Source organism: Kogia breviceps, chromosome 7, assembly GCF_026419965.1.
Source record: "Kogia breviceps isolate mKogBre1 chromosome 7, mKogBre1 haplotype 1, whole genome shotgun sequence".
Lineage (NCBI taxonomy): Eukaryota > Metazoa > Chordata > Mammalia > Artiodactyla > Physeteridae > Kogia > Kogia breviceps.
Window position 1 is genome coordinate 51,575,288 of NC_081316.1, and position 60,948 is coordinate 51,636,235.

At 35.6% G+C, this 60,948-nt stretch overlaps 1 protein-coding gene, 1 long non-coding RNA gene and 1 pseudogene across 3 annotated transcripts; 1 reads left to right on the forward strand and 2 right to left on the reverse strand.

Moving 5' to 3' along the window:
• Window positions 1–15,694: 15,694 nt before the first annotated feature.
• LOC131759150 (disks large homolog 3 pseudogene) lies at window positions 15,695–17,601 on the reverse strand (annotated as a pseudogene).
• A 2,969-nt stretch (window positions 17,602–20,570) lies between these two features.
• Window positions 20,571–26,340, reverse strand: LOC131759151 (uncharacterized). 2 transcript variants are annotated; one of them, XR_010841383.1, is made up of 3 exons: window positions 26,035–26,340; window positions 21,179–21,316; window positions 20,571–21,023 (listed from the first exon to the last, which is right to left on the reverse strand). It is a non-coding gene; the product is annotated as an uncharacterized lncRNA (long non-coding RNA). The 2 variants fall into 2 exon arrangements; XR_010841384.1 differs by having other exon boundaries at window positions 20,789–21,023; window positions 25,686–26,340.
• CHORDC1 (cysteine and histidine rich domain containing 1) lies at window positions 26,156–47,966 on the forward strand. Its single transcript, XM_059067822.2, has 11 exons — window positions 26,156–26,596; window positions 30,198–30,247; window positions 32,949–33,005; window positions 35,134–35,291; window positions 37,292–37,395; window positions 38,542–38,600; window positions 42,626–42,696; window positions 43,899–44,004; window positions 45,651–45,770; window positions 46,240–46,302; window positions 46,591–47,966. The coding sequence occupies exons 1-11, from the start codon at window positions 26,533–26,535 to the stop codon at window positions 46,735–46,737; spliced, it is 999 nt and encodes a 332-aa protein (XP_058923805.1). The 5' UTR covers window positions 26,156–26,532; the 3' UTR covers window positions 46,738–47,966.
• Window positions 47,967–60,948: the final 12,982 nt, after the last annotated feature.

Below are 60,948 nucleotides of genomic sequence, written 5' to 3' on the forward strand. Positions count from 1 at the left end.
GGAGACATTGTATCTCTGAATCAAATAAAAATGTCCTTCATTAAAATCTGCTGATTAAATTACTAAAATTGCAAAGAATCAATAAATATCTTGAACACTTGTTGCTTAAGCTGTGTAACAAAATAATTTCATTTCACATGCATTAACTTATGAATATTGTAATTAGAACTTTGATATATAGCTTCAGGCTGTAAACATACAAATATCAGTTATAAATATTCACATTTTATTGAAATTCATTCTATTTCTCCTCTAATTTTATCACTCTGATTATTCCTTCTGCCCCCAGGCTACCTTTATTTTTTGTTTTAAAATGACTAAATAAGTAATTCCTTTAAAGGATCAAACCTATGTCATTTCTTCTCTGAGAATCATAAACAAACAAATCATATTTGTATACCTTCACTGTTATATTAACAACTAAATAGGCACAATAAAAATGACTATAAAACTTTTATTAGAGTAACTAAGATATTACTCTATAAGCATTTGGTTTCTATGGTTTAGTAGTTATGGGGACAAACAATTATAAAATTATAGTGATATGTTGTTAATTAAATCGCTCAGAATTAGAGGAAGAAAAAGCCCAAATTATCAGGTCATCACTAAAAATGGGTTAACTAAGTTTTATATTTACAATTTTTTACTCAGTAGTAAAAATGCACTTAGTGAAAAGCATTTCATCAAATTTAAGTTCTATTAATATTTTAAAAAATTTTTATTGGAGTATAATTGATTTATAATGTTGTGTTAGTTTCAGGTGTACAGCAAAGTGAATCAGTTATACATATACATATATCCACTCTTTTTTTATTTCTTAGATTCTTTTTCCATATAGGCCATTACAGAGTATTGAGTAGAGTTCCTGTGCTATACAGAAGGTTCTTGTTAGTTATCTATTTTATATATAGTAGTGTATGTGTATATACATCAATCCCAGTCTTCCAGTTTATCCCTCCCCCCTTTCCCCCCAGTAACCATAAGTTTCTATTCTACATCTGTGATTCTACCTCTGTTTTCTGATTAAGTTCATTTGTACACTTTTTTTTAGATTCCACATATAATCGATATGATATTTTTCTGTGTCTGACTTACTTCATTCAGTATGACAATCTCTAAGTCCATCCAGGTTGTTGCAAATGGCATTATTTTGTTCTTTTTTGTGGCTGAGTAATATCCCACTGCATATATGTACCACATCTTCTTTATCCATTCCTCTGTTGATGGACATTTAAGTTGCTTCCATGTCCTATTGTAAATAGTGCTGCAGTGAATATTGGGGTGCGTGTACCTTTTCAAATTATGGCTTTCTCTGGGTATATGTCCAGGAGTGGGATTGCTAGGTCATATGGTAGTTCTATTTTTAGTTTTTTAAGGAAATTCTATACTGTTCTCCATAGTGTATGTACCAATTTACATTTCCACCATCAGTGTAGGAGGGTTCCCTTTTCTCCACACCCTCTCTAGCATTTATTGTTTGTAGATTTTATGATGATGGCCATTCTGACTGGAGTGAGGTGATACCTCATTGTAGTTTTGATTTTCATTTCTCTAATAATTAATGATGTTGAGCATCTCTTCAAGTGCTTTTTGGCCATCTGTATGTCTTCTTTGGAGAAATGTCTATTTAGATTTTCTGCCCATTTTTTGACTGAGTTATTTGTTTTTTGATATTGAGGTACATGAGCTGTTTGTATATTTTGGAGATTAATCCCTTGTCGGTTGCTTCCTGTGCAAATATTTTCTCCCATTCTGAAGGTTGTCTTTTTGTTTTGTTAATATTATGTTTGAAGTTACAAAAGAAAATCAAAAACAAAAACTACTCTAACCCCGATTAGACTAATTCATGAATGTTAAAATTGTCATCAGTCAAAATTGAATATAGAAACAGTCTTTAAAATATATCAATATAAGCCAAATAATTTCCAACTCTAGTAGGTTTATTTGATTGTAATACATTGTTTTCCTGATTTTTTTTATGCTTCAACATGGCCAGACAGGAAATAAAATCTTTGCATTAAATGCAATGCCTTTACCAGTCCAACCTAGGGCAGTTCAAAAAAGGGTCAGTTGTTCTGAAGGAACATCCCAAAAGAAAATTGAAAATATTTAGATAGTGGAGATTTTTCCTAAAAGTGTAATCAAATTTGGCCATAATAATGACCAAATAATTTCCCCAATTATATATAATTTCCAAAAATGGTTGTGTTAATGTACTGACTGCATTGGCAAAGGGGTGTAAGATGGTAAAATGCAACCTGTAGAATCAATTGACTCAAAGCTTGGCTCTGATCAACCAATCAGATGATACTAATTTCCTTTTGGAGGAAACAATACTGAGTAGGAATTAAAGTCACAGGCTATTGAATCAGATTGCCTGGTTTGAATGGTACCTTCACCAATTATTAGCTGTGGGATCTTGAGCAAGTTACTTTAACTCTCTGTCCTTTAGTTACTTTAGTTGTCCTTTAGTTACTTAAGGTAAGTAAACAGAACCTACCTTATAAAGTTATATGTATGAGTAAATCATTTAATACATGTAAAGACCCTAGAATAGAACCTGGAAAATAGTAAGCTATTGATAAATGTTAGCTACTGATGTTACAAATTTAATGTGAATGTCTTGTTTTCTAAACTTGTTAATAAACTGCTCCAGGGCAGGGACCAAGCATTAATTCTATTTTCATTTCTGGTACTAGCGCAGTAGATATTCAGTGAATACCTGTTAAATAATAACACAAAAATGCATTATGTTATATCTCAGAAGAACATTATTGTACTAATTAGAATTCAGAATCTGATGACAAGGATTCCATGTGAATCCTTCACAATAAATTAATTATACCAAAGCAAATACCTGTAGGTAAATTACATATACCCATTTCTTCAAAAGCCTATAGATATGTTTAGACAGATATTTTCATGAAAGACCGTGCTGCCAGCTTTAAATAGAAAGATTCAAGATCAGCATTTCCCAATGATGTTTTATGATGTTTTATGTCTTTATGGGGCTTATTGTCTATAAGATTTTTTAGCTTTATGATTTAATTTATATGATATGATATGTAACGTAAGTATACTCTGGATCTTGTGAAAACCATCTTAAACATAAGAATGGCTTCATAAGTTCAGTACCCAGTTGGTGTTTATAAAAATAGTACAAGGAAGAGCTTTTAATTGTCAGAGTCTAATAAGAATGTGACCATTTACATGTAACTACTGAGGTGTGCCAAGTGAAGGCCAACAATATCAGTGTATTGACTAAACAAGGTATTCAAAGTAATTCCACAGACAAAAATTATGGAGAATCGAGTCATCACATAGTCATTTCAAACTAAAAGTAGTCCTTGTTTAAGAGAGTCAGTACCATTTTCAACCTCAGAAAATTATTTATTTTGAACAAGGCACTCATTCATTTCACCAAATTAATTTTCTTAATGTTAGTTTGCTTCATAGTTTTTCTTATAAAATACATAAGAAAATTATACTTATTTCTGTGTTTTTACATATTTAAGTAATATCACAGTAAAGAGTAACTTAAATGACCATTAGCAATATAAAAGAGTGCTTTCCCTTTAAAATGGTTCCTTACATTACTCATGTGAGAAATATTGATTAAGATGATAACAAGGCCATTAGCATGGGAAACATGGTAGTGGCTAGAAGGAATTTAGCAGTATTTTATAAATATCCAATAGTTTCTGGACAATGAGATTTTTACCTCAGTTAGTACTCTCTTCTTTAGAAGGATTGGCAAAAGCAACATCCCTCAAAAACCGTAGCCTATGGGCCAAATCCAGCCTGCTGCATATTTTTGTAAGTGAAGTTTAATTGGAACACGGCCATCTCCATTCATTTATGTGTTATTTATGACTGCTTTTGCCTGACAACAACAGAGCTGACAGAGACTACAAAGGCAAAAATATTTACTATCTGAATCTTTACGGAAAATATTTGCTAACTACAACTCTAGAATTTTCACTTTTAATTAGTATTAAATATATCTTAAAATATCTTCACGGGACTTCCCTGGTGATCCAGTGGTTAAGACTCCGTGCTCCCAATGCAGGGGGCCTGGGTTCGACCCCTGTTCAGGGAACTAGATCCCGCATGACACAACTAAGAGCCCGCATGCCGCAACTAAAAGATCCCGCAAGCCACAACTAAAGATCTTTCACGCTGCAACTAAAGATCCCATGTACTGCAACTAAGACCCGGCACAGCCAAAATAAATAAACAAAATGAATAAATATTTTTAAAAAAATTTCACATAGCTCCATGGAACAGAATGGAGAATTTAAAAATATGGGCTTCCCTGCTGGTGCAGTGGTTGGGGGTCCACCTGCCGGTGCAGGGGGTGCGGGTTTGTGCCCCAGTCCGGGAGGATCCCACGTGCCACAGAGTGGCTGGGCCCGTGGGCCATGGCCGCTAGGCCTGTGCATCTGGAGCCTGTGCTCCGCAACGGGAGAGGCCACAGCAGTGAGAGGCCCGTGTATCGCAAAAAAAAAAAAAAAAAAAAAAAAACATTTTTTTTTAAAATAGACCTACACAAATTATGTCCAACAGATTTTTTTAACAAAGTGAAAAAAACAATTCAATGGAAGAAAGATAATCTTTTCAAGAAATGGTCTTGGAGCAATTGGACATGCATGGGCCAAAAAACAAAACAAAACAAACCTCAACCTAGACCTTAAATGTTATATAAAAATTTTTAAATTAATTTAAAATTAATCACAGGGACTTCCCTGATGGTGCAGTGGTGAAGAATCTGCCTGCCAATGCAGGGGACATGGGTTCAATCCCTGGTCCGGGAAGACCCCACATGCCGTGGAGCAACTAAGTCCATGTGCCACAACTGCTGAGCCCATGCACCACAACTACTGAAGCTTGCATGCCCTAGAGCCCGTGTGCCACAACTACTGAGACCATACGCCACAGCTACTGAAGCCCACACGCCTAGAGCCCGTGCTCTGCAACAAGAAGCCACCGCAATGAGAAGTCTGTGCGCCTCAACAAAGATTAGCCTCCACTCACCACAACTAGAGAAAGCCCGCACACAGCAATGAAGACCCAACACAGCCAAAAAACTTTTTTAATAAATAAATAAAATAAAATAGCAAAAGTTAATTTCTAAAAAAATAAAATAAGTTTAATCAAAAAACTTAAATGTAAAACATAAATCTGTCAAACTTTTAGGAAAAAAACACTGAAAAAAATCTTCAGGATCTCTAGCTATAGGAAGAATTCTTACACTTGATGCCAAATGCATGATCCATAAAAGAAAAATTGATAAATTGAACCTCATCAAAATTAAAAACTTTTTTTCTGTAAAAGACTCTGTTAAGAAATTTAAAAGATGAATTATGATCTGAGAGAAAATATTTGCAAACCTTACACAAGGACTAGTACCCAGAATACATAAAGAACCAAAAATAAGTATCTGGATTATATAAAGAACTCTCAAAACTCACCAGTAAAGAACAATCCAATTAGAAAATAGTCAAAAGACAAACAGACGTTTCACAAAAGAGGATATATAAATAGTAAATAAAATGTGCCTTCTATATACCACTAAAAAGGATAAATTGATGGCATGGGAAAAGAGATATACAATGAGATACAATACAATATACAATACAATGAGATATTACTACACAACTACCAGAATGGCTAAAATTTTAAATGGTGGCAATAGCAAATGCTTGCAAGCATGCAGAGAAACTGGATCATTCATATGTTCCTAGTGGAGATGTAAAATAGTATAGCCACTGTGGAACAGTTTGTGGGTTTCTTATAAGACTAAACATGCAACTACCATATGACCCAGCAACTGCATGCTTGGGCATTTATCCCAGACAAATGAATACTTATGCTAATGCAAAAAGCTGTAGCCAAAAATTCATAGTAGCTTCATTTGTAATGGATAAAAACTGGAAACAACTTAAAATGTCCTTCAGTGGGAGAAAGATTAAACAAACTATGGCACGTACACACCATGGAATACTACTCAGGGATAAAAAAGCAGGATTGATCTATATACAACAACTCGGATAAATCTCCGGGGAATTTTACCTAGTGAAAAAAGAAGAAAAGAAAAAAAAAAACCTAAAGCTTTTATACTATAAAATTCCACTCATATAACATTCTAGAAATGGCAAAATTATAGAGATGGAGAACAAAATTCATGGTTGTTAGGGATTAAGGAAGAGGAGGAGGAGCTGGAGTGATTTTAAAAGAGTACAATAGGCAATAGATACATGTGTATTGATGGAACTGTTTTGTATCTTGACTGATAGTAGTTCTATGAACAGTTACATGTGACAAAATTGCTTACATCTGAATACACACACACATACACACACACACAAATGAGTACAGATCTTCCCTCCTTATGATGGGGTTACGTCCTGATAAACCCATCATAAGCTGAAAATATCAAAATTCAAAAATGCATTTAATATACCTAACCTACTGAACATCATAGCTTAGCCTAGTCTACCTCAAACATGCTCAGAACATTTACATGAGCCTGCAGTTGGGCAAAATCTTCTAACACAAAGCCTATTTCATAATAAAGGATTGAACATCTCATGTAATTTATTGAATACCGTCCTGAAAGTAGAAAACTGAATGGCTGTATGGGTACAGAATGCTTGTGCGTGTATCAGTTGTTTGCCCTGGTGATCGCATGGCTGATTAGAAGCTGTGGTTCCCTACTGCCGCCCAGCATCACTAGAGTATATTACCATGTATTGCTAGCCTAGGAAAAGATCAAAAGAGATTATCATACTAAGTGAAGTAAGTCAGAGAAAGACAAATATCATATGATATCTCTTATATGTGGAATCTTAAAAAAGATACAAATGAACTTTTTAAAATAAATTTACTTATTTATTTATTTTTGGCTGCACTGGGTCTTTGTTGATGCATGGGGGCTTTCTCTAGTTGCAGTGAGCAGGGGCTACTCTTCGTTGCGGTTCATGGGCTTCTCATTGTGGTGGCTTCTTTTGTTGCAGAGTATGGGCTCTAGGTGCACAGGCTTCAATAGTTGTGGCACGCGGGCTCAGTAGTTGTGGCTTGCAGCTCTAGAGTGCAGGCTCAGTAGCTGTGGTGCACAGGCTTAGTTGCTCTGTGGCATGTGGGATCTTCCCAGACCAGGGATAGAACCTGTGTCCCCTGCATTGGCAGGCTGATTCTTAACCAATGCGCCATCAGGGAAGTCCGATACAGATGAACTTATTTACAAAACAGAAATAGAGTCACAGATGTAGAAAACAAACTTATGGTTACCAGGGAGAAAGGGGGTGAGGGATAAATTGGAAGATTGGGATTGACATATATACACTACTATATATAAAATATATAACTAATAAGGACCTACTGTATAGCACAGGGAACTCTACTCAATACTCTGTAATGATCTATATGGGAAAATAATCTAAAAAAGAGTGGGTATATATATATGTACAACTGATCCACTTTGCTGTACAGCAGAAACTAACACAACATCGTAAATCAACTATACTCCAATAATTTTTTTAAAATTCAAAGTACAGTTTCTACTGAATGCATATCTTTTGCACCATTGTAAAGTCGAAAAATTGTAAGTCAAAACCATTGTAAGTCAGGGACCATCTGTATGTGTAAAACTGGAAAAATCTGAATAAGATGAATGGATTATATCAATGTTGATTTCCTCATCATGGTATTTTTACTATAGTTTTGCAAGATATCATCATGAGGACAAACCAGGTAAAGGGTACATGGGAGCTGTCAGTATTACATTTTTACCACTTTATGTGAATCTTCAATTATCACAAAATAAAATTTTAATTAAATTTTCTTAAAAGCTTGCTCCATAGAATAAAAGTAACTTCAAATATTGCTCTTCCCAGGGGCTTCCCTGGTGGCGCAGTGGTTGAGAATCTGCCTGCCGATGCAGGGGACACGGGTTCGTGCCCCGGTCCGGGAAGATCCCACTTGCCACGGAGCGGCTGGGCCTGCACGTTCGGAGCCTGTGCTCCGCAACAGGAGAGGCCACAACAGTGAAAGGCCCGCGTACCACAAAAAAAAAAAAAAAAAAAAAAAAAAAAAATTGCTCTTCCCCCTTTTTTGAGCAACTTTCTCTGTGAAATTTTAATATATAACTTATTCGACAAATATGCATTAGGTATCCACAGAACTATATAATGACATCGTATTGATACTAGGCACATAGGAATGAAAGTAAGACTTAATTTTGACTACAAGAGAACACTTACTGAGAAGATAGTAATAGCCAATTTCCAACTTAAAGTGTCTTCGAATTAATTACACAAGTGCTACAAAATATATTAGAACTTTGTTGTGTTAACTCCATGACTCCCAGATACTATAGAAGCTTATTCTAAATGCTTTAGACAGAGCCTCAGAATATGAGCTCTGGATTCAGAATGCCTGAGTTTGAAATAAGTCTTTGGGACCTACCAGCTGTGATAACTTAGAAAAGCAAGTTAACTCCTTTATGCCTCATTTTCCTAACACGGAAACTTGGGGTAATAAAGTATTCATCTTGGTCTTTGTGAGGATTATTTAATGTAAAGAGCCTGGAACAGAGTAGGCACTGAATTGTTCTTGTTGTCATAAGTAGTGATGAATGTAAAAGAACAGAATAATCCCATGTTCTCAGCTATTACTAAAAATTAAGAAATCGTATTTAGATGGTTCAACTGAAGCATAAACAAGCATGTATTTAGACATTATTTGGTTGGCTTTTGCTATTTTTAAAGACCCCTGATTTGTTAAAATCAATATGGAATACTGTAAATATTACAAAAATATACGCTGATTGAATTACTACTGACCATTGAACAATGTGGTGGGGGGTGTTAGGAGTCCCCACCCTCTGTGCAGTCAAAAATCCAAGTATAACTTATAGTTGGCCCTCTGTATCCATGGTCCCTCCTTATCTATAGTTCCCTGTTGGTGGATTCAACCAACCTCAGATTGTGTAGTACTGTAGTGTTGACTATTGAAAAATCCGCTAAGTGGACCTGTGAAGTTCAAACCTGTGTTGTTCAATGGTCAACTGTACTCTAAGTTTTTGGAGTTGTAGTTTACATCATTGTCTTTCAGACATACTTATTTTAAATGATGAAAAATGAACTGAAATATTATGAAACAGTTATTCAAGTTTAACCAATGAAGTATTTTTTACATGAGATCTTGAAAATGATAATGCTACTAGTAGAAGGTCACTATTCACAAAAATAGAGAATGTTAACTTTAACACATTTGGCAGAGAAACATCTGGATTTCTTTTTTATCTTAGTATGAATAATATCCTTGATCTGGCCCCATTACAGCCTGATGCCATTTAGGGTGTCTAGCAGATGTTTTCTGCTTTCCTTCTTATTTATTTTTTCCTTCTCACTATATTAGTTCCCTTTCTTTCCCACTTTCCAGCTTATAGAATTCTTTTTCCAAAGAAGTAATATGTGTCAATAAAATATGTAATAGAACCTGATAATACTTCATAACATTTTATTTTCAAAATTATTTGAAAATCATCATTACTCCTATTATTTTATAGGTTAGTAAAATGTGACTGCACTTTATTAAAAGAATCTTGTTACCTGTGCTGGTCACGTTATTTTCTTAATCTCTCCTTTCCAATGGCAAGTACTATATAAAAGTTGCTATTTTACTTGTCATACCAAGTAGATATGGTAAAGGCCTATTAGACTCCTAGTTGGCTCAACCACTGTATAAAATTACTCGCTAGGGTATATTTTTTAATGCTGTTTCCAGACTGGTTTTGAATAACTGAAGTATTCACACTTCCCATGGGAAGATATTTCATAGCATGACTTTGGTATTAGAATACTTTTCCTGAAACTCTAAACTTTCTGTTCTTATATTACAATATTATCTTATTTTCCTTCAGTCCTCTAAACACATTCTGCTTTGATTTTTATGAATTCCTCACTCAATTATCTCATGACCAACTGGGTATTTTGTCATTAATATTTCCCATAAAATAATTTATATTAATTCAGCTATTCAAAGATGGACAAAAGCATAAGCATATATTATTCAGAACCATAGATAATTGATTAAATATATAATTTTTAAATGTCTATTAAATGATATCTATTAAGATGACTCCTTTTGAAGACTTTAAGGAAAGAAAATGTATGTCATATATATAGTAAAACATTGAATTAGAAACATTGGTAGTGGGACTTCCCTGGTGGCACAGTGGTTAAGAACTTGCCTGCCAATGCAGGGGACATGGGTTCAAGCTGTGGTCTGGGAATATCCCATATGCCGCAGAGCAACTAAGTCCGTGCACCACAACTACTGAACCTGTGCTCTAGAGCCCTCGAGCCACAACTACTGAGCCTACGTGCCACAACTACTGAAGCCCCTGTGCCTAGAGCTTGTGCTGCACAAGAGAAGCCACAGCAATAAGAAGCCTGTGCACCTCAACGAAGAGTAGCATCTGCTCGCTGCAAATAGAGAAAGCCTGCGCACAGCAACGAAGACCCAACAACGAAAACCCAACGCAGCCAAAAATAAATAAATAAATGTATTTTTTAAAAAAGAAACATTGGTAGGACACAGAATGATTGAAAAATTATGAATAATTGGCCTATCCCCAGCCCTGGACATTAGCTTAATCTTAAATTATCTGAAGGCAATTGTTCTAAGATTAGCCAAGAAATAAATATACCCTTTCAGTCTTTGAATTTTGGTGAATATGACTGATACGAGTAAGACAAATAAATTTATAAATAAATAAAACTTCAAGTATAACATTATGATACATAAAATTTAATGCAAGCACATTGGATTTGGTAGAAATAATGGTGGTGATTAAATAAAATTCCCAATAGTATGAGTTATAAATGATAATATTGTATGCAGATAAAATCCAATAAATGGATCAACTCTTAGTTTAAAATTTTATTTTCAAAAATTATTAATAAAAGTAACCAGTAGGGCTTCCCTGGTGGCGCAGTGGTTGAGAATCCACCTGCCAATGCAGGGGACACGGGTTCGTGCCCCGGTCCGGGAAGATCCCACATGCCACGGAGCAGCTGGGCCCGTGAGCCATGGCCACTGAGCCTGTGCTTCCGGAGCCTGCGCTCTGCAACGGGAGAGGCCACAACAGTGTGAGGCCCGCATACCGAAAAAAAAAAAAAAAAAAAAAAGTAACCAGTAAATTTAAAATGAAATGGCAAAATTGTGAATGCTGTGAAAGAAAATTGGTCAACAGATTAAACTGACATATGACATCAATCTAGCCAAATATATTTTTATTTTCCCCCAAATATTTTCACCACAAATAATCAATTTTTGTTATAACTCTGATTACAATATTTTACTTTTATGAATGAAAAGCAAAATGAGCTTAGAATCAAAATCTAAAGTTAAATACCTATTTGCTGAAAACAGATCAAAATATTCTGTATCGATATTTAAAACATAATAAAGACCTTCTGATTTTTAAAAATAAAAATAAATTATTTTGATAGGACTTGGGATAGAACCAATTATTCACTATCAATTCATTTAATAAAAATTTGTCAACATGTGCTTACTTATTAGAAGCAAATTGCTGTGACTATGGATTTCAAAATCTGTAAAACTTATAGAGAATTGTATACTGTAAATACAGTAAAGCTTCTTAAATAAAAATTGGACATACTTTAACATGAATGCTTCTAAAAAGTGTACTAATATATTTACAAGACTTTATGGTTCACAACACATTTTCAAAAATTTTTTTCAATTGATCCTCCTAACAACTTATTTTTAGGTTAGAAAGCATGTGAACCAGAGAAGTGAAGCAATATGCTCAAGTTATATATTTGGATTCAATGTCAGGTCTTCTTACTCCAAATTTAGGCTCTTCTCATTACTTGTTTTTGATTACTATATTGATAGCCAACTACTTTTTATTATATTCCTTAATTTAATTTTTCTTATATATTGATAAAAACTCACAGCTTATATAAGCAATTTAACAAAATTTTAGAATTACCTTTGGGAAATTTAAACAGAAACAAAACAAAAATAAACATTTCCTTACTTTTCAGCAAATCAAATCTAATACACATTTTACATTTAATAAAAAGGAGTGAAGTTTGTGTTTTCAAAAAGCAGCAAATTGAATTAAATTTTAAGAGAACTAAATATATTTTCTAAAACTACTGAGCCAGATGAAAAGAAAGAACTCCTTCCACTACCTACAAGATTCTCATATGTTTTCAGACCACGAAAGATCATATGCTGAAAGATTTTTGCCTAATCACCACACACACACACACACACACACACACACACACACACACGTCTTGTTCCCCTCCAGTATTCTATACTGGTTGTGTTTTGGGAGGTATCATTGACTATTTAACCTGTAACTTTCAGATATGAGAACTCACACTTGAACTGGATCATATGGTGAGGATAGCTTCAAGTAGGAGGTATAATTTGTTTGGAACTTTAAAAATGTATGTTTTTTTTTAAATTTATTTTTGGCTGTGTTGGGTCTTCGTTGCCATGCAAGGGCTTTCTCTAGTTGCGGTGAGCAGGGGCCACTCTTCATCGTGGTGTGCGGGCCTCTCACTGTCGCGGCCTCTCTTACTGCGGAGCACAAGCTCCAGACACGCAGGCTCAGCAGTTGCGGCTCATGGGCCTAGTTGCTCCATGGCATGTGGGATCTTCCCAGACCAGGGCTTGAACCCGTGTCCCCTGCACTGGCAGGCAGATTCTCAACCACTGTGCCACCAGGGAAGCCCAAAATATCTAAGTTTTAAACAAGGAGATATTAGAAAAGAGAGAATGAATTAAAGAAAACAAAGCATTATGGAAATCACGGGACATATCAGGGCAAGAGGAAGTAATCCAGTTTGACTCGTGTATAAGTCAGGCGAAATGTATTAATAAAGGATAGAGACCATGGTGTGAAGATCCTTGAATACAAACTCTCCACCCTATACCTAAAAACTTAACTATACTTGTACTAATTTTTACATCATTTCTTTCAGACTCCAAAAGTAAAAAATGTAATTCTTCATGTATGAACAAATGCTTCATCTAATTTTTGATCACATCTGACCATTTCCAGAATCTTGTTTTATTAGCTATTCCCTATTTTTCTTATATTTTAGCCCTCTATTTGTCTACAAGCTTGTTACTTCACAAATTATATTCATGTTCTAATCTCCTCCATTTAAAAAAAAACAAAGCAATCCCTAAATAGTCTTCCTCTATTCAGACTTTCTATGGAGCTACCATCCTGCTTTTGCAATGAATCTTCTCACAGGAATAGTTCACCCCTTCTTTGCATCTCATGCCTCCTGTCCCATAGCAGGTAGGCTAACACTGTTCTAGCAGCAGTCACCATCCAGGATATTAATTGCCAAATCCTATCAATTTGTTTGAGTTCTCTTCTCAGTTAATCACTGCAGAATTTGACACTAAACTATTCTATTCCTAAAAATTGTTCAGTTCTTGTGATACATGGCACTATTCTCCCCATTCTTTTTTCTTATTGCAACTATCATTTACTTAAATATATATATATATACCTCCTTGGAAGGAACAGTGGTAAACCAACTAGTGTCATGCTTGTTTGAATCTCTGCTTTCCTTCCCTGGGAGGGGTAGAGGGTTGAGCATCATTCAAACTATGTTATTTAACATCAGAGAAATCAACAACACTCCCAGCTCACCCCTTCCTCACCAGAGTCATAATCGGACACCACTTTACCCCTCTTGCCTCCAATCCAGTGTACTGTGCAGGTAAAGCCGCTGCCCTTTCTTTACCCACATTCTGGGCTCCACACTTTACAGTTAGCCTCATCATGCTGGTGGAGAACTGTTAACAGACTTCCTAAATCTGGCTGGTAGCACTCAAAGCATCTTCAACATGTATCCTTTGCACCGGTTGTAACACAGTGGGCTAGGAAACAACAGGCTCAACCCTGGGGCCAAGAATGTCCACACTCTTCTCCCCTGGGCCGTGCCTCCAGCGTGGAGCTGAGGGAGGCATGATGGCTTCAAAGGAGCATGCTGGGGCGGGGCCTGGGCCACACCTGCAGCCTTCATTTGTGGTCAGAGAAAAACCCTCTTGACCACAATCACCGCCATCTGACTCTGGGAAAGAGCAACAAGTTTCCACATCTCAACAGTAAGTGAATCTCAGCTCTACAGCTCAAATTGACAGAAGTAAAGTCTACTTTCTTCTTGAAGAAATAGTAAGCTACCAGCTGTTGGTGAGGGATTGGGGTAGGTAGGGCATATGAAGTAGCTGTGAAAAAAACCCAAATCAAACTTTTCATTATGTGGCTGGCCAAGCTCAGGGCCATCCCACTGTCTCTGCGCAGAGCTGGAAGGCAAGTGACTCTCCTTCCCTGCCAGTGGGCCCCATGACAGGGCCTCAGCTGAGCCCAGCATGTCCCTGGCAGGTGAGTGAAGGGATACGTTACAATAGGAGGCCCAGCTCTTGTCGGTTCTCACCTGCCCCCACTTCCCTTTCCGGTGACGGGGTGGCCAAGCCCAGGTCGCCAAGTCTATCACGAGGCCTGGCTCCTCCAGAACATCATGAGCCTTTAGAACACGGTCAAATTGGATTCTACACGTTCACTTAAATAGTAAAAGTAAAATTTGGAAGAATGAAGAGGCTGACACAGTAGCACAAAATGGTTTTGGTTTAACAGCACCTTAAAAATGAACAAAAAGGAACCCTCTCATGCAGACACATCAGGTGGCATAAAACAATCAGCAGTTTAATACCGTGGGAGCACCCTTAGCCATTCTCTCACTCCCCACTCGCGGGCCTGACTCTGCCCCAAGGGCAGCATTGGCTCTAGGGTCATGGCTCCAAGCCTCAGGCCCCCAGGCAAAAGCCCTTTCTCACCATCCTCCAGCTGACCCCTCCTAAAGAAAAGCCCAGCTCTCAAGAGAATGACCAATGCAGGTGCCCTCCGTATAGCACTTAACTACCACTTTCACTCCCTTCCCAACCAGTTGGGATATAAGATGCCATCTGATTGGAATATGAAAATTAAAGCATTTCTCTAATAACACAGTACCATTGATGAAATCTCCATAGATTTTCTAGTCCAAATGCGTGTAAATATATAATAAACTATATGAGTATATAATATATATAACAATTTCTATATATTTATATAAATTATATATATGATACTTCCTATCACATATATATATATATATATATATATATATATATATATATATGATACTTCCTATCACCGTGACTGTGCCGTCCCAAGCCTCAAGGCAGTGTATAGATCGTAGCAAAGCCTGGGAGCCTCTCCTCGCAGGGTGCACAGGGCTCACTTCATAAGCCGCACAGCAGTCCAGTCTGTCTTTTCATCAGTCCTCCTCTCTTCTCTTTGCTTCAGCTTGGTTTTATGCAAACAATGACTCTGATGGATTTGCACTTGTGCTAGTGCTTGGGAAAGGTCCATGCAGGAATGGGCACAGTCACATGATGAGTAAGATGGCATCATCCCCAAAAATAAACTAAAACAAAACAAAAATTTAAAAAACAGAACAGGACTAGAAAACTCAATTTTTTGGACATATCTTAAAAAGGGGACAAGAACAGTAGTCATTTGTTCTCCCCATGGGGACAGGAATGAAGAGGGAGGAGGGAAGGGGGAGTTGATTTCTTCTGTTCACAATAGAATGGTTGGAGGGGATTCTTTGGAGTTTTTCAGGGGAGGGACCCAAATGTAGTGCCCAGACTGGTCCTCAATGATTTCTTTGATTTTGTTTTAAATCTCTTCCAGTGAGTCACCTTGTACAATGGCTGTGAAGTATTCTCCAAACTCCTGATCCAGTTTCATGGCTTTGTCATAGATCTTATTTGCTTGTTCATATGTCTGCCATCAGTTCATTTCCATAAGTGCTTCAATGGACTTGGGCTTGATGAAAATGGCAATGGGATAAAGTTGTAACTGCTGCAGCCTCTTGACAGCATTGCCAGAAACATCTAAGATGCAGTGCTTGCCCCTCTTCCCAACTCCCTTCACTGACTAGATGCTGGTCCCATAGAGATTATAGTTGACTTGGCCTGCCTCAATGAACTTGTCCTGAATATCCTTCTCCATCTGTTCTCAGGAGACTACAAAGTGGTAGTCTTGACCATCCACTTCATCACACCGAGGCCAGGTAGTATGTTGTGCACAAAATCCAAATTTATGAAGGAATTCTGAAATCAGGTCATCGTTGACTCTGTCCTTCATTGGGCCCAGGATGATGACAGGCCTTGCATAGTGAATTTCTTGCTGTGTCACTGGCTCATATGACAAAATAGCATCCTCCTGTCCTTTGGAACTGTTTTCACTGTCACTGGTATTGGACGTCACTCCCTGTTCCTGTACACTGCTCTCCTATACCATGTTTTCTTTGCTCTTACAAAATGAAAACTTTTGAGAGGGGTGGAAACCCTTTTTATGTTTCTTTTTTTTTTTTTGACATCTTTATTGGAGTATAATTGCTTTACAATGGTATGTTAGTTTCTGTTGTATAACAAAGTGAATCAGCTATACATATACATATATCCCCATATCCCCTTCCTCTTGTGTCTTCCTCCCACCCTCCCCATCCCACCCCTCTAGGTGGTCACAAAGCACCGAGCTGACCTCCCTGTGCTATGCGGCTGCTCCCCACTAGCTATTTATTTTACATTTGGTAGTGTATATATGTCCATGCCACTCTCTCACTTCATCCCAGCTTACCCTGGCCCCTCACTCTGTCCTCAAGTCCATTTTCTACATCTGCGTCTTTATTCCTGTCCTGCCCCTAGGTTCTTCAGAACCATTTGTTTTTGTTTCTTTTTAGATTCCATATATATGTGTTAGCATATGCTATTTGTTTTTCTCTTTCTGACTTACTTCACTCTGTATGACAGAATCTAGGTCCATCCACCTCACTACAAATAACTCAGTTACGTTTCTTTTTATGGCTGAGTAATATTCCATTGTATATATGTGCCACATCTTCTTTATCCATTTATCTGTCGATGGACACTTAGGCTGCTTCCATTTCCTGGCTATTGTAAATAGTGTTGCAATGAACATTGTGGTACACAACTCTATTTGAATTATGGTTTTCTCATGGTATATGCCCAGTAGTGGGATTGCTGGGTCGTATGGTAGTTCTATTTTTAGTTTTTTAAAGAACCTCCACACTGTTCTCCATAGTGGCTGATGGCCCTGTTAGACACAATCATCCCGGTCCCGGCATGAAACTTCACAGTTTTCAGTTGAGCCCTTTCGTTCTTTTCCACCCTCTTCTTACTGGGGATCACACTGATTTGCTCACTTTCTCTGTGTGGGGTCGCCAGTCTCACCTGACACCACTCATCATCAGAGGTGTTAATGACAGTAGAATGTCACCAGAGGAGAAGCTGAGGCCTTGGCTCGGCAGGCAGCAGTCCAGAGTCTGGTCATGATCAAACAAGGCCCTGACATAGAAGGACTTCTTCTCACTCGTTTGCAGGGACCAACCCAGACCCAGAGCTCATGCTGCTATTCATCATTTGCTCTTGCAAGTCATATATCTTCGATTCAAAGTGACTGTATTCTGGCGCCAGGTGGGAGTCCAGATCTAGTGCTGAGAAAGTGTCAGCTCAGGCCGGCCCCTCTGTCTCTCGCGGAAGACCACCGACCCAAAGCGGGGCATGTGGGGGGAGGAGAGGAGGAGGGGGAGGGGGACGGGAGGAAGGGGAGGGAGTATGAGATGGCTGAGGTGTACGAAGTGGGATGGAGGGGAAGGAGCGGCACCTGCCACCCTCCACCTCTCTCCCCATTCTTATATTGCTTCTCGACCACATGTGTTTAGTCTCATTTGCTGTCCCCTCCAGGTTCCCCTTCATGACTTACAATTAAGTGAATTGCAGTTACAAAAACAGAATATGTATTATGACCCATTTATGATATATTCAAATATATAGATATTTAAGAGTACACAAGTATGAGTTGTATCTGTGTAAGCTAGGTCTATACCAAAATGCTAGTAGGCAATGGAGATACTCTGGTTGAATTTCACATTAATCATTTCTATAGTTTTGTATTGTTTTTTCGGCAATGACATTTTATGTATTTATTTATTTATTTATTTATTTATTTATTTATTTATTTATTTATTTAACATCTTTATTGGAGTGTAATTGCTTTACAATGGTATGTTAGTTTCTGCTTTACAACAAAGTGAATCAGTTACACATATACATATGTTCCCATATCTCTTCCCTCTTGCGTCACCCTCCCTCCCACCCTCCCTATCCCACCCCTCTAGGTGGTCACAAACCACCTAACTGATCTCGCTGTGCCATAGGGCTGCTTCCCACTAGCCATCCACACTACGTTTGGTAGTGTATATATGTCCATGCCACTCTCTCACTTCGTCAGAGCTTACCCTTCCTCCTCCCCATATCCTCAAGTCCGTGCTCTAGTAGGTATGTGTTTTATTCCCATCCTACCCCTAGTCTCTTCATGACATTTTTTTTTCTTAGATTCTATATATATGTGGTAGCATACAGTATTTGTTTTTCTCCTGACTCACTTCACTCTGTATGACAGACTCCAGGTCCATCCACCTCAATACAAATAACTCAGTTTCATTTATTTTTATGGCTGAGTAATATTCCATTGTATATATGTGCCACATCTTCTTTATCCATTCATCTGTTGATGGACACTTAGGTTGCTTCCATATCCTGGCTATTGTAAATACAGCTGCAATGAACATTTTGGAATATGACTCTTTTTGAATTATGGTTTTCTCAGGGTATATGCCCAGTAGTGGGACTGCTGGATTGTATGGTAGTTCTATTTGTACTTTTTTAAGGAACCTCCATTATGTTCTCCATAGTGGCTGTATCAATTTACATTCCCACCAGTACTGCAAGAGTGTTCCCTTTTCTCCACACCCTCTCCAGCATTTATTGTTTCTAGATTTTTTGATGATGGCTATTCTGACAGGTGTGAGATGATATCTCATTGTAGTTTTGATTTGCATTTCTCTAATGATTAATGTAGGGAATTATTGAGTTTTTTTTTTTTTAGTTAATGAGTGAAATGTTCAGATTTGTAATTTAATGTTAATCTGGAAGTATATGAAAAGTGAAATGGAGGTGGAGCATTTAAAAGAGAGGAGGCAAGTATAAGGAATCACAGAAACTCTAGCCACCAATGAGACCTTCCTGATGAAGTGGTACCTCCAAGGAATAAGAAAAAATATGCCCCACATTCCTTATACATTATAGCTTTTAAAGATGTACATCATTTGGTATGATGACAGAGGTTGTCCAATTATTCTACAATAAGTCTTTGCTGCCATCTTGTGGAAAAAAATTTATACTTTATAACAATGTTTAAGCTTTGCAATACTTACTGAACCTGTAATTATCCACAGTCTTTAAAAATAATAATAAATTTCAACTTAGCTTTTTAAAAAATTACTTTGTGTTTTAAAAAGTAATAAATTTCAACTTAACCCTTAACATTTAAAAGTATTCCTTCTTCTGCCTTCATGCAAACTGACTTTTCAATTTGCATGGACTTTTTAATCTATATCTTTTCTGGAGTCTCATTTTGTTTTGTTCATTGTAATATAAATATCTCTAAATTAATTTCTATATTTAAATTTGTTCAATTTTGCTCCAATTCTACAAGCTAAAGAAAAACTTCAGCTACAAATTAATTATGAATTTACCACCTTTTAGCTCCTCTCTACTGAGTACATATGAGTTTATTCATTCAATTTATTTAATAAAATATACTGAGTGCCAGCCATAAAAAGGAACAAAATTGGGTCATTTGTAGAGACATGGATGAGTCTAGAGACTGTCATACAGAGTGAAGTAAGTCAGAAAGAGAAAAACAAATATCGTATATTAACGCATACATGTGGAACCTAGAAAAATGGTGCAGATGAACCGGTTTGCAGGGCAGAAATTGAGACACAAATGTAGAGAACAAACGTATGGACACCAAGGGGAGAAAGCAGCAGGGGAGGTGGGGGTGGTGGTGTGATTAACTGGGAGATTGGGATTGATATGTATGCACTGATGTGTATAAAATTGATGCCTAATAAGTACCTGCTGTATAAAAAAATAAGTAAAACAAAATCCAAAAATAAGAAAAAATATATATATACTGAGTGCATATCTTGTGTCCGTCATTGTTCTAAGCATTCAGGATATGGTAGTGAATAAATAGACAAAAAGCTCTGCTTTCAAGGATTTTACACTTTAGTTAGATATATAAAGTGGATTTGTTTGTCTTGATGTTCTTTGAAAACATCTTTGCTATACACTATAACAAACTGCATAAAAGTTTCTAATTTTGAAGCAAGGAAGATATAAAAGAAACTATCTCTAAAATGGGATTTCTTCTTGGAAAAAAATATAGTCTAGAATACTCCAATATTAGGACATTCATATAAAATTTTGGAACTTAGAAACTGTAAGTCTTCGTGATTATTCCTGTATTTATAAGATGACATAAAAATGGGCTACTAATAAATGACTTAGCAACAAATTTTACAATATTGATTAGTTTATTCAAATCTGAGCAAAATAAGTCATTTAGCGCTCACAAGCATCATCTAAAGTGTCAAAGTTTAATGAAAATTGAAATTGTTTAGAAAGGTTTGCATTTTAGATGATGTAATGTAAAAATGTAATTTGATGGAAATGCCGGCAATTATTGCACGAGGATATCATTCTTCCTAATTGACAACATCTTTAAACTTACAGCCTGTAAAATTGTCTTTTCTTTTTCTATTAATAGAGCATGTAGTCCATAAAATTCTGAGATATGATGAATTTCATTTTTTTAAGGTTTAATTTTTTTTAAAAAGATATTCAGTGAGAATGCACACACTTCAACATATTTCAATTTGTTTCAGCATGGGTCCTCTCCAAAAGCAGAGCTGGAGACAAAAGCTATTAACAGTCTATTTTAGGAAGTCACCCCAAAGAGGAGGAGTGGGAAACTGCAAAGACAAGGAGAGAAAGAAAATTGAGTCCTAGGATATCTTATTGAGCAGTATGATTATTGCAGTAAATAGCTGGGTTCAATCCCTCTAAGAAGCCTCGTAGGATACATTTCAGAATTGTCCACTTGAGACACAGACTCAGGAGCACTTACCCACTAGTCCCCATCCAACACTTGGTCAGGGCTGTACCATTACATGCTTATTCCTACCATTTTCAGGTTTGGTAAGCATCAGAAGGGCCGACTGGATTCTCCTGGACATTTTATAATACATACTGGCACCAGAGAAATCTGGAAATAGAGAACAAAAGGTTGTGTGATTCATTTGAAATGAGACATCAGGTTACATCCACAATGAGTAGAGTAAAATGAAGGGCCAAGAGAATGTGAGGTGGGGCACATAACATGTACAATTCTCACCTCTCACTTCATGATGCTGTTGAAACTAATAAGGACACCCTCTTAGGTGAGAATTGAATTTAAAAGGTAAAAACAAATAAGTAAGAATTTATTATAAGAAAAAGTACTTTCCAATTTTGATATGAGAATTTAATAAATGATTTCTATCAGGATTGCAGCCTATATGGAAATTAAAATATGGGTAACACTATGAAAAGTTGTATTCTTCAAAAAGCTCACACATGGCTTCCCTGGTGGCAGTGGTTGAGAGTCCGCCTGCCAATGCAGGGGACACGGGTTCGTGCCCTGGTCTGGGAAGATCCCACATGCTGCGGAGTGGCTGGGCCCGTGAGCCATGGCCGCTGAGCCTGCGCGTCCGGAGCCTGTGCCCCGCAATCGGAGAGGCCACAACAGTGAGAGGCCCGCGTACCGCAAAGAAAGGAAAAAAAAAAAAGCTCACACATGCTAAAGAGTATAACCCTACGTTTTTAATATACAAAATTATCATTTCTAGTTTCTCTGATTATTTACATTTTATTTCCTCCTTTGTTTTATAGGGATAAATTTCATTGTATTCTTGTTTGTAACCTTTGTTTTTTTAAATTGCAATTTTCAAAGGACTTCAAAAGCTGACGGGTTTCTGGTAATCCAAATTTATAAACTGTTTCTGTTAAAGATGTTCAGCTTATTTTGAAAAAATCTAACCAAATTTTGGAAGAATCACTTACAAAATATGCAACACTATTGTAGGGCATTTATACTGGTTTACAAAGTAGTGAAATAAATTCAGGACATTTCTAAAAATGTGACTGATGCAGGGAAGCAAAAAGAAAAACAGGTACTGCTATGATTAGGTCTTTTTTTTTTTTTTTCTTTTTGATTCAACATAGGCTTCACCACAAAAAAGAATTCAGTTGTTATTCCATGTAAAAAATCTTTGCAAATTCTGACAATCAGATTTCCAATGTAATTTGTACATCATCACAGCTTAATAAAATTGTACATGCACCATAACTAAGCCCAAGTACATTTCTGCTTCATAAATTTCTTAATCTGATAGGAACAGCTTGTGCCATGATGTTGTGCTCCAACAAAATTGGTATTCATATTGTTACCATCTAATCTTTTGTATAAAATGTGTATGTTATAATATTTAAAAGCTATGTTACCACTGCAAATTTCAAATACTTAAATATCTAGTCCTCAGATTCTTGTGATATGTGATATGAAAAAATATATATAACCACAACTTTAGGCTATTTAGTAAAATAGCAGAATGATAAGACTACATAATTTATGAAATGGAGCTGAAGTATGCAAGGGCAAATTTAGAGCCTTAAATTATTTCATCTGTGAACAAGGGGAAAAAAAGAAATTAAGGCTTTTAACCTTAAAAAAAGAAAAAAAGAACAAATAAAATTAAAGAAAACAGGAAATAATAAGTGAAACAGAGCAGATGATAATTTAATAGAATTGAAAAGAAAGCCCAGAAATAAACCAGAGTAGGTATACATGTGTGTGCATACACAGTATTATGGGAGTAGGTGACTTAACGGTCCTAAGTATAAAAGCAGTGGGAAAAAAAAACCACAAAGGAAAATATGCATAAATTTGACTGCATAAAAATTAAATATTGCTCTACTATCAAAAACTGATAAATAAGAAAGGTCAACTATGAAATAATTATTTCAAAAATGTATATTTTAATATTTTAAAATTATAAAAATCTCTTCAAAACCAAAATAAAAATCTTTAGTTCTCCAAAAGATAAATGAGCAAAGGATATGAGGAGTGAATTCACAAAACACAAAGAAAGCAAAATTATTAGAAGTTATAGTATCTAAGGCTGGAAGGATGCTGTGAACCTAGGACTTTCATCTGTTGCTGTTGGGAGTGTAAATTTGTATAATCTATCTGGAAAGTAGCATAGGTGTATATTTCAACTTAAATATGTTCATATTATTTTACCTAGAAATTCCACTTTCAAGGATCTAAGCTGAGAAAAAAGGAGATATAAATATTTGTATATAAGGATGTTAATCATATTATTATTTACAAAAGAAAAATATCGGAAGCCACATCTATGTGCAACAACAAAGAATGCCTATGTCATCTAAGAAAATATTGGTATTTGTGGCAATAGGATTGGATACCATTTAGTCATGCTATTTCTGTAGAACATTTCAAAGTAAAAATAGTCTTCATTTATTGAACATCTACCATGCACAAGGCAATGCACTAAAGAGCTTTACAAGTGATTTCCACACTTTAATTGATTTCCATTCTTTTAACACTAGCAACATTTACATGATCTCTAAAGTATTATGATTTACATTTGACAGAAGAGAAAATTGACGTCTAGACAGATTTCCTGAAATGATTAAAGTCTTTTAGGCACTATATTGCAGAGCTAAGATTTGAATCCCAGTCTGACTCCAAAGGTCCACTTTCCACTTTTAGCTATTCTACAGCACTGCTTTCATAGCATGGGAAAAATCTCAAGATACTATGTAATAATTTGTGGGTGTTCGGGGGTAGGGAGTGGGAGCTGGATTTAAAGGCTATATAAATTATGCGTGTTACCACCACAAAGTTTCTTGAACAGTTCCTGGTAGTCAGCACTGGAGTGTGGGAATGGACATGAAGTGTTGTGGGTGAAGTGAAATGCACTGTCTCTATACTTTTTCTTACTAAGAATAATTTAATTGTGTAGTTTATTAAAATAACCAAAAGAGGAACATAAACTTATGTAGACACTATGACTCCAGTTCTGTTTTTTTTTTAACATTCATACCAATACTTGCCTGGGGGGAGCGGGGAAAGACTGGAAATAATTTTATCAGTTATTTTAGTGATCTCAATACTTATTGCTGAGAAGTAGAATTATTGTTGATTTGGTTTTCGTACATTTCTATATTTTCAAATTATCTATTATAGGCATTTATTATTTTCTGATTGTAAAATGCTATAGTTGAAAAAAACTGACAATAAACATTAAAGCCATTTAAATGAGTTAGCTTACTGATAAACAGTGCAATGTTATGATAATGCTAGGCTACTCATAAAGTGGATTTGGCCACAACCAACTTTTTAAACCTCTTCATCGCTCCTCCTCACATCCATGGCTGGTGAAAAAGCAAATTAATACCACGTTTTTGGAAACAATTGACAGTATATACCTTTAAAGTCCTAAAATTATTTTTAAAGGTTTAAGCCCTTGCAAAACAAAGAATGTTGCACACCATCCACTTCTACAAAGATCAAGTCATTAGCCACTGTAGTCACTGACCAGCAGTACACCCTGAAAGGAATTAAAGAGGAAGAACAGGATGAGGCACTCTGTGCTTTAGCAAAATAGGTCCTCTAGATAGTTAGATATCTCAGGAAGAATTTTAATGAAACAAAATCTTGCATCTTCCCTTACATGGAAAAAAAAAAGGCACTAAAATTATTAACTGAGATACTTGTTCCTCCTGGCTAGCAATAACCTTTTACTGAGATGTGTGCTTGACTGCATGTATTCCCTATCCAAAATCATGAACACACACACACACACACACACACACACACACACACACACACACTGGCTCTTCCCTCTACTTCTTCAGAGCAGTTCCTCAGAGCTGCTCTGGGCATAAGTCCTCTATAATACTCAGAATAAAACTCAACTCACAGCTCTTATGTTGTGGGGGTTTGTTTTGTTTTGTTTTTTCAGTTCATACACCTTACTGCTACTTCTCAAAAATCTAAAATAAGAAAAACAACATACAATAAGTTTATCACTGAAGCTTATTGTATAATAAAGTTGGTGAGATTAAATGGTTATAGTGCATTTATTCATCAGAAATCTACCTCATCATTCATAATGTGATTATGAAACAAAACAGAAAAATACTTAGGTAAAATAAAGGAGAATACAACATTGTCTATATCTATGTGAGAATGACTACATAGAAATTTAATACTTCTAGGCATGGAGGAATGGAATATGGAAAATGAAAAGTCTTCTTTATTGGGGTGAGAGGACAACTCATTTCTCATGAACAGACTTGGGATCGTTAGAAATATTGTACAGCTTTTTACTTCTACTTAACAAATACTGATATTACCATTTTGTTCAGTATACCTGTTACCAAGAAGCATTTGCTTTTATTTCAAATACACTAAGTCTGGTAAACATACAAGTTGGAACTAGGGTTGTTTGCGTGTGCCCATTAATGTATCACTATACTTTTTAAGATGCTCTTGATAAAAATCTTACCAGATGATCCAGGATTGGAGAATTCAGCATCGCAAACTGATTAAATGGAAGCTAACACCAAATAATAACAATTACCCCAGCGTCTTAGAGCAATAGTGACCATTTTAGCGCTGTAATTGAGCAACATTTCTCCTTTATATTCTAATTTTCAAGTGCTTTGTATTTTCAATGTGATTTGACCTCAATTACTTCGTTATCAAAACTGCTCCCGATGCCTACACTTCTTCAATGCTTCTGAGATCAGGCCGGTGGAGACAGAGGGAGATTCGTCCACCATCCCCCTCATCATTTATTAAGCAACCACGTTCCAGGAAGAGGATTCGGAAACATTGTACGACTCTACACTTACTCTCAGGCAGCTAAGGAGCAAACAAACACCGACCAGGCTTTTCGGGGTAATTACAGACTCGAAAGGAAGCAGGAGGACGGGCTACGGGGGCCGAGAGGGAGGGGCGGTCCGTTCTCTGTGAGAGATACCGGCAGCCAATGAGTGAGGAGATCCGGAGAGAGCGCGTCAGTTCCCCGGATGCCTACATTTCCAGCCTTTAAGGTTTCTCTCTGGCAAATATCTTGGCTGCATCTCCGACCCCGGCCCCCTACCCATCGTAGTCCCACCTAGAGGGGCCCCCGCCTGCGGCCGGCCGCCCACACTCCCTCCGCCTCTTCCCATCGCCTGTGCGCCTGCGCGACCGGAAAATTCGCGAAGGTTCCTGAAGCGGAACTGGCCGTTTCCGGAAGCCGGCAGCCGCCCCAGTCCGCAGACGGGTGGTTGTGACAGAGGAGTTGTAAAGGCTGTGTCTGGCGGTTCCGGGCGTTTGGCCCTGACCCGGAGCGGTGGGAATAGAAAATGGCCCTGCTGTGCTACAACCGAGGCTGCGGCCAGCGCTTCGATCCTGAGACCAATTCCGATGGTAAGAGAAGCGCGCCGCCGGCCCTCCCTCCCTTCCACCTCCTCCCGGGGACGCCCTTGCGCAGGAGGGCATCCCGGGTCTCCGCGCAAGCCGGCACCGCGCTGCCCGCACCCGGGCCGCTCCTCCCGCCTGTCCGCCCAAGGGCGCGGGACGGCTCTGCGGGCGCCCAGGCAACGGCCGTCTGAACCCCTCCCTCTGCAGCTTCCGGACCCCACTGCCCTTCGGGCGCACGTGTTTGCCCAAGTCATCCGCTCACTCTCTAAATGACCTGAAATTTAGAGCATCTTTATCCTCGCCCCCCCCCCCCCGCCCCAGCGTCTCTTAAAGGAATCAGAAGTTAACCAGGTGCTCTGGGTTCGCTTTGCGGTTGATTTGCTGTGTCTGTGTGTCAGAGACAGACCGACGTTGCCTGGAGGATTGGGCGGCGGGCGGGTTATCCTAGCGTTTAAGTTCGGCCTCTTTCTATTAGTATAGAAGTTTATTTGTCTGAAAGCCTGCTGTCGATTTATTCATTCGACCCACTCACTGTTTTAACCTTACTCTTTAAAACGTTCTTGGTTAAGAAAATTATTTATCTTTACGCTGTTAAGTTTTGATACATTTGCCCAAATGGGAAATACATTCCTCATCCTTTACTTTGTAGCCATGTTTGTTGGGTATTTTTGCAATGGCCTTTCCATTTAGTACCATGCAGTTTATAGGATACAGTGATTGAATGTCCTCTACAGCACCCAGGTGTAGAGATAAGGATGTAAGGTGAAAGTTAGTGATTAGACTAGGTGAACAATAGAACCTGACCAGTGGATTTGAATTTTGATAGGTGAATGGGATAAAGAAGTAAGTTGAATCCTTGAAACTTGTAGGCATTATAACACTTTCTCAATTCGACTAGCATTTATTGTATGTTTTCTATATGCCAAACATTGGTCTATCACTTTATTATGTTATTTCATTTAACCTTCACAGCAACTCTGTGAAGTGTGTATTGTTATACGCATTTAATAGAGAAGCACAGTTCAGCATGGTACCAACATGGTTCCTCATTGTGTACGAGATTAAAATTGATACTTAAAAAACATTTTTCATCTCTTGAGATGTCTGAATGTTTACCTTGGTGCACAGGTGAATTGGGGACATAATTTAAAATGATAAGATCTTTGGTAGGATTCTGAGGAAAAGATAAGTTTAACCGTTTTTATGATATTAATATGAAGTTCAGGGAGAAAATGGTGAGACTTAAGTGGATGAAAACATCGAGGAATGAGGGGTTTCAAAGCCCTTTACTGTTGGTAGCCTGCGTAAAAAGTAAATTGCTTTAGTGTCTGTACATATTTTACTTTAATATTAAAGGGAAAACGGATGCTTTGTTGAATGGGACAATATGTTTACTTATAGGGTGTTATGTACCAGCCTAATTTTAAGGGGAGATACAGCCAGTTTTTTGGAAGTCAGCTTTGTGTGTGTGAAATGGTACAGTGCCCAGGAAAGAGATGGGGGAAGCCAGGAAAATCAGAGGAGTAGACAGTCTCAAGCATTGAGCGTCAACCGTACTAAATTCAGCAGAGAGTTCCATTAAGGTTGCTGAAAGTTTATCCGCTTTAGCAAAATTGGGGTTATATTAGAGACTTAGAATAAATACTCCAAGTGAATTGGTTGATGGAAAATGGGGCTAGGGAGTAAAGACAAGAGCTAATAGCAAACTGTGGACTTGAGAAAGTTTTATAGGATGGGAGAGGTTTGACCTTGTGTATTGACTAAGAAGACTCCTTTCTAAGATGATAGGACATTTTCATTTGAAACAGAAGTTAAATGAGTGTTTTAAAGGGACATGGTAACTTGCATATGTTAAAACAGCTATTCTGGAAGAAACACCTCTTCCCAAACAGTAGTTTATTCAATCCACACTTGTGAGGAAACAAACAGCTGCAAGAGCTCAGAGTCAGAATTTGAGCCAGTGTCAGACTCAATGTTAAAAGCCCTTGGCTCTTAATCGCTACTGTGTTGTAGCTTCTTGCCCATAATGTTACTTTGGGCAAAACTGGCAAACCTGATTTAAAAAGAAAAAAAATACTGAAGAGGAAAATGTCTGTATGCTTGATATTTAGCAGTGATTTTCAAATTTTGTTTATACTAGTTGTATGGTTAAGACCTGACTCACTCCTGCCATTCTGCCAGAACTGTCCATTATTATGATCATGCCTCTTACTGTGTCAGACATTGTGTATTTTATACCTCAGACTGTATGTAAATTTGATATTTGAAAATATTCTACCTGTCCTCTACTTCGATTCCCCTCTCAACTTCATATTCCTCTGCATATTCATTTTTACTTTGAATCTCCTTTTTCAGCCCTCAGCTCCACTACTACCCTTAATTAATAGCATCTTCCTAAACTGGGCTTAATTACTGTACCATGAAAATACCTGACACTTTTCTTGCTTCATTAGCGAGAATGGTCTCTAGGTAGTAGCGAAGGAAAACATACCGATTTAATACAGCGATAGGGAGAAAAGTACCAGAAATTAATCATTTTAAGGCGACACCAGGAATCAGAGGTTGTAGACAAATTGAGAGCTAAACAGACGTGAAAGTTTGAGCAAAGTAGCCTTATAAGAAAATTGCACAGGTGTGGGGCTGACCTGCTTTTTCTGAGCTCATGGTGCTATCTAACTAGGGAATAAGTATCTATTATCTGTTGTTTTGTTGTTTTTAATGTAATTCTATATATTGCAGATTATAATATGTCCATTTTCATAAGAGTTAAGTAAAACTTGGTGGTGTAATGGGGAAGGAGTAGGGAAATAATAGACTAACAATCATTGACAAGCCTGAAAATAGATTGTAGAATTTAAACTTTTTTTTTTTTTTTTTTTTTCTTGCGGTACGCGGGCCTCTCACTGTTGTGGCCTCTCCCATTTTGGAGCACGGGCTCCGGACGCGCAGGCTTAGCGGCCATGGCTCACAGGCCTAGCCGCTCCGTGGCATGTGGGATCTTCCCGGACCGGGGCACGAACCCGTGTCCCCTGCATCGGCAGGCGGTCTCTCAACCACTGCGGCACCAGGGAAGCCCTAAACTTCTTTTTAATGAGGTTTATATCTAGGAATTGACGCCTGTGTAGGAAAATTAAATTAGCAATTAGATATTGTATCAGTTTTTTAAAAATTTGAACCTGTTCTTCGAAAATATCTTTTTAGGGAATCTCTTGGGCAACCTTTATGGATCAATGCACATAAGAACATTTAAATTTGATAGTACTTTTGTAAAAACAGAATATGATGGTCAAAATTTGGAGCTTGAAGTTCGGGTACTAAAAAATTTTACAATGAAGATTAGAGGAATACAAAATATAATTTGTTATACTTGAACTATTTGTGTTTTTATTTATAGCTTTCATACTCAAATTAGAATTTTAACCTTTACTATTTTAATACAATGTTATAGTAAGCACTGTGTGTCATGCATCAAATTCGAGCATTACTGAATTTTTAAGGAAAAGAAAAGTATTACCTGCATATGGAAAAAGGATTATATGTTAACACTGAAGGAAATGATGATTTTTCTTCATTTTAAAGTGTTTTTTTCTCTTTTGTTTTTGACCAGATGCTTGCACATACCACCCAGGCGTTCCAGTCTTTCATGATGCATTAAAGGTAGGAACTTGGTACATTTCAGTCTTTTCACATTTGTATAGTAAACTCAGAGGTATAATACTAAGTCTTGAATTTCTCATTTTTTTTTTTCCTCAGCTTGTGACTCTCTGCTTTCTTAATGACCATTTTGGGGTGCTGTGAGCAAGCGCTTCACTAAAGGCAAAAAGGACAGTAGATGGTGATCTTAAGGGCTTTTCCAGTTATAAAATTGTTACTTTTATCCCAACTCTTACTTTCAGTGCCCCTCATTTCTTCACTTTGAGGGGAAATGAAAGCAATTGTAGAAGCCGTAACGCTTCTTAATCTTTCAATATATCAGGCAGGTGCTGTTTAATAAGAGCAGCTCTGAATTTTAGGGAACATTATTATAAATACTTAACAGTGCCACTCTTGGGACAGACATGAAAGTTTAGAGTAATACTGTACAGAAAAGAGATGCCACCTGTTTTCCTTGATGTTCTGTAGATTTAGAGAAATAATAGAATATTGTTTGATCAGGTTTTTTTGTGTTGGGTTTATTGATCTTTTAAAATTTATGATAATGTGGTACATTTTCCCTTGTATATCTCAAAAGAAACTGTTGCAGTGTGGCTGCCATGGTTTTAGCTATTCTTAGGAACATAAACAGTCCTATGTGTTTATATATTATCAGTGCCCTTTGAATTTCTAATTTTACCTTTCAGAGAGTAGTTGGGCCTTTCTGGTTTTTAACTGTTAGCCACATATAAACAATGATGTACAAGCAGATAGCAAGTTTATGTTAATATGGTTAGTTCTGAGTGAGAAAAACAGAACAAACGTTCAGTAGGGCAAATTTTGATCTGACTCTTCCTTACATCTTTTTAGCCTCTTTACAAGCTTTCATGGGGATGGAAACTGTGGTTCTGTGGGAATACTTATTTTTGCTGGGGGTGAGGGGATTTTATCTTTCCTAAATTGCCATTTACTCTGTGTTTGTTTTTCTTGTACTTTGTTTTCCTATGATGTTTTCCTCCTGTCTCCTAACCATGGGCATACTTCACTTCTCAGTTTTGGCTTCCTGTTTTCTCTCATTCAGCTCATTCATTCTTGTCCTTAATTTATTCTTGTCACCTCTATGCCAGTGACTTCTACAACATATTTTCATTTATCTGTGTCATTGGCAAGCACAGACGAGTTCTGAAGTGACCCCTTATTCCAAAAATAGCCTGCCTTTCAAGTTTGCTGCTGCTAGTAATGATATCACTAACTTTCTAGTCATTTAGTCCATTGCTCCTCTTTTTACTACCCAACTGTTAATTATTCTGATTAATTGAACTTACTGATTTTACTATGAAGTGTTTTTGTTTCTCTATTCCGATTCTACTGTTTATTATTGTCTCTATAAACATTTGAAGACTTAGACTTTCCAAGCCTCCTGAATTTCACAGCCCGGTAGATTTCAGGCAAAATACATAAGTCAGTATGGTGTCTACTGTTGTCAGTTTTCTATTTAACCAATTGAGAAGTTAAATATTGCATTAACAGGAAAAAAAATTTTAATATTTAAATTAGAAAAGGTATATTCAGGGAAAAGAGCAGTCCTTAAGGAAAGACAGTTTGCAACCTTATGCTTACATACTTTAATTACCTTTTCACATTTTACTGAGGACTACCATAGATCTCAGATCGGCAGTTGGGAACAATCTATGTCATGTATGTATCCCAATATTCCCAGAATACCTAATTCTTCATATAGAATTAAGACAATAAAGCTGTTTTCATATAGAATAACTTTAATATTTCACCAGAAATATTATCTATACTAATTAAACCTTATATTTAGTTTTGTAATAATTAGTAATTTTTGATCTATATTTCAGTTCAGAGTAAAAATTAAATTTCAGAATAAAGGAAAATATGAATTGTAGGATAGTTAATATTTTCCATTTAAAAAACTTTAAGGGCATATTGTGAAAAAAGTCACTACCAAATTCATGCATACATTGAGAAAAACAGTGAGGCCCAGATGGATATGTGCAAAGCTGACTCTTAGTCTGAATTTGAGACATCCCAAGCTTTGAGACTGCTGCATTTTAATTTCCTTATTCTTTGTATTACGTTGGAATTATAGGTGATAACTGAAAGCCATTTATTGTTTAGCTACTTGATACTTTGTTCAGAAATCTCATACAGCATTACAGTTTCTATATTTGTATGCTTCTCACTGAAAAGATCATTTAACTTTGAAAGATCTAACAGTGCTTAAGCTACTACATGAATTAACGTTTTTCTGAAAATAAAATGCTTATTGTTGAGGAACAGCTATGCTGAGCTTGTTTAGAAACTGAATTGTTATAATTATTATCTCTAACTTAATGGATTTTTAAAGTAAAGCACTTCACTTACTCCCTAGATCCTTTAAAATAGTTTTTAGAAATTATAGATTGCTTTTCTTTCTTGAAAACAGAAGCAATTTCTGTTTCCGTATTTCAAGGTGCTTCCTTTCATGATGGGTCTCAGCACAAATCACTTTTAATATTGGTTAATTCATTTTTTTAAGTCAAAAACTAATCGTTTCACTTGATTAGGTGAATTATTTATAACACTTAAAAACTATAAAATTAAGTGTATACAGGTTACTTTGGGATTCAAGGAGATAAATCCAAATAGAGTGTTTTACTGGGTTGTGGTTCTCATACAAATAGAGTTTTCATTTCGTTTTCCCTCTTATGTTTCTTAGGGTTGGTCTTGCTGTAAGAGAAGAACAACTGATTTTTCTGATTTTTTAAGCATTGCAGTAAGTATTAATGGGTTTCTTTTCCCCTAGATTATCTCCCAAAAAGTACATATTATGGGGAACTCCAGAGTTGAGGAGTCTGATTTTGGACGTCTATTGACTAGTCCCTATTAACTCACAGATAGTACCTTTCTTTTACTCACCTCCCTTCTATGGCATTTAAAATAAGGAATGTATCTGTTTTGGGGATTAAAGTTTCAGGATATTAATTAGCCACTTGTCAGTTTAGGTTTATTTTTTTATTTATTTTTTTTTAGGTTTATTTTTGATAGCAGCCTTTTTTTTTATTTCTAGTGTACTTTATTCCTTTATATACATCAAAATTACAGCCTAGAATTTTTTCTTACAGCTCATTATTTTTCCTCTAGCTTTTTGTTTATTTTTTTATTGAAGTATAGTTGATTTACAATGTTGTGTTAATTTCAGATGTACAGCAGAGTGATTCAATTATATATATACCTGTTCTTTTTCAGATTCTTTTTCATTATAGGTTATTACAAGATATTAAATATAGTTCCCTGTGCTATACAGTAGGTCCTTGTTGTTTGATGTTAGTTGTCTTAAAAGACCATCAAAAAGAAGGAATGCAACAATTTAAAGCATTTTCAGTTAGGAATAGTAAATTTTTATCATATCTAAGATACCATAGAGATGCACTATTATTTTGTGTACCCTTAAGAAAGAAATCTAAAGTTGTTAATTAAATGACATACGATTTACCTTATGATTTCAGGAATGTTAAAATGTATATATAACTCAATGGAATATAGAAAAGGTAGCTAGCATTTATTGAATGTTTACCACCTGCCAGATATGGGAAATATTCTATTGTTTTATTTAATCCTCTCCAAAAAAAAGATCTGAATGCCATTGCCTCCATTTTACTGATGAGGAAACTGACTTTAGAAAACCATAATTCAAAAAGACACATGCACCCCAGTGTTCCTTGCAACACTGTTTACAATAGCCAGGACATGGAAGCAACCTAATGTCCATCAACAGAGGAATGGATAAAGAAGATGTGGTACATATATACAATGCAATATTACTCAGCCATAAAAAGGAACAAAATTGGGTCATTTATAGAGACATGGATAGACCTAGAGACTGTCATACAGAGTGAAGTAAGAAAAACAAATACCATATTTTAATGCATATATGTGGAATCTCAAAAAATTGGTATAGATGATTTTATTTACAAAGCAGAAATAGAAACACAGACATAGAGAACAAACGAATGGTTACCAAGGGGGAGAGGGGGGATGGGATGAATTGGGAGATTGGGATTGACATATATACACTATTGATACTATGTATAAAATAGATAACTAATGAGAACCTACTGTATATCACAGGGAACTCTATTCAGTGCTCTGTGGTGACCTAAATGAGAAGGAAATCCAAAAAGAGGGGATATATGTATATGTATTGCTGACTCACTTTGCTGTACAGTATAAGCTAATACAATATTGTAAAGCAACTATACTCCAATTAAAAAATAAATAATTAAAAAAATAATAAAGTCATAAAGTTTTTGGATCCATGTATGTCTCTCTATATATGAACTCTTTTGGAATTTGAGATCTGTTGAAATCAACTACCCTTGTTAATAGAAGTGAAACATTTAAACTGTTAATTTCTCTGTAAAATGATTATGCCTTATTCTTTGTGATTTAGAAAGAAATAAAGTTTTAAGTAGTGGTTTCAAAAAAGAAAAAAGATTAATTAACTTGCTCTAGGTCATATAGCTAGGTAGTGGGAGAACTGAGACTCAAATTGGGGCCCTTTTGTATAAATAATTTGTAGAATTTCTCTGTGTGAGATCTCCAGAATTTGTTTTCTGTAGACAAGTTTATGCTGCACCTTTAATAGAATAAGTAAAGTAGATATTTATTAAGTGTAATTTAAAGGCCTGCTTTTAATGCATTATTTGCATGTTAGAACTCATTTACAAATATACTAAGTTTAGAGTTCTGTTTTTAGTTTCTTAAAATAAGTCAGTATGTTAAAAGTGGAGAAGACATGCCCTTGAATTTATTAATAAAGAATTGAAAAACAGTATTTCTATCATGGCATGTGAAGTAGATGATAGGCTAACTCTCAGTGAATGAATACCTCTCACCAACAGGGCTGTACGAAAGGAAGGCATAATAGTGAGAAGCCACCCGAGCCAGTCAAACCTGAAGTCAAGACTACTGAGAAGAAAGAACTATCTGAATTGAAACCCAAATTTCAGGAGCATATCATTCAAGCCCCTAAACCAATAGAAGCAATAAAGAGGCCAAGGTACACTTTATACAGTTGTATATTTTTGTTGCACTTGAATAATAGCATTTGTTCCTGGTATTTCCTCTTCTGATTTTGCATAATATCATTTGCAGCTACTGTGTAGTTCACCCACTTTTGAACCATTTGGTTTTCTCTTAGATAATACCTTTCATTTCTATTCCCTTGAGGGCATATACACAGTAGAACTGCAGTACAGATTTGTTCACTGTGTACTCAGTTATGCTAAGGGCGGGGGAGCCACACATCTTTCCTGTGCCTTGGTGTGTATCTTTTTCACCGTGGCATAGTGGAATTCTGTAAAAGAATCGGCCTTGTCAGGGAATCAGTTTGAGTTGAAAAAGAACTTAGAGGCTTTCCTTTCCAATCTACCACTGTTTCTTAAATAATTTTTAGAACATCCTTGATAGAAAAATATTTAATTTCCTTTCAAATAATTCTATTGAAGAACTTTTATTTTAAAGCAGTTCATTTTAATGTTACTAACTCAGTATTTAACTTTTCCTTGTATTGAGTCAAATTCTGTTTCTTTCATTTGTCCATATTTTGCCACTTAGAACAAGCCTAGTCACTCATCTTTTTAACAGTTTGCCTAAAAACTGTTAATCTCATTACTGATCAATTTTTAATGTATTCAATTTACATGGCATATTTGTTAAAGTACTTTTAAAATAGCTTTTGGTCGTTTTGCAGTAGAATTACACAGGTACTTTATACTCACCTCCTGATCCACTAGACTCTATAATCCCACATATGCATGTTGGGTACCACTGTTATACCAGGTCTTCTTCATATTGCACTTGAGTATTGAATTGTTTTAGAACCAAAATACAGGACTTAAAAAAACAGATGGTTTTTGGCCTCAAACATGGCCTTTGTTGATATTTTTATTCACACTGTGGACTTATGATTTTCCCAGCTTTTTGTTTATTGATCTTATGTAGATAAATTTATAGCATCTTGAATTATACCCGACCAAGATAAGAACCCAAAGAGACTTTCTGATGTTTATTTTGTTTTTTTAACCAAACTACTTAGGATGATTTTATTCTATATCCAGCTTATTCATATCATGAGAAATTTTACCAAATGCCTTACTGGCTGATTTGCCAGTGGGAAAAAAATGTCAGAAAAAGCCAAAAATTTTGGCATGGCTCATTATTAAATATTATAGTGGAGTCTACTATAATTGACAGGATGAGTTAATTTTTTTTTTAAATTATGGACTACTAATTTCATTTAAGAGGAAGTGAGAGAAATTAAATATTTTATCATAAATTAATTAGATAGTATTGTAGAGACTGAGGATATAGGTTTTTGTGTACTTTGTTAGTGCCTCCTATATCAGTAGGTTTTTCATTAAGGATGTGGAATGAATAACCTAGAATTTTCAGTTTTATTGTTAAATTTATTAATATTCTTAATACTTATTGAGTGCCTTAACCAGATTGTACATATAACACTAAACCATTGTGAAATATTAAGGGACATTGTTGTTACTGTTTTTTTTAACCCTACTAAAACTGCTTTGTGATACAACTGTATCTGAATTTATAGATGCATGTACTAGTGTCCACATAAAGTGAACTATTTCTGCCAGTAGGGATATGGATTCACTTAGTACCTGTTTATTGCCTATTACATGCTCAGTGTTTTGCTTAGGCATGGAATGTAAAGGTACTTCGCACTCCCTTCCTTGGAGTTGCTCATCTTAACAAATTTGTATTCTTACTCTTTACTTCCTTCCCATTAGCTCTACTGATTAATAATTTAATGTGTTGACAGTATCATGATTATTTGATATTTAATATCAGAACTTTTTCTGCTAAGACTTAGAAATGTAGCTGTATTAATAGCAGTTATTGTAAAATACTTTTTAAAGAGAAAAACTTGATTGACAAGGCATCTGGCGTATCATAAGTAGAGTCTTAAGTATATTTTTAGTACAAAGAAATATTTTGGTACATCAGTAATGGTAATAAAGTTTCCAAATTCTCCAGCCCAGATGAACCAATGACAAATTTGGAATTAAAAATATCCGCCTCCCTAAAACAAGCACTTGATAAACTTAAACTATCACCGGGGAATGAAGAAAATAAGAAAGGTAAGATTTTGTTTTGTATTTTGTAATTTTTTCTGTTCAATTAACCAATTATCTAAAAGAGATAGGAGCAGTGTAGTTTACTGTATATAAATACGAAAAAGTAGTACATTGTACATTGTAGTATTTGTAGAGACGTGGATGGACCTAGAGACTGTCATATAAAGTGAAGTAAGTCAGAAAGAGAAAAACAAATATCGTATATTAACGCATATATTTGGAATCTAGAAAAATGGTACAGATGAACATATTTGCAGGGTGGGAATAGAGATGCAGACGTAGGGAACGGACATGTAGACTCAGACGGAGGTGCGGGATGAATTGGGAGATTGGGATTGACATATGTCCACTGCCATGTGTAAAACAGATAGCTAATGGGAACCTGCTGTATAGCATAGGGAGCTCAGCTTGGTGCTCTATGGTGACCTAGATGGATGGGATTAAGGAGTGGTGGGAAGGAGGTCCAAGAGGGTGGGGATATATGTATACATACAGCTGGTTCTCTTCATTGTACAACGGAAACTAACACAATATTGTAAAGCAATTATACCCCAATTAAAAAAAAAGAGTACATTGTAGTAAAGAACTTATTTTTGAATTTTGTTTACTGAATGCCGGTAAAAACCACAAAATGAATATGTGGATTATTCCATTTTGTGTTTATTAAAAATGAGAACCTGTAAATTAAAATTTTTTTCTTCTATTACTCATTACTTTTTAACAGTTAAAATTTTTTGATAGTTTTAAATGTTTCATTGTGCATGATATAAAATATATTCAGTATTCTCTGACCTATACCTGGTATCTGGGGGAAAAAAGTAACCCTTTCATGATTTCTCTTTTACATAAGGTTAAGTTATCGGATGTAGTATTGCATTGTAGAATAGAAATGTGTCACGTCATATATCAATTTGGGGATATAGGCAAGACTTACTCATGATAGTTGGTTTCTTATTAGCTTTTAAGTGTATTACATGAAAGATCACAGAGAAAACTTAGTTATCTAAAATCATTTTAAAAATCAGGTTTTTTGTATTTAAATTATTTTATTAAATACTTGTTTTATGGAATAGTTTACTTTTTAAGAATAGCATTATAGTAAACTGTTCTATTTTAATGTTTCTATTTTGGTTTTTTTCTTTGTTGTAGAAGAAGACAGTGATGAAATTAAGATTGGAACCTCATGTAAAAATGGAGGGTGTTCAAAGGTATATATTGTAAAATTTGTGTTGTGTCATGGAAGTAAATTTTTAATTTTGAGAAAAGAGAGTAATTGACTTAATTAGACAAACATTTGGGTGCCTTTTATGTGTTGGGCACTATTCCATGGAGCAGGGCTATAAACATGGATAAGAGGCTGTCTCTAAGGAGCACCGTGTCTAATGGATCATGGGAATTCAGTCAGCATTTACTGAACACTTACTATGTACCAGACATTGTTTTAGGGACTGGGAATATAGTATTAAATAAAGCAAAAATCTCTGTTCTGATGGAGCTGATATTCTAATTTTGGGGGGAGGATAACAAATAAGTTTTTAAATGCTGTGAATTTAGGTAGACTTGAAGAAAATTAAGCAGACAAGGAGATAGAGTAAAAGTATTTAAGTGCACTTGTCAGGGAAGTCCTTTCTGATATGGTGACACTAAATCAGAATTCTGAATAATGTGCAGATGAGTTATGTAAACCTTGGAGTAGATGTGGGAGTAGTATGTGTAGAGGCATTAGAGCTTGGCTACTCGAGAAATTATGAGAAAGGTCAGTGGGGGCTTGATAAGCATGCAAAAGTAGGGAGTATGAGAGCCAGGCAAGATTATGGAGGTCCGTCCTTATAAGCTGCAGTGAGGGGTTTGGACTTTATTCTAAGTATAATAGGAAGCCATTGTCTGTTTATGGAGGGGCTTTGAAAAAGATGTCTTTGGCTGATAAGTGGCAAATTTAATGGGGCAGGAGTGGAATTGGGAAGGAAAACCAGCTAGGGTGCTACTCTGGAGACCAGGCATTAGGATATGTTTTAGAGAAGTGGTTAAATGTAGGATGTATTCAGACATCTCAGTGAGGCTTCTTTCTGCCTACTCTATATAATATTACACACCCTCCAACATTCCATACTCCTTTTTTCTCCACAGCACTTACCACCTTATTACACACTACGTGTTTTACATATTTATTTTGCTTATGCTCTATCCCATTTAATTTTCCCTTCCCTTCCCCTTTTGAACTAAGGTTTAAAAGGAAAGAATGTTATTTGTTTTCTCTTTCCTGTGTCTTGAGTGCTTAGAACAATGCCTGGCACATGACAAACACGTGTGGAATGGATGATATTTGAAAGTATTAGCAGGACTATTAGCTAATAAACTGGAAGTGAAGCATCTAGGTCAGCGATTCCCAACCTTTCTGGCACCCGGGAGGTTTTGTGGAAGACGGTTTTTCCACGGACCAGAGTGGAGGCAGGGGGGATGGTTCAAGCAGTAACATGAGCAATGAGGAGCGGCAGGTGAAGCTTTGTTCGCTTCCCTGCCGCTCACTTCCTGCTGTGTGGCCCGGTTCCTAACAGGCCGCGGACTGCTACCAGTCCAAGTCCCGGGGATTGGGGACCCCTGATCTAGGTGATTTGTGCACCATTAACTGAGAAGGAGAAAATGGAGTTAGGGTTGGGGGCAGGTTTGCAGTCTTCCTTCATGTTAAATTTGACATCACCTTGCTCATTTAGTGATGGAAATATGAATGCATTCACATGTGTATAAGGTAGAAGTAGTAGATAAAAGAGAATGATTAATTCTTGGGGTGAGAGAGATATCGTGCAAGTGGTAGGGTAATGGAGGAAGATCAGAGCAAAGGTATCCCAGATGAACTTTGAGAAGTGAATGGCAGTTCTATAAATAGACAAAAAGGGAAAGGATATCCCAAGCAGAGGTGTTAGCAGTAATATACAGAAAACAAAAAATAGTCAATAACAATGGTACAAAATTTGCTGATGTAAAGTTGAGATTAAAAGAGATAAGTAGGGTCTAGATCCTGAAAGGCTTTTATACTGCTCAAAACCTTACTTTAGGTCATGCTGGCCATTGAAGAAATTTTTTTTAAGTTTTTTCATTGAAATATAACATTAAATATATATAAATATGTTAATTCTATGTAAGCATAAGGGATTTTCACAAAGCAGAGCCCTCCTTATGCTTCCTCTCATTCATTATTTCCTCTCCCAAAGGTAACCACTTTTTTCTATCAACATATATTAGTTTTGCCTACTTCTGAACTTACTGTAAATAGAATCATGGAACAGGTACTCGTGTGTGTCTTCCTTTGCTTAATAAAATGTTGGTTATCTTGGTTTCATGTAGCTGTAATTTGTTCATTTTCATTGCTTTAAAACATGGCATTGTTTGAATGTACCAGTCAATTTATCCTTTCTACTGTCCTATAAAGTTTTTTGATTAATGTTACTGTGAACATTTTTGTGCATGACTTTTAGGATACATGTACACATTTCTTTTAAGTATATGACCAGAAATGGTGTTGCTGGTTCAGAGAGAGAGAGAGAGAGAGAGAGACAGTGTGTGTGTGTGTTTAGCTATAACATACTCCCACATAGTTTTACAAAGTGGTTGTATTTTACACTCTTACCGGCAATATATTAGGCTGGTTCCTTTTGTTCTACACCTTGGTAACACTTTGTAATATCAGTCTTCTGTATTTTAGCCATTCTGGTGGATGTGGAATGTTCCAATTGTGGTTTTAATTTGCACTTTGCTGATAATGATGTTGACTACCTTTTTGTATGTTTATGGCCATTTGGATATCCTGTTTTGTAACATGTCCAAAATCTTTTTTATCTGATTTTCTATTAAGTTGACATTTTCTTAATGATTTTAGGAATTCTTTATATGTTTTAGCTACAAGTCCTTTGTCTGAGAGGCTGTATACCTTTTCACTGTCTTAATAATGGCTTTTGATAAACAGAGTCTCTTTAATTTTAATGAAATTCAACTTGTTCATCTTTTCCGTTATGACTAGGGCTTTCTGTGTCCTATTTAAGATATCTGTTTATTTTAGGGCCATGAGTAGTTTCTCATATATAGAGGCACATTTAAATGTGCAAACAACCTGGAACTGATTATTGTGTATGGCGTGAGGTAGATGTAATTAAAGGACTTTAAACAAGAGAGTGATACATGTTTTAATTAGGTAGTAGAGTCCAGAAATTGAAGGCAGAGAAATTAATTAGAATCTTTTAGCATAGTTTCATTGCCTAAAATCTGCTAGTGATCATGAGGAAGTTTAGCAAATTAAACTGATATTTTTAAGTCAGATTGACAGGATTTTGTGATGGACTACATATGGGTAGAGGGTAAAGAGAAACTGAAGAGAACTTAGAGAATTTTTGCTTTGAGAGACTGACTGGATATGGTGCCATCAAATAAGATGGGAAGAAGAGTAGGAGGTTTGGGGGGCAGTAGTGATGTAAGTTCAGAATCTAACATACTGAGTTTTGTGTGCCTATGGAATATCTTCATGAGGTACACACACCCCGTAATTTGAATTTACAAAAAGTAAATGTACAGAATTTTATTTTCTGTAACTGTAGGATGGTTGCTGTAAATACCAAAATAGACAGAAAATATACTACTGGCTGCATCTGTGTTTTATTAACATAACTTTTTGTGAATTCATCTGTAGAGCCTTCATCTACAGCAGCAATGGGGCCCGGATCTTCCAGACAAACCCTGGATATATATATAGGTCTGCAGCTCATTTTACGCTTTGTAGGGAAAAGAAATCATCATCTGGGGCTTCCAGAATTGCTTATTAGATTTTCCATTTTAATTCATAATGTTCACACAGAGTTTACTATGCACATAAATCACTCTATAACTGTATTTCTGGTGAGAGTACTAATCTCTTGGTTTTAATATTGTCCTGTAAATTTATAGAACATACCTGAATATGTTTGGGTGTGTCCTCATATGCAAAAGTCTGAAAGCATCTGAATACATCTTTTTGCCTACTTTTATATTTGCCTTTTTCACAGGGAACTGAAACTTAAGCATATCCAAAAAGGAATAATTTTTCATTCCTTATTGGAATGGCCTGAGGTGAATTTATGAATGTTCTAGGAAATTGTTATCTCTTGGGCATTTTCATAGTTCATAGAGGTCACCAGTACTTGCAAATACATGTGAAATGTAACATTGAGATGTGAAACTAATTTTTTCGTCTCTTTTTCTCTTTTAGACATATCAGGGTCCACAGAGTCTAGAAGAAGTCTGTGTATATCATTCTGGAGTACCTATTTTCCATGAAGGGTAACTTATACCAGACTAATTAAAACTTTATGGTAGATGTTAGAAATGTTAATATGCCTTCAAACATTAAATGCCATGCAGCAATATTAGATATTTTACTTACATTGTCATATAATTTTTACAATAACCTAGAAATGTGCATTTTTGTCTTCTTTTTATACATGGGAAAACTGAAACAAGATTACAGTGAAGTGGCCGTTGTGATTCAAACCTCATGTTTTTTCCGTATTCCCTTCTATTACAGTGTGATACTCTTTCTGTTTGAGCTGAACAGGTGTTTTTGTTTTTTATTTTCTTGGAAGGACTGGGCTGTGCATTATAGGACATTTGGAATTTTGGGCCCTGGGACACTAAGACATCAACATTGTGGCATCTGAGAAAACCCATACTTTTCCACAGCTCTCAGTTGAGAGCCTCTCAGTATATTATGCTGTAGTTTATAGAAACTCAGTATTGTATTAAAATCTTCCACTCTGTTTCCATATTCTTCAGGGCTCAAACCCAAAGTTTTACTGTAATTGTTGTCTTCCAGTGTTAGATTTTTCTCAGGTAAATAATAGTGGGTTTCACCTACTTTGGGCTTGACCATCACAGGTTGTGTAAACAGTTATTTTTAGTTTGTTTGCATGTTCTCACTTTGCTGGCTTATTAAAACACGAACGTTTTCAATCTTTGGTGATACCACTTCATGGTAACTTCATGAGGAAACTGGAGTGTGAACTATCAGTGAAAAGCTGATTTTGGATTTTGTGATGGTTTTAAGCATCTTCACTCAGGAACTCCAATACTGCTATATAAATGGCATTCTGGTTTTAACTTTAGTCTTCTGGTAGTATTTTAAGGTTTTTTTTGGGGGGCGGGGGGGTGTTTTGTTATTTTGCTTTTTAATTTTTATTGTGTAGTTGCTGTATAATGTGCCAGTTTCTACTGTACAGCAAAGTGAATCAGCCGTGCATATACATATAGCCCCTCTTTTTTGGATTTCCTTCCCGTTTAGGTCACCACAGAGCATTGAGTAGAGTTCCCTGTGCTATACAGTAGGTTCTCATAGTCTTCTGGCAGTTTTAATTGTTTAGTAATTTAGACACTTGTAAGATACTAAAGTTTACACACTTATATCTTTTTTAAGTCACTTATAACTTAACACTTCTGAACTTGATTGTGAGATTTTATTGCTGCAATTTTTCTATAATAATTTAAAGGATGAAATACTGGAGCTGTTGTAGAAGAAAAACTTCTGATTTTAATACATTCTTAGCCCAAGAGGGCTGTACAACAGGGAAACACACGTGGACTAAAAAGGATGCTGTAAGTAGCATTTTAAAAATAGCTTATTGGAGTGTATTTATCTGAGTCATTTTGAAGAGATTTGCGATTATTCTGTCTTTAGATTTAAAAAAACAAGTTTTTCTCTCTGTCACACAGTAAAGTTTGATGAGCCTAAAAACTGAAGTTAATCTGAGTCAAGCTCTCTCAAAGCACTGCTCTTTGATCAAAATAGCCATTGTGTATGTTGATGCAAATACGTAGGTTTTTGTGAAATAGTTAAGCTAGCCTAAATTGAAGCATATTTTTCTGTAATTCCATACCTTGTTCCCAGTTTTTGTTTTTCAAAAATCACTTTTCTGGTCATTTGATGTTATTAATCATTTAGACTTCTGATTCTCTTTTGGCCACTTAATGTCATTCAACCATGTACAGATGTACAAATACTCTTAGTGGCCGAAGAGAAGGATTGCATACTTGTTTCATTGGGATTGTTTTGAAAGCCTCTGCTTGCTACCAGGAAATTTATCAAAAGAAAAGAGAAAGCATCAGTACCTACTTCCCTGACAGCATTTTAAAAAGACTTGTGTCTGTGTAAATAATCCCCCAAAATCCCATTAAATTGTAAGAAGGCAAGCAATTATTTGCTAAATAAACGTTTGTTAGCTATTATTAATGTATCTTAAATTAGTTTTATGTGCTGTATTGGCACTAATAATCTCAAGACAATGAACCTTTTCAGTATGTGTGTCTTTATGTTCAAATTACTTTAGGAATTCATTTAGTCTACATTTGCATATTTTGTAGTTTCTGCTTTTTAATAACACATCGGTTTAAGTATTATAAATGTATCCATTAAGTTATAATAATTTATCTACCACAAAACTTCTAGGAATGTTTTATTAGTAAAAAGAGAAATCTCCCTGTATTTTCTCCAAGGTTGAAAAGTTTGAAAGTTTTGCTTTGAAAAAATAAAATGTTGTTTTATGCTTAAAAGTTTTCATAGTATGACCCTTGATGAAACACATTTTTTGTTATTTTTTAATGCGTGTAGTCATCAAGTATTGAGTGGTGGCTCAAGGCACCACTTGGCTAAGGGCAAAAAAAATTTAAATCATATAAGTAATTTAAATTCAGGTAGTATAATTGTATGAAAATATAAATATTACTTTTTAAAACAGTAGTGTCTTGCAGTTTCCTGCATTAAATTACCCTCAGTTATAGAACAAATCACAATTTGTCTTTCAGATAGTTATTGTTATAGCAGTGTATCCACAAATTCTCACCATTTTTTGCATGTTATTATGAGAGGAAAGTATTCAATAACAACAACAGATAGTTATAACTAATCAATTATTTTTTCCCAAATTTCAATTTGTAGAAAATAAATGGAAAGTTCTTATGCATGAGGTTAAGATGTTGTCTGGTTTATCCTGCTAAGCAAATGTGTTTTTCACTTCAGTCTTCAAAAGTGTGTTCTCAAATCATAAAACTATAAGATTCTTTGTATTTTATTTTATTGGTTTAATTTCTTGATGGGAGCTTTATAAGTTGTTTGTGCTTAAAAGCATTATGGGCTCAGTTCTGTGTGGTATTTTTGTTCTCAATTTAGATGGGTCAAATTACTCTTTTTAAGAGGTTAATTATGTGGCCCTTTGTAAATTCATAAAGTTTCTCTTACATTACAGGGGAAAAAGGTTGTTCCGTGTAGACATGACTGGCATCAGACTGGGGGTGAAGTCACAATTTCAGTATATGCTAAAAATTCACTTCCGGAACTTAGTCAAGTAGTAGCAAATAGTACATTGGTAAGTTCACTAAATATCTTTGAGTAAAAATTATACATTATTCTTAATGTCATAAAATATTGATCTTGTTTGAGCTGTTTTTAAGACCTTTTAATTTTCCCCATTTGAAAATTAGTTTGAAATTACTTTCACAGAAACTATTTTAAATGAAAGTTTCTGCATAGTAGTTATTTCTGAAGCATGGAGATACTGTAGTAGCTTAGAATATCAAATAATGATGGAACTTAATTCTCAATATGAAACTCCAAGTTAATTTTTCTTGGCTTTTTCAAATAAAAAAAGTACAATATTGGTTTTTTAATAGTTTAAAAATGGTTAATGGTTTTTCCAAATAAAAAATACAATATTGGTTAGTCCTTAAAATAGCCTAAATGATTTTTATCAGTATCTTCTTATTTTTATAATCAGTGTTTTATATCATAAATCTTTACTTTGGTTTTGATCAATTAATCAACTTTTTCTTTTTCAGTTAAATGTGCACATTGTATTTGAAGGAGAGAAGGAATTTCATCAAAATGTGAAATTATGGGGTGTAAGTATTATGAATCCAGCAGAATTTTTTTCTTAATATTTAAAATACCATTGTATAATAGGCAGTACTTTAGTAAGCATTGATGAAAAGTAGATATATAACTTACCATTATTTCTTACCAAAAAGTTTAAACTAGGGGTAGAAACGGCCTTTTAGAAGCTTGGAATTTTGACTGTTAGCAATAGGCATAGGCATAGACATGAAATCTTGTTTAATGTTTCAACCTACTTGCCTCTAAAACGAATAAAAGCACCCAGGTGTACTGTAATTCTCTTTGATATGTTGCAGGTGATTGATGTAAAGCGAAGTTATGTAACTATGACTGCAACAAAGATTGAAATTACCATGAGAAAAGCTGAACCTATGCAATGGGCAAGCCTCGAACTGCCTGCAGCCAAAAACCAGGAAAAACAAAAAGAGGATACAACAGAATGAGTTGAGAAGGAAAAGAAAGTTGACTATTTCAGAATTCTTAATATGTGGTGAAGTGGTGGCTTGCTGCTGTACTCTTGTTTTCTTGTTGTTGTTGTTGTTGATGTTGATGAATCTGGCGTTTCAGGGTCTACAGTAGGTCCAAGCCAAAGTCAGTTTATCTTTCTGTGCCTCCCATATCCCTTTTGAGTTGCCTAAGACTGATTATTCATTTCTCCTCACTAATAGAACTGTAGTTGTGTCTTATACTTGAAGCAGCTAGAAAATAGCTCACAACAGTTACAGCATTTCGTAGTATATTATGTTAATCAGAGAAATGTAAAGAAACATTTGTTTTTACCATTTCTTTCTTTTATCCTGTAATTAGTAAAGCAAGATGGAATGTCAAATTTTTAATTAGTTTTTTCATGAGTTTGTGTTCCTATCATACTTGAAAATCTTTAAGGAAGAGATGAAGCTCTGCATTGCTTTTTCCACTCAGCAATTACATTTTATGGGGGGATTAACTTGTAGTGTAGTAAGTAGTAATGGGGAATATATGCAGTGATTAACAAATTTCAATTCATTTACAACTAATTGGATTAAAAATTGCATCAGTACCTATATAACTGGCTAAGCAGTATGATTTAAGAGTATAGGAAACATAAATAAGAGTATAAAGGTATCAATTTGGTTAAAATTCACCATTTTATCAGACTAAGCAATAATGTTAAACATCTTTTTCCTGACTATTTATAAGGTCTTTGTATGGTGTTATGACTGAATTGTACCTAATTTATAACCTACACCCTCTTAGAATCTTTTATTAGTTACAAAGATCTGGCCTGCCTGATGGAAAAGTGTCTGTAAAGTTGTTGACTAAAAGGCTTATGGAAATACATTAGGGTATCAGAAAAGTAAATATTTAAGCTTTGCTTTATGACAGCTATTACATGTTAAATAAACAAAATAGCTTATTCTTTTGGATTTTTTTTTAAGGCTTTCATGAACAGCTTGACAATTCTAGGGGATACAATGTTAATTATATATTGTATTTGATTAAATATAGGTATCACAGAATTAGATTGTTTATGCTAATTGAAGTCATTAAAGGACAGTTACTTTTTGAGGCAGTGCAGAGCTTACAAAGAAAACAGATATTAAGGCGTGTTATGAAAGCCGAAACTCTGGCAGAACTTAATACGTTTGGGTATGAATTATGTTTATATAGATTAAAATGATTATTTTCTTAAGCTCCTTGAGTGTTTTTCTTTTCTTGGTATTAATGGACTTCTTACACAGAAAAGTTTGCAGAAGTACAATTTTAGTTAATAGTATATCTCAGTCTACTACCCTTAACAGGTAACTATTAGATGTAGTTATATAATTCTTAAACGGTTTAGCTGCGTTATGTATAAAGACAGAAAAATTGGCAGCCAGCTTTCATGACACTAAAATACCATGGCAAGAAATTTTTGCAGTGAAGATTGGACTCAAATAGAGTATATGTTTCTAGTACTTGGGGTTGTATTTAAATTTTTTTAAGTTATCTTTCATAATTTTGGAACGTGGGTTCATTTGTAGACATGAAATCTTGTGTATTGCTTAGGGGAAGGATTGATAATTGATTCAATTTGAGGTAATGATTAGTAGACCCTTTTTTGATGATTCCTTTTTGAGGCTTTTCCCCCTGAGCAGTATCTTTATATGTTATGTGCCCGTGAACTATTTAAAGCAAGTGTTATTATTCACCTAAGAGTTAGTTACAAAGCACTGACCTTTTTATATATATGTATATATATATATATCATCTGTCAAAAAAATGCTTATTAACTTTATTAAGTTGTTTCTCTAGAAATGCTTCATCTTTCTTAGCATTCATAGTAATTACTATAGCAAAGCAGTCAACTAATCTGACAGCTGACTCAGCATGGGAAACATAAAATACCATTTTTCTTGCCTGGCACGTTTACTAGTATAAAGGGAGAAAAGTGCTAAGAATTTGAACTTTTATTATTTTTAGCCTCTTATTTTTGAGATAATTTTAGATTTACGGAAGAGTTGCAAAAAAAGTACAGTGTTTTTGTTTGTTTGTTTTGTTTGTTTGTTTTTTGCGGTACGTGGGGCTCTCACTGTCGTGGCCTCTCCCGTTGCGGAGCACAGGCTCCGGACACGCAGGCTCAGCGGCCATGGCTCACGGGCCCAGCCACTCCGCAGCATGTGGGATCCTCCCGGACCGGGGCACAAACCCCTGTCCCCTGCATCGGCAGGCGGACTCTCAACCACTGCGCCACCAGGGAAGCCCAGTTTTTTATACACTATATTAATCTCCCCAATACGTTAAAATCTTACATACCCGTAAAACATTTACAAAACTAAGAATTAGCCTTGGTACAATACTGTTAACTAAAATTGAACATTAATTTTGACCATTTGTTTTTAGTAGAACACCATTTAAAGAGTAGTTCTTGAGACCCATCCTAATATTTTGGTAGTAATTAAGGCCAGTAATTATGAGCCATTAAAAGTATAAATTGAAATCAACTTATCATAGACATCTATAGGTCAATGTTGTAACTTCTTGCTGTAACCATATACTGGCAAAGTACTGCAATGATCTGTTTTATTAAAATTTATATTTTATGCCAGAGATTTTAATTCTTATTAAGTAAAACTTGTTGTGTTTGGTTTTCTTTAGACAGTTCAACCATCTAAGGGTGAAGAGAACCTTAAAGAGTTCTTGGAAATATTTTAAGGTGACTTTTGGTTATTGCTTTACCACCCCTTGCTTTGAAAAAAAAAAAAATCAGTCATTGCCCAGCCCGAAAATGCATGTCATACATATACTCAAGTAAATTCACTTAAAAGTTTAAAAGTGGGAATTGCCTGGTGCTCCAATGGTTAGGGCTCCTTGCTTCCACTGCAAGGGTTCGGGCCGGGGTGGGGGGTGAGGGGAGGGAAGCTTAGAAGCTCACTTACGAGGTCTGTAACCTTTTATTTTTTTTTTAATGACCAGGTAGTTTTAAGTTATCTATTAGAACATTAATGGGTTTTTGGTTTGTTTCATTGCAAATTATTTTGACCTAGCATTCATGTTTGATATTTATTTTTGCCTATAATTCCATAGCCTCAATTCTGGAATGCAAGCTAAGTCCAGCTTGTTTTTAAGTTTTGTTAATAGGTGTTTCCTTTCATTTCGTGTTTGTTGGGTAGGTGAGAAGTTGGTTTTTTACCTGATTGCTTCCTTACTTCCCGAGTACAACTTAAACTCATCTGGAGTTGTTGCATGACTTGCTTATTTTATTTAAGTGTAGATAGATACCTGCTGCTTTAAACATTTGGCATTATCTCTAAAATACTGGACTTGCAAAGGTTTTTTTGTGGGTTTTTTTTTTTTTTGTATAGTTGTTTGCTTTTAAGTTTTTATATAATTCTTAGTTGCAAAGAATTCCTTGAAAAACAGTTTTTCTAAAGAGCATGTTTCTATTAAATGCTAATTAATGCCTTTTCTTAGTTTTCCAATTTAGTAGGCCACGTTAAATGTCTACTGAAGTGAAATAAAACTTCCAGCCTTAAACATTGTTATGTTGCTTAAAGATTAGGTGTCAAAATAATTTTATTTGTTAATCCTTTTTGACTAAGCAGGTAGTGTTCAAGTGATTGAGTTCTTAAATTATCTAAGACTGCTAATAGAAGTAAGATTACTGATTAAGCCTGGGAGAGGGTAGTCTCCCTGAACCTGTAGTACTTTCCCCTCCTCCAAAAATGAGACTAGCTGAGTATATTAATGTTTTTGAAAACACTATGATCCTTTTCTTCATATTGCTAATTTCAGCTTATAGTTTCATATTTATTATTTATATGATTAATATGTTAATGTTCAGATACTCTTATAGACCACATACAAACTTGACTGTGTTTTGGCCAACAATTATGTCCCTATTTTCTAGTACAGTACTTGGCATGGTGGTTGGCTTATGTAAATATAAAGACGTAGCACTTGTTATGGACCTGTCACTGTTCTAAGGAGTTTTATTAATATGAACTTAATCCTCATGACAACGCTGTGGGGTAGATTCTCTTGTTACAGTCAAGGAAACTGATTTATGGCACAAGTAACTTGCCCAGCGGCAAAAGAGGTGTGGAGGAGAGATTTCAAACTCAGGCACCTGGCTTTCTGTTCTGTGCTCTTAACTAATATTTTATGCTGCGTATGTCTGTCAGTTGAATTAGTGAGTTCCATAAAACATTGGCACATAGCATGGAAAACTAACACTGTGTTTAGTTACCAGGAACAAATTTTACTTTCATTATGTTTTGTTAGAAAATAAATTTATAAAATAAAGTATGTAGTCCTTTTGTCTGTATGGTTTGGGTTATAATAATAGCTGGATTAAAAACTTATCATGTATGTTTTGACAACTCTTACGGTCTCTAGTTTCTCTAAACAGCTTCCAAAGAAATTTTAGAATTCTCAGTTCAAAAAAGTTTCCATTGCCATTTTGATAGTGCCATTTGATATTTTGTATATAGCTTGTAGATAGGAATTCGTATCTGTGTGTTGGATAAAATGTGTAATGAAACAGCATCAAACTTATCTTTGTTTTCCCTATTAATATGAGAGCTGGTTAAAGCAGTCTTATGTCTGGAGCATAAAATATGCAGAGGAAGGACAGATAAGATTGTAAACATCATTTGAATTGTTGGCTTTCATCTTGTAGGCCAGGCCATTGGTTATCAAAATACCACTTCTAGACCAGAAGTGTCAGCATCTTGAAAACTGTTAAAAATGCAAATTCTTGGCCCCCAGCCTGTTAGACCTACTAAATCAGAAACTCTGGAGTGATACCCAAAAGTTTGCGGAAGAATTTCCATTTTATTCTGTTGTACGATAAGTTTGGAAAACACTAGCAGTGTGGAAATCTAATTAGGCTTGCATTCATTTTTTCTTTTTATCAACTTAATTTCTTTTAAGTTAACTTTTTGTTTCAGAAGTTTTGGATTTAAAGAAAAGTTGTGAAGATAGTACAGAGTTCCCATATATTCCACCCCCATTTTCCCCTATTTTTAATATATTGCATTAGTATGGTACATTTGTTAATAACTAATGAACTCATATTGATACATTATTATTAACAAAGTCCATACTTTTAGATTTCCTTAGTTTTTTACCTATTGTCTTTTTTCTGTTCCAGGATCCCATCCACAGGACACCACATTTCATTTAGTCATCATGTGTCTGTTCTTGGTCTCTTCTTGATTTTGACAGTTGCTCAGACTCTCTTCAAAACCCTTAACAATTTTGAGAAGTACTGGTTAGGTATTTTGTAGAATGTCTCCCAATTGGGATTTGTCTGGTGTTTTTCTTAGGATTAAATTTATGTGTTTTGAGAAAGAAAACCACAGGGGTAAAGTGCCATTCTCAGTGGTGTCAAGGGTACATACTGTCAACGTGGCTTACCAGTTTGATCTCCTGGCTAAGGTAGTGTTTGTCAATTTTTTAACTGTAAAGTTACTCTTTGTCCTGTCTTCTATCGTTTAGTTCCTTCTGTGTGCAGCCCACACTTAAAAAGGGGTGGAGAGCTACACCGCTGAAGCGTGGAGTATCTATGTAAATTATTTAGAATTTTTGTGTGTGGAAGATTTGTTTCTTCTCCTGATTTATTTATTTATGTATTTATACCAGTGTAGACTCATTTTTATACTTTGAATTATAATCCAGTGTTATTTGTTTCTCAGCTTGTCCCAGCTTTGGTTATTGTAGCCTTTCAGTTGGCTGTGTGTCCCTTTGTTATATCCTTGGCCTGTCATTGTGGGTTTACTTTTGGTTTTGTTTTGGTGTTGTTCTTTAGCACTTTCTTACCTTCTGGCACTTCAGCATGCTCCAGTCAGTCATTTCTCCAAAGATTCTAGGTTCTTTTTATTGGAAAATGGTATTAGAAACCAATATCTGGATATTAGGTGTACTCATTGCTGACTTATTTTGTGTCTGAGTACACTCAAGCTGATAGCAAGGAAATATATGTGTGTATGCTAACCTGTCTATACACATATCTATAAATATTTCTGTAAGTAACTATTTGTATCTATAGTAAGGTGAACGTGAGTTCATACTTAGTTCTCCAACACTAGTCCATTACCACACAGATCACTGCAGCCTCCTCCTCTAGCTTATGTGTAACTGTCCACTCCTACAGTAAAAACCTGGCTTCTGTCATCCACTATCCATTTACTTGTTCAGTTTCAGTATACATGTACAGCAGTATCAGAATTTTTAACCTAATCTCCTATAGGAAAAAGATTTATCAACTGGAGTAGTTCTTAGGTAGTTTTTTGGCTGTAGTCTTCCATTTCTAAACTCCTACAGTCTCAGAGTTAGCTGAGCACCTTTTCCCCCTCACTTCTTTCTTTGAGGTTTTTTCATATATTTGTAATAAGGCTTGTATTTTATTTTAGAAAGATCATTGTAGGGAATTCCCTGGCAGTCCAGTGGTTAGGACTCCATGCTTCCACTGCACAGGGCCCAATTTTGATCACTGATCAGGGAAGTAGGATCTCCAGGCCACACGGCACAGCCAAAAATAAATAAAAATAAAATAATCATTATAATGAAAGGTGCAATTAGAAGTGTTTTAAAGAGAAAGACCCTTTAGGACAAGGGCATGAAATACACCAGAAGCAGTAGGAAGAGAAGAGGATAAATTAAGAGATTTATATTGAACTCAAAGGAATTAGGGATTAGAGGGTGAAATTTCAAAGATAACTCCTAGATTTTGAAACAGAAGGAGCACCTAAACAAGATAGGGAATTTTGGAAGAAGTGATTTTTTTTACAGAGGACTCGAGTCCAGGGAATCTATAATGCCCAGGTAAAGTAGTCCAAGCTATTAGTAAGTTCTGACGCTTACAGTGAGGCCATGTCTGGCTCTCAGAATTTGGAAGTCATAAGTAAATAGGCAGTAATGTAAATATACCATTTAGCTAACTTTGAGAATACAGAGTTGATACTGTTCTGAACTTTTGAGAGCATCTTGCTTTAATCCAAAAGCAGTGAAAATTCCTGTCCTTTGTATCATGCAGGAGTACACAGGCATTGAGATAGGTAAGCCTGAAAAAGGAATGTTGAGGCTTACATCCTGAATATGCAGAGTGTGCCACCTAAACCACCTGTAATGGGTGTCCTAGATGAAAGAAAAGTTCTTTACCAGAAGAATGCGGAAGGAAGGCTGGGTGGATGAAAAACAATATAAATTCACCACGGACCCTTGATTCTGTCAGTATGATCATTAAACAATTTCAGTGTTAGGCATAATATATTCTTATGGTGGAGGAAAATGTAAAGATTAGTTGTTAGAAATAAAATTCACAAATTTTAAATGATGCATTAGGCTTATTAGAAGTAATGGGTTCCTTATAATTACAATTGTTTGTAAAACTTTAAAAGGCTTCCTTAATTATGAAAGCTGGATTCCAGTAACAGACTGATCCCAGACTGACCTGAAACCAAGTTGGACTGTTTTTGTTACCTTAATGATTCCTTCCAGCCCCACCTTCCCTTGCCCATAATGCTACTTAAATTATCATCATAAAAAGGCTGAGTTGGACACAAAGGAGGGGAACCAGTTTAAGGAAGCAGAAAGCCAATGTCAGGATGATGAAAATCAGAATTGAAAGATATTTAGTTACGTGGAATTCTTGTCCCATTTAAGTAGGTGTATAGTAATAGGGCTTTATAATTCACTTGATCAGATTAAAATACTTCATAAATTCTGTTTGTGATTATTTAGGCTTAGGAATTTAGGAAGTACTAGTTACAAGTAATTCATAGTGATAACTAATTTTTTATTCAACAGCTTGGCAGTTCAAGTGTGCTAAGCACTTTGCTAAGTGCTTTTGGTAGCTTTTCATTTTATCTTCAGAATACCCCCATGATTATATATTATTATCCACATTCTATGGATAGAGAAACAGAGGCAAAGGAAGCTACATAACTTGCCTCAGGTCACAATAGGTAGCAGATGGCAAAATTGGATTTTAAAATGAGGGCCTTCAACTTCAAAGTCCTGTTTAAACTCTCCACCATGACACTGAAGACATCTGAGTCACCATGCAAAACCTAAAATTGGAACTGCTATTTCTTTATTAGTGTTTAGTCTTTTCTTCCTTAGTATCAAGTGAGTGAATTATCCTGAAAAGATAATGTGTTTTTAACTTTTGCAGTAGTTAATTGAGCCATTGACTTTCTTGATAAGTACCTCCATAGGGCTGATGGGCTATTGACAAGAATTAGGGGTGGCTTCTGCAGGACTGTAAAAGGCCCATGGCAATGAATTTGTCCTTTGCAGGCAGTTTGTTCTAAAGGCTTGTGCATATAAATAACCTTGGATTTACTATCATTTGGAATCTGGAACAGTTTTCTACATCTGTATTCTTAGATGTTGATGATTGGAAGACAATGTACATAGGCAAATAACATGTCACTGTAATGGGGTGAAAGAAGCAATGCATTAAAATTAAGTATTAGTGTATTAGGCAAACAAATTCACTCTTAACTTCAATCATGTAAAACTAGGTTTTCATTTGTGAAAAGTTAGGGAAGATGTCCCCGTGAAAGTACAGGGAAAGACACTTAAACCTGAGCTCTAGAGTGTTTTAATGAATCAAGAACCACATGTAAAATTATTATGTTATAAATTATAGGACACTTCTTCCAAAGAGAGATCTGTAGCCTACATGGGTGATCTTCTTATATATTATTATGCTTTGCCAGATAATCTTGAGGCCAGTTGAGGTTAGGTTTCTTAATGTTTTTTTTCTCCCAAAGAAATTGTTCTGAGTTGGTAGGTATGAAATTTACAGATTTTATTAATGTTTTTGGTAAGATATAAAAGTTTGTGAGCATCTTCAATTATTATAGCCATCCCTTTGCTTAATTATTTCATTCCATTCAAGAAAACATTTCTAGCTACTTATGTGCTGGGGATAATTACCAAACACACTGGCCTCTGCTTCCAAAGAAGATTCCAGCAAGGAAAGCAAAATGTCATCAAATAAAAACTATGCTAAAGATCAGCTGTAAAGAGTTGCTGTGAGAGGATGTTTGGTAGATTTTATACATGGATTTTTGGAGGGGTAGACATGAGTCCTGAAAAAAAATGGGTAGGAGTTAACCAAATAGGAGAGGGGGGATGGAGAAACACAAGGATGTGAAAAGACCTGGAGTTGAGAGATGACAGTGGCCTCTTAAGAAAACTCGTTAGTCTGCTTAGCCCCAAAGCTTTCTATCTTGCCCTCGCCCCTAAGCAAACATCTCAGCCTTGGTTTTAGGTTCCTCTAGATTCCAGTACGTCGTGGTAGTTCATACAGCCATCAGAAATCCTGCTGATATTCCCCTTAAAGTGCCTTAGTCTAGGACGAATCTGACCTTTAGCCCATGCCTAGAATTGATAAATGTCCCCAAGGAAGTAAACAGTTGTTGCTCTCAGCAGTATTTGGAGACTTTTAGTATATTTAGTTTTCTTTGCTTCCACAGTTTTTTGATATCTCTAAAAATATTGTTCATTTAATTCATTTTTTTTTTAGTAGCTGGAACTGGAGTGATTGCCTGCCAGTACCTATTATATCATTCCTGGGAGTGTGGAAGTCCCTACTGAAAATCTGTAAATAGAGTGTAGCATGATCACATTTAGGAAGATCATTCTGGCTGAAGTTACTATAATTGTGTTACAACAGGGGAAAGGAAGTTGGGTGATCTGAAAGGAAGTTTTTACATCATTTAAGTGAAAGATATTGTTGGCGTGAATTTAGAATAATCCCACTTGCAATTGAAAGAAGTGGATGAATACAGACTTACTAAAAAGAGAGGAAACAGAGCAAATGACTCACTAAAGTTTAAAAGCAATGACAATACAAAGACTAAAATCCGTTACAGTGTGGTAATTATTTCTCACGTTACTGTTTTACCAAACTCATTTTTGTACTTCAAAAGTCAGGATTGGAGGAGAATTATTTTCTTGTATCTCATCTCCATATATAAACTTGGAAGGTCAATTGATAGTTTTGAAATTCTGAGCTAATATGAAAAATACTAAAGTAGCCCATGTATGCATCTGTAAATGAGTGTTGTTTGTATCCTCAGAACAGAAAAACTAGTAAATTACAAAGATACAAAAAGAGGTTTCTATTTTTGAACTTTATTGCATCCCAGAACTTTGTTTACTTTTTTTTCTTCAAAGTTAAAACAGCCTTACTGTAGTTTTTATTATAAGAGAAATATATTCCAATGTAAGAAATTAAAGCAATACAGAAAAGTACAAAGATTAAAAGTCCACCACCCCAGTGTAATTTAAAGTACTGCTGATACTTGTGTGATATCTACATTCAGTTTTATCAACATATTTTTTTTCCAACTCAGCAATAACTCACGGACAACTTACCAAAAAATGAAAAATGTTTATCAGTTTATCAGCTTTATGACTATTATACCATAAGTTAAGCAGTTTCCCATTGATGAATATTTAGTTTACTTTTTTACTATGATAAAATGTTGCAGGGCTTCCCTGGTGGCGCAGTCGTTGAGAGTCCGCCTGCCAATGCAGGGGACACGGGTTCGTGCCCCGGTCCGGGAAGATCCCACATGCCGCGGAGAGGCTGGGCCAGTGAGCCATGGCCGCTGAGCCTGCGTGTCCGGAGCTCGTGCTCCGCAACGGGAGATGCCCAAATACCACACACACACACACACAAAATGTTGCAGTAAGTATCTTTGTCACAAATATTGGCATTGTTTCCAATTTTCTCTGGAATAAATTTTTAGAATTTCTTAATGTATATGCCTATATTATATTTCACATGCTTTTATTAGTTTACTTTTATATTGTTCAATATAAGCAACATGTTTAGATTTCCTAAATGATCAAATTATTGCATTATAATAGAAATTTATGGCTTATTTAAATTTGATTTTAAAAGTCAGCAACATGGTATTCTCTCACGGTCCAGTGGTTAGGACTCAGTGGTTTCACTGCCATGGCCTGGGTTCAACCTCTGGTCCTGGTCGAGGGAACTAAGATTGCCCAAGCTGCGCTGCACAGCCAAAAAAAAATCAGTAATAAAACAGGCAAAACATTTGTCACTAGCAAAATATTTCTTTGCTATTTCACAAGTATCCTTATGAGAAATAATCTCTTACTCAGGATGTGGACCAAGGAATGGGATATGCTTAGGGGAAAAAAGTTTTATTTTTTTTTCTTTTTTGGGGGGGATGATTCTTTGAGCTGGGAGATGGATAAATGGGAGTTTATTGTATGTTCTCTATGTTTGTGCAAGTTTGATGCTTAATGAGACTTGAGGTGCTCTTCTGGGTGTACAGGACTCAATCTCTTCTAGAGTGCTGTTTTTGTTTTTGTTTTAATATATCTGATATGTAATGTGTAAATTTAAAGTGTAAAACATTAATTGGATACATTTATGTATTGTAATATGATTGCCATTGTGGTGATAATTAGCACCTCTATCACCTTACATAGTTATCCTTTTTTTGGTAGTTGGAATAAGTTCTCTTAACAAACTTGATTGTAACACGATACTATTGTCTGTACTCCCTGTACTGTGCACTATATCTCTAGAGCTTTTTTACTACTTATTGTAAATTTGTACCCTAAACAACATTAGCCTTGTCCCCCACCCCTTAGCCCCTGCTAACCACCATCTTATTCTGTTCCTGCAAGTTTGACTTTTTAAAATTCCAAATATAAGCAATATCATACAATGCTTGTTTTCTGTCTGACTTAATCTCACTTAGCAAAATGTGCTGAGGCCATCCATGTTTTCACAAATGGCAAGATACCCTCCTTTCTTTGTGGCTGAATAATATTCCATTATAGATGTACCATATTCTCTTTATTCAACCATCGACAGACACTAAGTTTTTTTCTTGGCTATTATAAATAATACGGCCATGAATATTGGGGTAACATGTATTTTTTTGAGTTAGTGGTTTTATTTTCTTCTGATAAATAACCCAGAAGTGGAATTGCTGGATCATGTGGTAGTTCTATCTTTAATTTTTTGAGGAACCTCCACACCATTTTCGATAGTGGCTGTGCCAGTTTATGTTCCTGCTGATAGTGTACCAAGGTTTCCCTTTTCTCCACATTCTCACGGGCACTTCTTATCTCTTTTCTTTCTGATGATAACCATTTTTAACAGGTATGAGATGATAACTCACTGTGGTTTTAACTTGCATTTCCCTGATGATTAACGATATTGAGCATCTTTTCATGTACCTGTTGGCCATCTGTATGTCTTTGGAAAAATGTCTTTTAGGTCTTCTGCCCATTTTTTAATCAAATTATTTGCATTTTTCTTTCTGACTTCTCTATATATTTTGGATATTAACCCCTTATCATATATGTGATTTGCAAAAAGTTTCTCCCATTCCGTAGGTTGCCTTTTCATTTTGTTGTTTCTTTTGCTGTGCAAAAGCTTTTAAATTTGATGTAGTCCCATTTGTTGAGGTTTGCTTTTGTTGTTATATCCAAAGAAATCATTACTACCACCAGTGTTGAGGAGTTTCTTCCCTATGTTTTCTTCTAAGAATTTTAAAGTATCAGGTCTTATGTTTAAATCTTTAATATATTTCAAGTTAACTTTTGTGAGTGGTGTAAGATAACAGTCCATTCTCGTTGCTCTGCATATGTTTATCCAGTTTTCCCAACACAGCCTGTTGAAGAGACTATTCATTTCCCCATTGGGTGCCCTTGACTCCCTTATCCAATATTACTTGACCATATAAGCAGAGGTTTAATTCTAGGCACTCTAATGTGCTCCACTGGTCTATGTGTCTATTTTTGTACCAGTATAATACTTTTTAAAAAAATTGAAGTATAGTTCATGTACAATATTATATGTTTCAGGAGTACAACATATTGATTCACAGTTTTTAAAGGTTATATTCCATTTATAGTTATAAAATATTGGCTATAGTCCCTGTGTTGTACGATGATATATTTATCATCGTAGGTTATATATTTTATACAGAGTAGTTTTTAGTTCTTAATCTCTTAACCCTATTTTGCCCCTTCCTCCTCCTCACTGGTAATTACTAGTTCTGTATACCTGTGTGACTGTTTCTTTTTAGTTATGTTCACTAGTTCATTTTATTTTTTTGTTTGTTTTTTAATTGAAAGGAACATTCTTTAAATTCTATAGAACTTTACAGTTTTCAAAAGTTTCACACATGATTTCATATAATCCCATAAAAACCCTTTTTTAAAATCACCTACCCCTGTATTCCCCCCCTTCTCTCTCTGCACTGGTAAACACTAGTTTATTTTCTGTATCTGTGAGTCTGTTTCTTTTTTTGTTTCATTAATTTGTTGTATTTTTTACTTTCCACATATAAGTGATATTATACAGTATTTGTCTTTCTCTGACTTATTTCACTTAGCATAACACCCTCCAAGACTATCCATGTTATTGCAGATGGCAAAATTTTCTTTTTTATGGCTGAGTAGTATTCCATTGTGTGTGTGTGTGTGTGTGTGTGTGTGTGTGTGTGTGTGTGTGTGTGTGTATCACATCATCTTCATCCATTCATCTATTGATGGACACTTAGGTTGCTTCCATATCTTGGCAATGGTAAATAATGCTATGAATATTGAGGTGCATGTATCTTTTCAAATTATGGTTTTCTCTGGATATATGCCCAAGAGTGGGATTGCTGGATCATATGATGGTTCTGTTTTTACTTTTTAAAGAACTCCCCCATACTTTCTCCAAAATGGTTGTACGAATTTACATTCCCTCATCAGTGTACAGGGTTCCCTTTTCTCCACATCTTTATGAACATTTGTTATTTGTATTCTTTTTGATGATAGCGATTCTGATAGGTCTGAGGTGATATCTTACTGTGGTTTTAATTTGCATTTCTCTGATGTTTAATGATGTTGAGTTAATGATGTTGAGCATCTTTTCATGTGCCTGTTGACCATCTGTATATCTGCTTTGGAATAATGTCTTTTCAGGTCTTCTGCCCAGTTTTTAATCAGGTTGTTTGTTTTTTTGATGTTGAGTTGTATGAGTTGTTTATATATTTTGGATCATATCATTTGCAAATATTTTCTCTCATTCACTAGGTTGTTTTTCATTTTCTTGATGGCTTCCTTTACTGTGCAAAAGCTTTTAAGTTTAATTAGGTCTCATCTGTTTACTTTTGCTTCATTTCCTTTGCTTTAGG

Excerpts from the sequence above, each read along its gene's own strand:
- CHORDC1 (XM_059067822.2), top strand. The coding sequence starts at position 26,533 with ATGGCCCTGCTGTGCTACAACCGAGGCTGCGGCCAGCGCTTCGATCCT. Across the intron at positions 30,248-32,948 it reads TCTTTCATGATGCATTAAAG|GGTTGGTCTTGCTGTAAGAG; the intron begins GTAGGAACTTGG and ends TATGTTTCTTAG. Across the intron at positions 33,006-35,133 it reads CTGATTTTTTAAGCATTGCA|GGCTGTACGAAAGGAAGGCA; the intron begins GTAAGTATTAAT and ends TCTCACCAACAG.